The 72,089-nt window shown below is 43.1% G+C and overlaps 2 protein-coding genes across 3 annotated transcripts in view; both read right to left on the reverse strand.

Moving 5' to 3' along the window:
- Positions 1 to 472: 472 nt before the first annotated feature.
- LOC102558645 (programmed cell death 1 ligand 2) lies at positions 473 to 40,459 on the reverse strand. Its single transcript, XM_006268902.4, has 7 exons — positions 40,296 to 40,459; positions 19,267 to 19,335; positions 14,354 to 14,716; positions 12,842 to 13,120; positions 12,014 to 12,154; positions 10,850 to 10,891; positions 473 to 2,080 (listed from the first exon to the last, which is right to left on the reverse strand). Exons 2-7 carry the CDS (start codon positions 19,319 to 19,321, stop codon positions 2,001 to 2,003), a joined length of 960 nt encoding a protein of 319 aa, XP_006268964.2. The 5' UTR covers positions 19,322 to 19,335; positions 40,296 to 40,459; the 3' UTR covers positions 473 to 2,000.
- Positions 40,460 to 50,194: 9,735 nt separating this feature from the next.
- Positions 50,195 to 72,089, reverse strand: part of LOC102558411 (programmed cell death 1 ligand 1) — a 22,433-nt gene continuing 538 nt past the window's right edge. The window contains exons 1-7 of one of the 2 annotated variants that reach the window (XM_059724753.1): positions 65,802 to 66,313; positions 62,861 to 62,929; positions 61,289 to 61,642; positions 58,590 to 58,883; positions 56,190 to 56,285; positions 52,381 to 52,437; positions 50,195 to 51,195 (exon numbers count right to left, since the gene is read on the reverse strand). In XM_059724753.1, the coding sequence (XP_059580736.1) occupies positions 51,173 to 51,195; positions 52,381 to 52,437; positions 56,190 to 56,285; positions 58,590 to 58,883; positions 61,289 to 61,642; positions 62,861 to 62,915 (879 nt within the window). In that variant the 5' untranslated portion in view covers positions 62,916 to 62,929; positions 65,802 to 66,313 and the 3' untranslated portion in view covers positions 50,195 to 51,172. Of the gene's footprint in view, positions 51,196 to 52,380; positions 52,438 to 56,189; positions 56,286 to 58,589; positions 58,884 to 61,288; positions 61,643 to 62,860; positions 62,930 to 65,801; positions 66,314 to 72,089 lie in introns of those variants that run through there. The other variant, XM_014608777.3, reaches the window with a different exon arrangement.

Genomic DNA, 72,089 nt, shown 5'->3' on the forward strand with positions numbered 1-72,089 from the left:
TTAGTTTAGCTAGCTAGCACAGCTCAAAGATAACCCTTGCCCAAAGTGGCATATCTTTAAAACACCAGAAGGGCACTTAGCACTTGTTGATGAGCGTCAATGTGTGATCATTTAAATTTTAAGTACTCTTAACATGGTCTAATTGTAATATATAATCTCACCCCTAGAGTGGGGAGGAGAAATGGCTGGATCCTCTGACTACCCGCAGTGGAGGATGGTCCCTTAGGTTGCATTGCCAGATGTTGCAAATTAGGACTGTCACCAGGCTCTTCTACCATGCACCTGGAGTCATAAGTGGCTCAATGATGTCCTGTGTGATTTGTTACTCAACAGAATCTGGCTCAGTGTGTGCCTCCTCTGTAACAGGATGCATCTCAGCCAAATTCAGCACCAAATATCTGATCCCAACAGACACCAGGTTCCTGGACATTTAAAAGCACAGCACACAAAAAACAAAGTCACGACAGCTAGATGAACCATAGAAGAGACTTTATGTTTCCCCATTAGCAGCTAATACTCATACAATCTATGTTAATGTTGAATCTTTAAACAAGCTATTGCAACATACCAAGGCAACTGCAAAATGGATGAAAACATGCTATTATTCTGGTCAGCTAATAGTGTTGTAGACTCACTTTGCCCTGGTGATAGTATAAATGCATTCACAAAGTGCAAGATACTGGGGAGCCAGACTTCAGCCCTCCAAATCCAGGTGTATAGCAACCTTTGTAAAGCTAATCCAAGGCATTCTGGGAAAATGTAGTTATCTCCAAGCCCAGGGTTTTTTTGGGGAGTGAACTTATTGAACGTTGGTCTTGGTGGTTTGTCTAATTTTCTGCCTACCACATTCTGTCAAACAACATCTGCTTTTCTGGAAGAGACACTGCACAGAAGCCAGTTTTCCAGAGACATGTTACATCAAGTTTTGCCAGTGACTTCTGGCTCACCACTGGGTGCCAATTCAGGAGGTAAATCTTGAAGTAATACAGAAGGAACGTGCTGGTCCTACGTACACAATTTATTCATAGTCGATTCAGGCATTACAACACATTCCTTTGGTGGGATATAAAGTCTCCATCCAGCGGCTTATATAGAGAGGACTAATGGTCTCTTCCTGAGAAGGACAAAAACTGTAGCCCGGCCAATAGACATATTTAGCCCAGAAATCTGTATGGAACTCAGTGTTTGCTTTTGTTTTGAAATACCTCTTTAAGCAAATGCTGTTAGTAAACCAGCTCAAGAGCAAAACCATTTAGCTATATATGTGGACACAGTACTATCATCTGTTTTGTAACTGCTTACCTACCTCTCCAAAACAAATATCATATAATCCACTTGCCACAAATTAGCAATAGCATGTGAAGGTTAACAGAAACCGTACAGAAAACCGTGTGTTCTGTGATGATAATGTTGAATTTGGGGTGGGGGAACTCTTCCTTGCTTTAGTCTCAACAGCTTCCTTGGGTTTCTGAAAATTTCTTCAGTCTATTCCCTGTTGTTGGTGCTTGAGGTAACTTCCAGTTTTAAGTGCTGGAAAGTTTGGTCCTGGAGAAATGGTTGTGTAGTAATTTTTGCATGCAGTAGGTGATTGTCCAGGCAACTGCTACCATGTATTGCTTTTATTTAGAGTCCCACAAAAAGTGACAAGGCCTTTGTATCCCAGCTCCACTTCTGAAAACAAGCCAGCTAGGAAGGAGATTCTTGAAAATACAATTGTTGGTGCACACTATGTTCTCAGGAGAACAATCTACCCAAACACATAATGTATGAAATACTCCCTCAAACAATCCCTTGACAATTATCAGCTACATTTAGTAATAGTATACGTCTCTGTAACTCTGAAAGACGATGCATGGAAAGGCATGGGAAGCACTTAAGTGCAATACTGCTGACAAAAACAAAACGTGCAGTTTGTCTTGGAACTAAAGTGCTGTACTTCCCTAGGTAGGCCTCCAAGAGAGATCAGAAAAGTGCAAACTAAAAGCATGACAGATGAGTTTTTATAGGCTTTCTTCCCTGCTGCCTCTTGAACTGGTGACATTCATTGAGATTAAATCCTGTGTCTGAGTGTTCAACTCTCCTTTGAAAAAAAAAGAAAAACAGAAAAAAAGAAACAGTATTATTTGGAAAGAAAACATAATTAAAAAAGCATTCTCCCCTCGAAGACCGAGATATTTATTCCTATTTAGATTTTGGATTCTTTACTGTGCAGTGGCATAACAAACTGAATGGGCACCCACCCACTGCAGGAGATCAGGGGTGGAGGGGTTAAGGGGTGGCAATGCAGTCCTGATAGTGGGGGGCTGCATAGCACAGGTTCTGAGAAAGGGAAAATATGGGGTAGGTCCAAGAGCAGGGCCAGGGGGAGCCTTGCACTGCCTGCCCAGCTGTGTTGCTCTTAATGCAACAGCAGCTGGATACTGTTTGGGAGTTCCCAGGCTGGCAATGGTTCAGGACACAGATTGCATGGGGGTGGGGCATGATTCAGGCACCTAACTTGGGTCCCCAGGCAGATGCCCTTCTTGCTCACCCCCAGTTATGCTACTGTTACAACATACTTCAATGTGAGTTTCAAAATGGGCTTCAGCATGAACATAAATGATACATAAGCATCTTTCTGATCCCTTCATAGTGACAGAGCAAAATAAAGAACTTTTAATGAAAGTGAAAGTCAGGCTCTTGGTATTAGTGTTGATAACTGTGGATCACATTGAAAATCCCACCTCACATTAGCAAGCAGTTACTTTGACAAGTAATCTCACTAGATTTCATAGATTTCATAGACGCTAGGGCTGGAAGGGACCCTGGAGGATCATCGAGTCCAGCCTCCTGCCTAAAAGGGCAGGAAGTCAGCAGGGGTCATAGGATCCCAGCAAGGTAGACATCCAAATGTCTCTTGAAGGCGTTCAAAGTAGGTGCTTGAACCACCTCCAGCGGCAGTCTATTCCAAACCTTGTGGGCTTGGACAGTAAAGAAGTTCTTCCTTATGTCCAGCCTGAAACAGTCACGGAGGAGTTTGTGACTGTTTAACCTTGTCATCCCTTGGGGTGCTCTGGTGAACAAACGTTCCCCAAGATCCTGGTGAGCACCCCTGATAAACTTGTAGGTGGCCACCAGATCACCCCTGAGCCTGCGCTTTTCCAGGATGAAGAGTCCCATAGCTCTCAGCCTCTCATCATAAGGTCTGTTTTCCTGACCTCTGATCATGTGCGTGGCTCTCCTCTGGACTCTCTCAAGCTTCTCCATATCCTTTTTGAATTGTGGAGCCCAAAACTGGATGCAGTATTCCAGCTGCGGCCTCACCAAGGCCGAGTACAAGGGGAGAATGACGTCCTGGGATTTGCTTGAGAAGCATCTGTGGATGCAAGCCACTGTTTTGCTTGCTTTACAGCCGCAGCATCACATCGAAGGCTCATGTTCATCTTGTGGTCAATCATGACCCCCAAGTCCCTTTCGTCTGTAGTGCTAACCAGCGTAGCACTGCTGAGCCTATAAGCATGCTGCAGGTTTTTCCTCCCAAGGTGGAGAACCTTACATTTTTCAGTGTTACACACCATCAGGTTCTTGTCCACCCATTTCCTGAGCCTGTCTAGGTGGCCCTTAATTATTTAGGTGTTATTTTTAAACATGTTATAATAAATTTAATTTACTTGTTACCACATATGTGTGACTGTGTCCTTACATACATATGTCAGAAGTAGTGTGCTAACTTCAGCAGAGCAGCTTGTCTGCTACATCACAACTGCTTTGAGCACAATCGTCATGAAAAAATCTCTTTTCCTTCTTTCATAGCTTGGACCTAGAAAGACACTTCGGTCTGCAAAGTGTCATTCACACTAATGATGCTGCACAAATAGCAATGATTTAACTGTGCTGAAGTTACTGAAACGCTGCTTACCAGGAACCAATATATCAAATAGGTAGTGCATAATCTTTATTTCATACTATACAGCGCTAAATACAGAATAACATATTTTAACTTACTGCTTATAGGCAGTGTAGGGCATGGTAGCAAACCATCTAGGGCTTCCCACTATTGTTCCAAAGACATGAATTTAAGCTGTGCTCGGCAATCAGGCCAAAGACTACCTCTAATTAAATGGCACCTGGTCATTCAGGTTGTGGAGGTAAAGATGCAATGTTAGCTACATCACTCCCCTATGTGCTGTTGGCTACAGAAACTGGGCGTGCCTCAATTGTGCTAGTCCTATAGACCAGGGGTCAGCACCCTACAGCCTGTGGGCTAGATCTAGCCTGTGGAGCCACTGGATCTGGTCTGCAGAACTGGAGTTTCAGTTGTGTTCAGTGGAAGAGGATTCACCTGTGCCACATCACATTTAGGCCAGGTCCTAATGCTGGCCAACCTAGAAACTAAGATAGGCCATTCTGGCCCAAAACATTTATGACTGCTGCTATAGACCATTAGGATGGGAGAACTTGGACCTTTCTGTACTTATAGCCAGCTGTGGGAGACTTTCAAAATGACCCAGTAGAGGTGAACAACAAAAATGCTAAAGCCTACCCAAATGAAATCCAAGAAGAGTACTTTTAAACACAATTTATACATTGCATAACTGTTTGAAGAATTATGGTCTAAATAATTCAGTAAAATATTCTAAATCCTTATTGCTGATGCAGTTCTAGTTGTACAGTTCAGAACATAGAACATGGACAACCATTGTTCCTCAAACTAACATGCTACAGATCACTTCCAAGGCATTATCAGGCATATCAGCAGCGTTTATACTTCAAATACATACTCATCATGGAAAAAAGGTTCTTTCCAGTGTTTCTTAAAACACTTGATGCTGAGAAACATAGATAGTGATCATATGATTTACTGCACACTGCAAAAGATGTTTGGTCATTAAAATGAGGAAGTAGAAAAAAACCACAGAGCAGCTAACATAGCAGTGAATTGTTACCTTCCTTTTCAAACTCTTCATTTTAGTGTGCTTTAGAGTAATATCTAACATACTTATTGAAGTATGTGACAGGGACCAGTCAAAAAATTCTACAGCTATGTGCCAGAAAATCATGAGAAGCCACGCTATACATATGCTTAAACAATATGCATTAGGCTTATGCCTGGGCATGTATTAAAGAGCTCTGCTCCAGGTCTTAGCTTGCCTGAAGGCTTTAGTTTAGCAGTTCTGTTCTCCTTTGCATTGGGAACAATTCCACTGGCATTTTTATAGTGTTTGAGAGAGAAGAAATTGGCTTCTTCTACTTAAGCTTTACCATTGAAAATGTTTAATTAGGACAGCACAAATGTTTTGTTTTGGTTTGGTTTGGTTTGGTTTGCATATAGTCCCAATTAATATTAGTGTATTGCCATTCAGGTTGTAGTATTAGTGTCTTTGTGTCTTCAGTATGCCAACTGCACCATCCTTGAGCACAATGAGGAAAATCTCCAGACAGTTGGATCGTTTTGTAGAAGCCTGCTGAACTTTGATCCTCTCTCAACATGGCGAAGACTAAAATGCTTTATCAGCCTGCCCTGGGACATGAATGTGACACTCTGTCCCAAATTACCATTGAGGAAAAGACCTGGGAGATTGTCAAGCACTTTCCCTACCTCTGCAGACACCTCTCTCTCAGAATGCAAACACCAATGAGGAGATCCAGAACAGGATCTGGTGCACAAGTGTCTTCTTTGGGAAATTGCTTCAGTATGTCTTTATTCATCACAATCTCCAGAAAGACAGCAAGATCTAAGTTTACAATGCAGTCATCATCCCCACTATCCTCTATGGATATGAAAAGTGTGTGTCATCAGCATCTCAAAAGCCTAGAAAGGTATCACCAACAATGCCTGTGGAAAATCCTCCATATTAAATAGGAAGATTGTTGCACAAATGCCAGCATCCTTGCTGAAGTGAATATTTCCAGCACTGAGTCAGTGATCCTCAAGCACCTACTTCACTGCACCGGACATTGTGTACAGATGCCCAAAACAAGTACTTTACTCCCAGCTTAATAATAGCCTGAGATGTCATGTTATCCAAAGGAAACACTACAAGGACACATTGAAGGCATACCTCAAAAGAATGGATGCTAACATCAAGAGCTGAGAGGAGCTGGCTGCTGACTGACTCCAGTGGCGCCACAACCTCAAACTAGTGGCAGCCTGTTTCAAGGTAAAGCATCTTGCTCTCAAAGCAGAGAAAAGAGAGCAGAGGAAGGAAAAGGGGAGAAATCCTAGCCTACAATCTATTCTCTCCCACTTAAGGACCTGCAACTTCTGCAGATGGGTCTGTGGCTCAATGATTGGACACTTAAATCACTTCAAGACCCATTAATGAGTCGTGGCAGAGATCATCCTTGAATCAAGGGACTGCTGTCGGTGCTGATTACTGTATTGGACATTTGAAGGAAATCTGCACTAAATATCACTCAGACTCACAGGGCGCGTCCAGACGAGCACATATGTGCCTCTTGCCCCGTCTCAAACCCCTTTGAGGCGAGGCAAGAGGAACATGCAGGAACGAAAAAATGTTCCCCATGCTGCAAAGTGTCACAAACCCAATTGAGTAGTGCCCATGTCACAAGCAAGTAAAACCATTCAAAGCAGTTTTTTTCTGCACTAGGTTAACTAAGGGTTAACAATAATGATAGTAACTGCTTTTTTGCTGCGCATGTCAAAAAGAAATTTATTGCTGCGCCACTAACAGAGATACAAACTTTTGCCTTCTTTGCTTTACATAAATCATTATAATTGGTTAAAGAAAACAAGGAGTAACCCTATGATAACACCCTAGCGAAGACCGCTAGATAATTGGCGATTCTAATTAAATTTATGATGTGGCGAAAAGCAATTGGCTATTACACAAATAAAACCCGTCTTCACTTCCGTGAAGAAGGGGAGACCTCCGCACATGCAACCTGGAGACCTCTGAACGTATGCGTCAGAGTAACTGACAATTTGATCACTTGCCAGTTCGCCCCCCCGTCTTCGACCTTATCTCAGACATAAATCAACGACCTGCCGGCCCAACCTTCTGCCCGACCACCAAACTCTTATGCAGACCGACCTATGACCTACGAACTTTAAGCTATAACTAACCAAATATCTTTGACCTCCGTCTTTCACCACCTTGATGGCGTGAGTAAATAATCTTGCTTTGCAACCGATAAACGTCCGCCTAATTAATTCCACTCCAAGCATCACAAGTACCCGCCTGACGGCCTTCTAAGGCCTCGGACCCTTATCTGCCTGGGTGGGAGTCAGGGAGAGCTGCTGGCCGGCTGCCCTGGGTCCCAACACAACGTTGCAGTGTGGGGAGAAAATTAGACCCCTGGATATCCAGGGATCAAAAAAAACTGCTCTGCAGAAGAGTGGAGCAAGGCATGGTCCCAGACCATGCCAGGGAGTCAGGAGTCAGTCCTCCAAAAGAAACGCTCTGGGGTCAGCCAGAGCATCTCTTTTGTTCTCCTGCTGCCTCCGGCCCCCATTGCTGTCCAAGGTAAGTGTGTGCGGGGGGTGCGGGGGGGGTGGGGGGGGGTCATGGGTGTGGGTGGGTGAGGGATAGCAGGGGGATGTGGGGGGCGGGTTGGGGAGTGGCAGGGGGGATGTCCCTGGGGCTGCAGGGGGTATGGACCTGGCCCAGCCCTGTGCAGCTCACTAGTCCAGCTTTGTACCAAAGCAGGTCTCAGGGCTCCGGGAGGCACACACAGGACGTGTGCCTCCCTGAGCCGTGTGACCCACTCCGGTGCAAAACAAGACTAGTGAGCCACATGGGGCTGGACCAGGTCCCACCATGCACCACACCCCTGCAGGCACAGCGGGACAGAAGCAGGATCCGGTGTGGCATGCAGGGACCGCGTGCTGCGCCCAGCCGGATCCTGCTGGCCCTGGGGCCCCTCTGCTGCCTGGCCGGGCAGGGCCCTTGGTGGCAGGACCCAGCGCGGCATGCGGGGACCACGTGACATGCCCAGATGGGTCCTGCTGGCCTTGGGGCTGCTCCTGCTGCCTAGCCAGGCTGGCCGGCCAGCAGGAGCAGCCCCAGGGCTGGCAGGACCCATCTGGGTGCGGTGCACAGTCTTCGCATGCTGCGCTGGGTCCTGCTGCCATGAGCCCGGCCTGGTCAGGTGACTGAGGGGCCCCAAAGGCGACAGAACTCAGCTGGGCTCAGCACGCAGTCCCCACGTGCCGCGCCGGGTCCTGCCACCAAGGGCCTGGCCCGGCCAAGTGGCAGACAGTCCCCAAGAGTGGCAAAACATGGCTGGGCCTGGCACGTGGTCCCCATGTGCTGTACCGGGTCCTGCTGCCATGGCTCAAAGTGCCCCACTCCCACTGCTGCTGCTAAAGGTAAGTTATGGGCCCTGGGCAGGGGGGCTGTGGCCCTCCACGGTTCCTGGGACCCTGGGCAGGTGGAGCTATGGCCCTCCAGCATGCCTGGGACCCTGGGCAGGGGGGCTGTGGCCCTCCAAGGGGAGCTGAGACCCTTGGAGTGGGGGCTGTGGCCCTCCAGGGTGCCTGGGACTCTGGGCAGGGGGGCTGGGGCCCTGTGGGGGATAGGGACTGTGGCCCTCCAGAGGGGAGCTGGGGCCCTGGTGGGGGGGGCATGCCATGTGCTGTGTGGGGGGGGCTGCACCCTGTGAGGACCAGGGGACCCACCCCTTCTGAGCAGCCCCCCCACAAGGTCCCCCACACCCACAGTCCCCCTAGCAATTGTCCACACCTACCCATACACCAACCCACATCCTCCACAGACACCCATCTGCCTTCCCCCACATGCCTTCCCACCCACTTCCTGCAAACACTACATCCTGCCATCACACACCCATCATGTGCGAGGAAAAGCAAAAGTACACATCAACACATATAGGTATTTAGAATTTATTTTATCATGACGATAGAGACACTGGTAGGCTTCCACATTGCTTTAACATTGTAAATATACCAATAAAGCATTGCCCAACAGATCGTGCGCTCTTGCTCTCTCTCTCTTTCTCTCTCTCTCTAGATATATATGTGTGTGCGTAGACTGGTCTTTTATTTTGATTGTGGAAAAACATGGATTTGGGGGTATTTTTAAAAATGGTTTTGGGATGCTGCTGCAGCAGTTCAGCTGGCACAAGGGGTAGTGTCCCCAGGTACCAAGTGGCTGGGCCCCAGAAGCTCCTGAGAGCGAGTAGACCTCAGCTGCTTGCCAGGATAGCTTTTTGTATGGATGAGGCCAGGACAGGGCAGCTTTTTATACTGCTGGGGACAGCTGGCCCCGGGCTCTAGGTCCCCCTGGCTGCAGATCCGGGAGGAACCAGGCAGGGTTATTTTGCCCCAAGTGGCACAATTTGCTCCGCACCGAAGTGCATGTCTGAGCACGTGCACTGAGGCAAAAAGCCCTGGCTCAAATTTGCACTGCTTCTATTTGAGCTGCTGCAAGCACACATGCTTGCATGTGTGGACACACCCATTGAGTCTATGAAGAACCCATTTTTCATTAATCCAGTTCCTAATCTATGCTTCTTCTGTACAAGCTCAGAGTCATCTTGTCACCAGGCTACCTTCTGATTTGTCTTTTTATTGTGGGAAAATGGAACAGATTTTCAATTTGATTTGAACTTTGGAGAAGGTATGAGATGGATATTCTTAAAAACTTCAGCTTGCTTCTCCAAAGGCTATTCCCAATATTGGACCAAAATCTCATATGTGCCAGAGTTGTGTTCTGTATACTTGGGTCTTGGGAGCAGTGTTAGCCCATGGAGAAACTTAAAGCAGTCTCAAGGATGCTCAGATGACCAGTTCCAGTGGCTTTCAAGAGACCATTCTAGCAATTTGAGCATTTTAGCACCAGAAATTGTCAGAGTACTGCAACTTTGTAGCCACTATCCCTCTCTCTTTGCACATCTTTATTATGAGTTTAAGAAGCAGGTTGGTAAAACAAAATCAGCTACACTGACCACATGCCATGTGGGATACATGTGTCAGGAAAATTTTAATTTGGCCAGTCAGACTCACTTGTACCCACATTATGATACAAGTCAGCCTTATCAGAATACACCCATTATTTTAGCTATAACCTATGGAATCTAGTCCCTGGCAAAAAAACAATCTTCCATGCTGATTTTCTCTTGGCTCTGTCTTCAAAATGTTATTGACTAAGAGCATGTAATGCTGAATGAACTCCTTTATGCAGATTTTCAACTACAGTATCACAAACCTGACTATAGAAACAGGGATTTTTAGAGCTATGTTATCAGTGTTTATAGCTTGATATTTGTCTTGTTTTTTAAAGTGAAAGTTCTATTGTGATATGGTTTGTGAAAGTCTGAGATATTTGGAAATTACCTGCCCTTTACTATGCAGAAATTTCAATGTGTCAAAGAAAGTTATTCATTCATAACAGCTAAAGATGGGAAAAGACCTATTAGGTTATCAAGTTAATCTATTAGGACAGGAAATACTCTCCAGACAAATGCCACATCAATTCTTATACTGAATCTGAGTCAAAAGACGAAGGAGAAGTATGAACAGTTATAAATCGCCACTACAGAAAACTTCATGCTTTCTGAAACGGAGTTAACTGAGCATCCTTTACAGTTCCAGATTGAAGTGTGGAAAACTCTGATATCCACCAGAAAGCATACAGCCTCAGAAGGGAGATAACTTGTACTTTGTCATTTACAAATGTTGGTGTTGTCTGGAAAGCTATGGGACTATATTTAGAATCTGAAAAGCATTCTTACTAGGATTATAATAGTTTTAAGGAAAGTAGCATTTAGACTCTAAATTCCATAGTGTTTCCTCATGCATTATCATGCTTTAAATGTTCATCTATTGATGCAGATGGTACTATTTGAAAGAAAAAGCCATAAACAGAAAGTTTGAAGATCTGTGACTTACTGTTCTCTTCCCTTGATAAATGATGGATTTGTCGTCTTTTGTCTGTTAAAAGCAAATGTAGGCAAACACTCATTAGAAAATTTTACTTAAAAAGTAACAATCCAATCCAATAAATTTGTAGATCCCAAACAGGTTTTTTGGGCTTTTCTTATGCTTATGGCTCTTAAACTTTTCATAGGTTTCTCCAAAGTTCTTTTCTTCTCCAACTACAGTGTCAAACCCTTCTGTTCTTTGCTACAAGAATTGACCTATCATCCTTATTCCAATTTAGCTGTGTATCACAGGAATTAAAGCTCATCTACAGGAGAGATGATTCAGTAACAAGACCAGAGAGGAATAATAGGCTACTACCTGTTATTGGCTTTCCACTCTGTTTTTCTTCATATAGTAGAAGATAGGAGTGGAAGAATGTAAACCAAATATAACAAATAGATATGGATAATATTATTCTAACAGAGCATGGGAGTCCCCTGTGGTTCAGTGGTAGAATCTTTGTCTAGTATGCAGGAGACCTGGGTTTGATTCCCAGACACTTACACAACTACAGCCATGGAAGCACCAAACATCTGGACTCAGTCTGGTCTTTGGATTCTGTCTCAGTTGCCTAAAGGGAGGATGGAAGGTCTGGGCAGCCTCCATTCCTCCAAAAAATTCCTGCTCAGGAAGATCTGGGTGGCTCTCATGATCACCATGATCCAGGAGGATTGATGGTTGTCACCAACAGAGTGCAGGCAACCCTCACCATTTGCAGGGCATAGGTTCTCATATCCCCTATAAACAGCAAAATCTGCAAATAAGGCACTGTGTTTGTGAATGCTGTCTGCATTCATGAACTCAGTGCCCCTGGCATGTGGGAGGGCATGGGGGCAAGCACAGAGCTCCCAAGGAGCTCCTTTAAGTGTATTTAAGTAGTGGGTTTGGCATTCATGAATATTTGAAACCGCAAGTGCTGAACCTGCAAATAGTGAGGGTTTCCTGTGTGGCATATAGCATAATTGTATTCATATAATCTGGATCATGTATAAAGCTATGTGATGAGGAAAATAAAAGCAGACACAAATGAAGCAATCTGTCTCTTTCAGATTAGAGATCATCTGGGTTCTGAAAGGTCACTTAAGTGCAAAGTAGAAGAGAGAAAATGTGTTTAAAAAAGTAAAAATGTACCTTTTTTCCCATGAAACTTTGTAAATGTTTTTTTCCTCCAAAAAATCAAGATTGCAGATAGGAAAATAACTGCTATTACACACGTTGGGACGATAAATAAGATTGGAGGTTTTTGTCCAACATTTTCCGAACTGACTAGACCTATTAAAAAAATAAGCAAATATAGTTTATAAAATAATCCAGTCTGATTCTCATTTGTATTAAGGTCTCTTTGTACCATGCTGGCAAAGCATAAGATCACTACACTGAGTCAGTGTAAATTTTTATGTACACTTTTAAGGCCCCCTGCCATATTGTTGTAATGGGACATTATAGTAAATAACTGTTGGTCCATCCTATGCATGGCAATTTAGCAAGTGCCATTATAAATCAGCAGTATGTATACTGAAGATTATTTAGATACAATTCCAGGCAATAGAGTGCCAAGCGTATTGGAGGTATATATTGAGGAATACCATTGTACTGGCAACTGGGCAAACAGGAGCTATCCTAGAATTTAGAAGAGAAATGACAAAAGTGTCTATAGTGAACTGAGTTCAGAAACATTAATAAAATGGCAGATTTCCAAAGGCAAATATAATGTCTGTCTTATTTTCCTTTTAAAAAATGCCACACTGCTTTCTAGGAAATAATATCAGTGATTGTAGTAATGCATTATATTAGGCTGCATCACAACTTCCTACAGTCAATCATGCATTACATATATAAAAAATATATCTATAAAAGCATGTAATCTGTTTTTAGAATCAATCAGTCATACACTCACATTCACCCTTTTGGGGAAGCCCCCATGTACAAATTCAAAGAGATTCAAAGAGAGATACAAACCTAATGTGGAAACAGAAGCCAAAGTTGCTTCATTCAATTCTTTATTCCAGAACATGCAGCTATAGTTTTCTCCTGTTTCTGGCTTGACTGTTGCAATACTGGTGACATTGTATAGTCCATCTGTGGTCAGTGTGTAGGTAGTATTTGCAGACACACTCTGATTCTTTTCATTATGCCAGAACACCTCAGCCGGGGGAAATCCTTCCGAGTGGCAAGTTAAAACCAATTTCTCTTCATCCGGTTTATTTTTTCCTTGGATGTGTATTTTCTTGTAGGAAGCTGCATAAGAACAAGTTGAGTTACTGTGAAAGATTTTACTCACTGTTAAAAATAGTAAAGTTACTGCTAAAAATATTTTTTACTATTTCTCCCTTCCTCCCTCTCTTTTTACAATATATGTATATCAGATGCCCTTTGACTTTGAAATGATGGAAGTGACTGTTCAATCCTTTTCAGGCCTACAATAACTCCTTTTTCTTCAGTTAACTCCTTGAAGATCAATAGTAAATAGTGAGTTTGGAATCCATGGATCCACAGCAGGGGTTTTCAACCTTTTGGGGTCAGTGTGCCCTTGGCCCCAAGATGCAGGGGAAGGGGGCAGGTAGCGCGCAACTGAATGCATAGTGGCAGCAGCTGCCACGTGCAAGCTTCTCCTGCCCCCCACATCTAGCTGGGCAGGCAGAGCCTGCATGGCAGCATGGGATACTACGTGGCAGTGCTCCATCCGTGCCTGCCCATGTGTACACCCTAGGGCCTTCTCAAGTACCCCCAGGGGTACACGTATTCCCAGTTGACAACCCCTGATCTACAGAATACTAAAGCCTAGCACAATGGGGCACCATCAGGGTCTCTGGGCACTACTGTCATAAATGAAATCATAGTAGTGATATAATAAAAATAATTTGGGCCATCTGGGAGAAAAATGGACATTTAGAATGTTTGAGTGATGTCAGGTAAGAGACAGCTGTGGCATTATCATCATATTGGAATGAAACAGAGTCAGTCCTTGCAAGCCCAAGCCAAAGGACCACTAGCATCTCCCTGATTGCACAAGAAAGGTTTCTCCCTTGCAAGCTCATTGCCATGGCATGATTAGTAACAAGGGCCTTGGTGCAAGCTCTGCCCTTAGTTAAATTGGTGCAAATTATTGCTTAACAACTTATATATGTTATTATTATATATTAGGCTGCTAGAAACACATAAGACAACAAGGGCCTGCTCCAACAGGGACAATCACTTATGGAATGCCCAGCTATTTGGATGGTTAATAGATGGCTGCTTCAAGTAGTACTGAGATCAAAGCAGGCTTCAGAAGCCAAGAAAAGGTGGCAAAAAGGTCACCTTTACTCTCTCTCTCTCTCTCAACCAGCTACCTCAAGTGATGTCCTGGTGTATCCATGGGTTAAGCCAAAGAATTTTGTAGCAAAAGGAGAAGTTTAATGCTGATTTTAGCATGTAAAAAACAAACTTTTAATTAACCCGCTACCCATGTGCAAGAGTCTGGTCACTAACCTTTTACTTTCAAAATAACGTATTTGTAATCAGCTCCTTGGTAGTCAATGAGACAGCGGTAAGACCCTGCATCCATGAGCTTGACATCTATGATTTGAAGCACAGAGCGTCCCAATTTCAACTGATCATGTAACAATGTTGCTCTTCCCTGGTAGCTGCTGTGTTGGGATTGAAGGATTTCCTCTCCTTTGTGAAGGGTGTAGACCTCTTTGGATTCCTGTTCTTTTTGCTCTTTTTGCTCCCAAACAACACTTAAGAGTTTTAGATTTAACTCTCCATTCACTGGAAACCTGCATTCCATGGTGATGTTGCTTCCATATTCTACAGTGTATAGTTCCTGGGGAACTTCAACTACGAATAAAGCTAAGAGAAAAAAATCATGATACCCGGTAGGCACACATTATAACTTTCCCTCTAATTTTGCCTCTAAGACAAAAGGTGGCAAGTCATCAAACATTCACAACTATTGAGTAGTCTTTGACTTTGCAGCCCTTTTGCTTTATTTTGGTACTACCAGTAACAGTTTTTACCGTACAGGTAGCAATAAAATAAAATTTATCTTTATTTCATACTGATTTCGGAGTCCAAAAAAACAGAGGAAGAACAAAGAACAAGCTGAGGTTCTCTACAGAAATATTTTTTTCAGAAATAACTCATGATTGTTTTTGGATGGACCATTATATAAGGAAGACCCATCTGGAATGACAAATATACAGATTTGGAACTTATACAAGTTACAAATTACAAGTGTAACTGTTAGGTCTGGATGTTCCATGACAAGGAACAACTATTTGTGGCGATTCTAAACCTTTAAGTCAATGGTTCTCAACCTTTTGAGATTCAAGGCACCCCTCAGCAGATGCCAGTTCTTAGCTTTCATTTGTTGCTTGACTATGGAAAAATATTAGAGCAATTGTTTTGCTGCAAAGTAATCAGAAAGATCACAGTCGGTCAGTCTTATGGATTCTTATTTGCAATCCCTGTGTTTATCTTGTGAATCATATGGTTGTTTTCACATCTAACAGTGCTAATATTATGCAGCACCGTATTGCACCCTTAAAAAGATCTCAAAGCACTCCAGGGTTTCACAGAACCCTGATTGAGAACCACTGGTTTAACCAGTGTAAATCAAGTGTAACTTTTGGGATATTACACAAATGCAAATTTTTTTGCCCATTGTAAGTACATCTGCCCAAAGGAATGTATGAACAAGGAGGACCACACAGTAGAGTCATGACTTATCACTGCAGTTTTGATTCTATCACATATACTCATGGGGAGTAGCACCTCACTCTTGTGAATGAGCTCAATGAATCCTGCCAATGCACTTATTTCAGCATAAGGTTCAAGGTCACTTATGCACTTAAGGCAAAATGATCTACTCAGTTAGCCACCTCTAGTACACTGAGTGACATTAGAGCCATACAGGCTGCATCTACATGAAACGCTGACTGCCGTGACTACTGTGCAGTAGTGTCGCATGGCAGGAAGTGTGACACAACACTACTGCACAGTTGTCACAAGCTACTGGGTAGTCAGCATCATGCACAGTAACTCCAGTTACTGTGCAATCATTTAGTACTTGTATAAATAAGTACTAAATGACTGCATAGTAACAACTGCACAGTAAGCATCTCATGTAGACGTGGCCACAGTCATTGAAACACTTATTCCTGTACATAGTTTATTCCGTAAAATGTTGAGCTACAAAGTCATTTCCACTTTAACATTCAATATGTTTTATTTTTATTTTAATGTTAGCTATGTTGGTAGGTGTCATTCAGAAGTGCTTGAAAATAGTTTTAGTGATAAGCAAAACTGAAATGCAGATAATTATTTACATGTCCTTACATTTTGAATATAAATTAGGCATACCAGTAAGAAAAGTTTCATTTTTCTTTAGTAGAGTGGTTGCTTTTTCAGTTGTATGCAACTTCCTTTTCTATCTATATTATTTATGAGATAATATCTACACAGAAGACGGTGTTTCAGATGCACTTGGTGGTGAAAGTGAAATACAAAAAGAAAGAAGGAATATGCATGTGCTATCAGTTCCATTTGCATCTTAAGAACAAGCAACGTGAAGGTTTGATCCTGAGCAGCATTTCACACATCTTTTCAGTTAAATTCTCTTGTCTGCTAAGCCCGTTTTGTACTATTTATGTAGTACAAAGTGATCTTAAAATGTCCAGAGACAGTCAGTGAAGAATTCCCCTTACACAGGGGAAGTCTTCATCCACAGAAAGCTGACAAAAGCAATTTTACTACCTCCTATGCTAGTTGCCTTCTCAAGACAATGGAAAGGACAGACTATGTGAAAAGACAGACTATGCAAAGGTAAAGATATGGGTGAGGATGGTAGTATAGGAGAATTGGGAGAGCGGAGCTTCATTATGCCTGGTTTTGGGTTGTTTCTGTCCTGATCCACCCATGAAAGTTTGTGGGTAGTGGTCAAAGCTAGGACAGACTGTTCATCAAGACTCCCTGGCTGAAGAGCTGGGATCTGCAATCAATTTCTTAGAGCCCTAATTCTTGAGCTGGGCCATAATGAAGAATCAGGCCTCTCTCTTTTCTAAGAAGCCTTTAGTGAAATCAAAGGGGCACAGGGATAAGTGACAGAACCCCAGAAATTCAGTCTCCTCAAAGCCTGTCACACCCTCTTCCCTCTAACATTCTGCTAGTCTCTTTCTAGTTGAAAGGCTAACTTCTCCATTCCAGGCCTGCTGCACAGGGTGCAGGAAGGAACGGGTCAGTAAATCGACCTCTTTTTTATCACCTCCCTTTTTGCCTTGGCCCTGAAGCTGCCCTATTTACACTGGCTGCAAAAACAAGAATTAAACTAGGGGAAGTGGCAGCAGCCACGAGTAGCCAGGGTGACATGCTGGTTTGGCCAGGCTCCCACCCAGAGCCAGCTCTAAAGAAGGAAGACGGTTCAGCTATTGGTTCACAAGTTTGTGACTAAACAGTTCAGTTCCCTGATGCCATAAAGTGACCTTCTGAGTGACCTTAGGTGCATCTCTTCATCTCTCAGTACCTCAGTTCCCCATCTTAAAAACAGGGATAGCTGTACTTTCCTACCTTCTTGGGGTGTGGTGAAGATAGATAAATAGACAGACAGATAGATGTGTGTGTGTGTGTGTGTGTGTGTGCGCGTGTGATTGCAAAATGCTCACATAGTATGGTGACAGAAAGCCACATACTTACATAAGAGATCTGTCTGAAAAAGGCAGTTCAGCTGGCTTTATACCATCTGAATAAAGCTCTGAATACTTGATATATTCCCTAGAGGACCAAACTACTGTTATCAAGGGAGAGAGAACTAAGCTAGAAGGTATCTCTTCCCTAAACTTTCTTTGTCTTGCATCCCTAACGGTGTCTTCTAATACATTTATGCAGCACTGGCATATGGGGCCTTTGGACCTTGATCCTGATTGGGGCCTTTGAGTGCTACATCAAGACAAATATTTAATAATTATGAACAGTTTAACAATAGGACTGGACTAGATGTAGCTGCAGCAAAGAGCATCCAGCTGCAGTCCCTTGAGGCCTTTGTTGTTATTTGCTGGTTAGTTTCACTTTTATCTAATTAAAGTCATATATTGTAGTTGCACTGAATTTCTGTTCCATGGAAAATTCTGAAAAATATTCAATTCAGTTTCAAGCTGAAATGTAGGGTTCTTTTAGTCTTAACAGAGAAAGCACAATATGAAAAAAAACCAACTGGTTAGAAAGGTTCAATATGAAACAGAGCCTGAAGACCTAAGCTAGAAGACTGGGAATGAACTAGAAAGCTGAAGGCCTCTGAGCAGCCAGAAGCCTAAAAGTACTAAAAACACTGACTCTAGTTGTGGCTTGGCTTCCAGCTCTGCAGCGATATGTACAGCAGACCCAGAGCCACAGCCCGTGCAAATATTGGGGTCTCCAGAAATCTGCCTAGTGAATTGTCAGGGAATGAGATGGATTTGTGGAGGAACCCTGCCTACGTATCTGAGTGAGTTAGTTCCTATTGTGCCGTCTTACCCTGCCTTCTGCCTGACTTCAAACTAACACTAATTTCTTCTCTGTGTCACTAGAAGTTTGTAAAATCCAACACGTGTTCACAAAGTATTTCAAAATTCAGGGGCAGGCAATTATGGCTGCTTACTGAGTTTTGGCAAGGCATCGAGGGCTGCATGACAGGCAGCCAGAGGCAGATAAATACTAACTTTCTAAATTTTTTAGGGGCCCCGCAGGCCAGATAGAATGGCCTGGTGGGCCACATCCAGCCCGTGGGCTGCATTTTGCTCACCCCTGAATTAGATGAATCAGCAGTTCTGAACAAAAATGTCTGTTTGTTGACTTGTTCCCCTGACAAATTTCTGATAATTTAAGAATGATGATTTAAGAATTCACCTGCCATGTTGATGGAAGATAGGTCAATAAGAAGAGGTGTAAAAAGCAAAGTGAAGCATGAAGGAATAGGTTAATAAAATGGCTGTTTATGGGATCTGAAGAAGGGTGCATTGTGCCCCCAAACTTTTCTAAGATCTCTCCCAATTATGCAGTTAGTTCAATAAAAAATATTACCAAAAAGCCCATACTTCTTGCATGTGGAAAAATCAACAGGTTCCATTTGGAGGAAATTACCCAAGATTTTTAAAATCCCTAGTAACTATACATGTCTTGATTTCTGGATGCACAACATGAGAAATCTCATTTTCAGGGAGTGCTGAGCACTCAGCCTCTGAAAATTGGGCCTCTGTGAAGTACCTACAGTAGGCCTCCATAAAGTATCTACACTACACAACCAAGGCTTCCCCAAATTACTAGTCATTTTTTAAAATATTGGCTGAAGACTCTGAAATGCCTATTGCAGGCTGTAGCAGAATTCTTACACCTTGTACTGATGACAGTTGAAAAAAAGGATGTCTTACCTGTCATGAGGTGGAGCTGTGCCTTCAGAGTCAGGAATGCCAGGATTCGGAACATTTTCTCAGAAAAATCTAAAACACAACAATGTCAACAATTTAAACTCTCACCAGTGCCTCACTGTGCCAAAGGTACTGCAGCATAATCATTAACTTAGCAGGCATGGTTCACAATCAGTAAAAAGTCACCAAAAATAAATAGGATTTACACTGAAACTGAGCCCAGGGATGTTCCACTGATAACCATCCACAAGCGCATATGGCATGTCATGGAACGCTGGACTTTGGCACTGAAGGGAAACCACTATTACAATATTGACTTTGTGTTTTTAAAATCATTTTTTGGGTTTCCAAAGAAGTTAGGCTTTACTTACACCAGGCATTTCTTCTGGTAACTACAATAACTTCATGTCGGAATGGTATACCTGAACAGAATTAATTACTGAAGGGTAAATTCTTACACATGGATATGCAAACATTTCAGTTAACTCCCTCAGCTGAAGCTGTCTAGCTTCCTTTGAGTTTTGGTAAAGGAACAGCCATGGCTTCAATTCCTCTTTAGACCACCCACTCTCTTTGTGGAGGTTTATATGTGAGCTCTCTGAACTGAGCAATTGTACATGTCCTAAACTGATAAAGGATACAGGAGGCATGCTAGCAAGGTCCGTCAACTCATCTTGCAAACTTCAGGGACAACTAGTCCTTAGCCTGATTAGAAAAGATTTGCCTGCAGTGAAGGGACTTTCAGGAGTGGGAAGCTTTTTCCTCTCTGTTGCACTCCATGACACATCATGCACCAGAAAGTACCTTGTTGTATTGACAGTAAATAGAAGCATCTGAAAGAGCTTAGTTCAGTTTGATTGTGAACAGCTTTTCATGACATTGGCTTCTTGAGAACAGTCAATTCTTTGTACTTTTCATTCAAATATGTAAACAAACCAACAAAAAAGATCAGTAAAATGAAAGTTTATAATAACCAAGACTGCCAGAGCTAATGAGATGGGAAAATAAAGAGGGAATTCTTTTTTAATAAAAATAACCACACACACAGAAGAACAACCCAAAAACGTGAATACTACAGAACCAGGTGCAAACATAAGGAAATATAAAATACAAGGAACATTTATAAACTCCAACAGAAAAATAATTATAGGGGAAGGTATTAGATTTTTAGTTCCTCATTGTTTTGGTACTAATATAAGATACTATGGGTCAGATTTTCGAAGGTCTGTCTCTTTGATTTTGTTTCAAGTTGTGTATTCTCAGTGCCTCAGAAATACAGGCTCAAACTTTCTCATGGTAGTCATCTAAAACTAATGGATTATTTCTAGAAATTTAGGCCATAAATTCATTATACCTCCATTTGCCCACCTTTAAAACAGATAAAATATTTGCCTCTGTCAGAAGGACTGTTTGGGACTAAACTACTTAAGGTTTGTGGCACTCTACAGGTGCCTACAGATGTTTAGGCAGCCTGGTGGAGAGGCAGTCTAACTTTTAGAGCTTTTTGTAAAGTGCCATGAGTCAGAGCACCACTGAACCAAACAGGCATTCATGTGTTGGGTGCAGGGAGGGGTGGGGGGCGGAGCACGAGCCTGCCTGCACCAGTCCTGGACAGCAGGTGAGGGTACTCCAGCAGCCTCCCCATCCCTGCCTCCCCTCCCCAGCTCTGGCCACAACAAAGCCAAGCCTGCAGCTGTCTGCTGACCCTGTTAAGAGGCTCAGGTGGGGGGTGGGAGAAGGGAAGCCCCCCACCTCACAGGCCCCTCACAGCTACCCTGGCTGGGATACTGGGGGGGAGCTAACCGAGTAAATGGATAAATAAGGATGTGTTGGTTTATAAGCACGTCCTAACCCTTTCTTTCCTTTTTGGCTCTGGAGGCATATCTATAATCAGTAAAGACAGAACTTGAAAATACCATATTTTCTTGTATACAACATACACCTTTCTCTGAAAAAGAAAAAAACTCCTTGAAATTAGGGTGCACAGTCTAAGTGAGAAAATACAGTAACAGTGGTTTCTGCTGCTTAAACCTCTGCTGAGTGAAAGTGAAAATAACTTTGTACTGGCTCCATGGGGAGCAGAACAATGAGCGAGCTGGGCTACTGCTCCTTAATTACTTCCCAAAAGATTTTTGTTCCTTATTTCTTCATTCTGCCTTATTCAGGGTGTGTTGTATGCAAGAAAACATCAACCAAAAAGAGGAGTATGATTAAGTGTGATCTCTTTTCCAGTTCTGAAAACCAGTCAGCTTCCTTGCCAATCTGAACCTGCCTTATATGTTGTCACTGCTCAATAAGCACTAATCTTTTTCAGCATGGCAGGCAGGCTGTGTCATTCTAAAATAGTGTACAAGTGTTCATAGCAACAGATAAAGGTGAGTAAAGGTAGCTAACTTTAAATTAATAGGAAAGTATCTAATGAATAATTATAGTAATACTAGCCAATTGCCCGTCAAGAATGCCGGGGCGGAGGGGGCTGGGATGGAGTGCCGCCACTGTGCTGGCCTCGCCAGCCACTCCATCCCATGTGTCCCCACCATCACGGTGGCAGGTTGTCTTCTGTCAGAATGCTTCTTTGCACTCTGATTGGCTGTTTGTCAACTAATCAGAGCACAAGTAAAGAGTTATGGACAGACAGGCAGGCAGATAGACAGATTTAGGCTTTTATAATATTAGAATCTCTGACCATACTGTGCAAGGACCATTCATAGCCCTCAATACAGGTATGAATTCTACTCATTATGAATATATATTTAATGCAGGAAAAGAATTTGAGCTCTAAATGCTCTGGCTCTGGGCACTGTTTCCACAGGGTCTAGAAACCTGTAGATGAATATTACCTGGAGCAGTAAAAGGGGGAGCCAAAGTAGAGAGGTGGGTGGAGAATAGTATTCCATCCAACTACTTAACCCTTTGCCTTGAACTAAATCTGGGATACTTGGTAAATTTGCTCTCTAGCACCCCTTTCAAGTACCCCAAGAACTTGTGTAGGATAGAGGTTGGCACATTATAAACACATGTATTTATTATGTTTATCTTCTAACTTTAATAAAAGGATAGTAGAAAGTTACAGAAATAATTAAATGCCAAAAAGATAATGATATCATCAGTTACATGCAGCAAATACAAATAAATCTTGTCAGACAAACCGGGGCAGGGGTTATTTAGTTTTAACTATACAATCAGTGGATAAAAATAAACATTGTAAATATAACATTTGCACTTTACTAAAGCATTTAACAAGTCCTACATTCAGAAATCATTCAAATTGGTTAGGTCATGAACAACATTACTAGAACTAGCAACAGACTGAAGGACTCACACAAGGGATAACAACACACTGTTCTCTGCCCATCCTTCTTCAGATCTCTTCTCTAGTCAGATGTATTCTTTTTCTGTTATTAACTTTGTGACTGAAAGATTTACTGTTTTGTGTACAACGCTTTGTTATACTTACAGTAGTATAGAGCAGTCTGAGATACATACTGTATTTTGTATCGCATTTTGATACATAATAAAAGAGACCATACAAAATAAAATTGTATTGTATTGTACGAAGGTGGAGTTGAGAGTAACTAAAGAATCATCATGGTACATTGCAAGAGGGAAATAAACCTAGGGATTATCTTTAGCTAGAAAAAGCCAACATTGTATACAAGTGCCCTAGGAGACTATAGGAGGCAGTCATAGAAGCTGACATCTCAGCATATCAAAAGAAGGATTACGTAAGCACAACAGGCCTGATTTTCTAATGGACTCAATACTTACAACTCCCATTGCCTCCCCTTGTAGTTCTGGGTGCTCAGGACCTGCATCCTGAATCTGCTAAAATCCCCCCATAATCTTCTCTTCTCCAGACTAAATAACACTAGTTCTTTCAGCCTTTCCTCATAAGTCATGCTTTCCAAACATGAACAACGTGTGCCCCCAGAGGCTGGGGGGGCATGGTGACCGCCTGCAGGTGGCGGCAGTGGTGGCGTGGCAGTGGCAAGTGGGGAGCTCCCACAGGCGGCCAAGGCGGTGTGAGCGGTGGGTGGTGACCACCTATAGACCCCGCCAGCAGTGGTGGCAGTGGCCAGCAGCAATCTGCGACCGCCTGCAGGTGCCACCAACGGTGTTGGTGGTAAAGGGTGGGGGTGGTGAGCAGCAACAGCCAGCAGGCACTGCCGGCAGCATTGATGGTGGCCAATCACAGGGGGTGCACCCATGTGCACCCCCAATACATTGCCAATTTTTCCAAATAAGGAAAAGAGTCAAGATAGGTGTCATGGCTCTCATTCTTCCTGTTGTCCCTTTTGTAAGAAAACTCAGTTGAACCCTGTTTCATGACTAACATCTTCATTAAGTCCCACAAACCAAAAGGAAGGGGAATTCTAAAACAGTAGTAGACCTAAGGCCACAAACCTTGCTTCTAATATGTTCCTTTGAAGTACTACTTCTCCTTTTCAGCTCTTAGTAGATCAGAGTTTATTAAATGCATTTGCTTGTTTGAATATTAACAAAGTGAACACACCTCACCTATCTTACAGAGAGAGACCCTATCTTCCCAGTTTGTTGATCATTAAGATCAAGCATTTTGATTCAGGCCTAGCATAGACCAGTACATAGAGCGCTGGATGGAGAATCAGGAAGCTTGGAGTGAAACCTTAGCACTATTGAAACCAATGGCTCCAGGATTTCATCCTGGTTCTGTCAGTCACTTGTTTGATCTTGGGCAATTGAGTTTACCATTGTTCTCCAGTTCCCACAACAGAATCACATCCTGCCAGAGTACAGCCACTTGGAACTGGTTTGAAAAAAAAATATCGGTGTTGCTGTCTTTCACTTGGACTCTCTTCCTCAACACTCCACAAATGCCTTCCAGCATAACATTTATGAGAAATGGGAATGTTCTAGCAACTCACCATTCTTTTCCTAAGAAGATATTGCCATCAGTTTAGATTTTCACAGAATCTAGCAAGCACATTGAGACAGAGCAATCTGAGATCAAATAATTATTTATTTTTTATTTCGAGCTACATAAAAAGTACATAGAACTTTCCTAGAGTCAAGGACATTCACACACTGGTTTTTTTTATTTGTTTTTTCTTTTAATTTGCTTGGAAACTTCAAGTCATCCTCAGGTAAGGAAAGACAGCAAGGAGACTGCTTTTTGTAAGTTAAAGTTTGCAGGTTCTGATCAGGGGCCCATGGATAAAGGGCATGCTACTGGAGGTACAGAAGGACTGCTCCAGATACAAAACTGAGTTCAGGCATCAACAGGAGGCCTATGAATGACTGAAAAGCAAATGAAGGAAAACCTAGAATTGAAGGAGAGAACTTGAGATGAAAAGTAGCTGCTGGCAGTACTTCACTTTGCCTGGCAAATGAAGGAGCAAGACATGGTGTTTTAGAGGGATGTATTTTTTTAGAGGAGGTTCTTTGTACTGAGTGCATAGTTAACCTGTAGAACTCCTTGCCACAGGAGGTTGTAGAGTTAGATAGTATAACCAGGTTCAAAAAGGAATTAAACAAATTCATGTAGGATAGGTCCATTGTTAAATATGAAATAAAACAGTCAAGACATCCTTTAACAACACTAAAGAAATTCAGTGAATTGGTGGGTAGGATCCCCTGGAAGGTAAGTCTGATGGGGAAAGGAGTCCAGGTGAGTTGTACGTGTTTTAAAGAGGCCATATTAAGAGTGAAGGAACAAAGTAGCCCAAATCAATAGAAGAATGGGAAGTGCAACATGAGATCAGCCTGACTAGAAAGCAAGTTCTTTAATGAGCTGAAACTCAAAAAGGAATCCTACAAAAAGTAGAAACTTGGTCATATTACCAGGGAAGAGAATAAGAGTACTGCATAAGTGTGCAGGGAGAAAATCAGGAAGGCTTAAGCATGATTTGGCAGTCAGGAAAGCTAAGGCAGACACGGAGCTAGGGCTAGCATCAAGGATCAAGGACAACAAAAAGTTATTTTTTAAATACATAGGGAGTATGAAGAAAGCACCAGGTAACATGGGGCCCCTGCAGGATATGCTTGGCAATCTGGTGGTTGCACCAGAGGAAAAGGCAGACCTTTTTAACAATTTCTTTGCCTCCGTTTTTTTTTGCAGGGACTGGGACTCCCCCACTGAGATTCAGAACGGACGCAAGAGAGACTCTGCCAGGCCTAGGGTCAGGGAAGACCGAGTTAGGGCACTTCTGGAGAGGCTGGGCATGTTCAAATCAGCAGGTCCAGATGCTTTCCACTCCAGGGTCCTGAGGGAATTGGCAGGGGTTATCCAGGTGCCGGACGACTGGAAGAAGGCCAATGTGGTCCCCATTTTCAAAAAAGGGTGGAGGGAGGACCCGGGCAACTATAGGCCCATTAGTCTTACTTCGATCCTGGGGAAGCTCTTTGAGAAGATTATCCAGGAGCACATCTGGGAAGGACCAGCATGGGGGACAATGTTCAGGGGCAACCAGCATGGGTTCATTAGAGGCAGGTCCTGTCAGACCAACCTGATTGTCTTCTACAATCAGGTCACAAAATCAAAGGATGCAGATGTCACAGTGGATGTAGTCTTTCTGGACTTCAAGAAGGCCTTTGACACTGTCTCCCACCCCATTCTCATTAAAAAGGTAGGCAACTGTGGTATTGATGCCTACACAGTCAGATGGGTCGCAGATTGGCTGAGGAGCCACACCCAGAGAGTGGTGGTGGACGGGTCATATTCAACCTGGAGGGATGTAGGCAGTAGGGTCCCCCAGGGCTCGGTCCTCGGGCCCGCACTGTTTAATCTTGTTATTAGCAACTTGGATGAGGAGGTGAAAAGCACCCATTCAAATTCGCTGACAACACCAAGATTTGGGGTGAGGTGGGCATGCTAGAAGGGAGGGATAGAATACAGCTGGACCTGGACAGATTACAGGGGTGGGCAGATGAGAATAGGATGGGATTCAATACTGACAAGTGGAGGGTGCTGCACTTGGACAGTAAGAACCAGCAGCAGACCTATAGGCTGGGGAACTCCCTTCTCAAAAGCACAGTGGCAGAAAGAGATCTTGGAGTCATTATTGATTCCAAAATGAACATGGGCTGCCAATGTGAGGACGCGGTCAGTAAGGCCAACTGCACCTTGTCATGCATCCACCGATGCACCACAAGCAGGGCCAAGGAGGTGATCTTCCCCCTCTATGCAACACTGGTTCGGCCACAGTTGGAGTACTGCATCCAGTTCTTGGCACCGCACTTCAGGAGGGATGTGGACAGCATCCTCCACAATTCAAAAAGGATGTGGAGAAGCTTGAGAGAGTCCAGAGAAGAGCCACGCGCATGATCAGAGGTCAGGGAAGCAGCCCCTACAATGACAGGCTGAGAGCCCTGAGGCTCTTTAGCCTGGAAAAGCGCAGGCTCAGGGGTGATCTGATGGCCACCTACAAGTTTATCAGGGGTGACCACCGGTATCTGGGGGAACGTTTGTTCACCAGAGCGCCCCAAGGGATGACGACTAGGTCGAATGGTCATAAACTACTACAAGACCATTTCAGGCTGGACATAAGGAAGAATTTCTTTACTGTCTGAGCCCCCAAGGTCTGGAACAGCCTGCCAACGGAGGTTGTTCAAGCGCCTTCATTGAACACCTTCAAGATGAAACTGGATGCTTAGCTTGCTGGGATCCTATGACCCCAGCTGACTTCCTGCCCTTTGGGCGGGGGGCTGGACTCGATGATCTTCCAAGGTCCCTTCCAGCCCTAATGTCTATGAAATCTATGAGAGGGTCTAGAGGAGGGCCACTCACATGATGCGGGGACTGCAGGGCAGACCGTATGAGGAGAGGCTACAGGAACTTAACCTGTTCAGCCTTCACAAGAGAAGGCTGAGAGGGGACCTGGTGGCTGTTTACAAACTTACCAGGAGGGACCAGCGGAGAATGGGAGAGACCCGGTTCACCCAAGCACCTCCCAGAGTAACAAGGAATAAGGGCCATAAGTTGTTTGAAAGTAGGTTCAGGCTGGACATTAGAAGACACTATTTCACAGTCAGGGTGGCTAGGATCTCGAACCAACTTCCAAGGGAAGTGGTGCTGGCTCCTTCCTTGGGGGTCTTTAAGAGGAGGCTTAACAATTACCTAGCTGGGGTCATATGAGCCCAGTATTCACTCCTTCCCAGGGCAGGGGGTCGGACTTGATGAACTACTTAGGTCACTTATGACCCTACATCTATGAATCTATGAATCTATTATTTGAGATTCAATTGGCAAGAGGCATAAAACACAATAAAAAAAGATTCTACATCTCAAAAGGTACAGGAAGACGACAGAAATCATAGGTTCTTTATAGAAGGCAAAAGGCAGTCTAGTTATGAATGATGCAGAGCAAGCTAGAATATTTAATGCCTTTTTTAACTTCAGTCTCCACAAATAAAGTTAGTTACCAGATCATGAGCACAGTTGGCAGCAAAGAGTGGGAAGGAGAAAAACTGAGAGTAGTGGAACAGGTTAAGGATTGCTCAGAGACGCTATATGCTTTCGAGTGGGTAGGGCTAAGCTACTGAAGGCATTTGCTTTCATTTCAGATCCATTGGCTATCCTCTTTGAGAAATAATTTCAGGTGGAGTGAGGTCCCAGACGATTGGAAATGGGCAAATATAGTGTCTACCTTTAAGAAAAGGAAAAAGGAGAATCTGGGGAATTACAGACCCATCCACCTCACCTCAATTCCTAGAAAGATCATGGAGCAGGTCCTCAAGGAATATATTTTAAGGCATCTAAGGTCCATACAGAAGTGTACCTCTCCAGTCTAACTCATGACACTTCACAGAAAGCGCCATGAGTTAGGCTGACACTCCCGACCCAACAGACGTCAGCTGTTGGGCCAGAAGAGTGAAGATAAAGTTCCAATTTGGACCTGATCCAGAAAGAGAGGCTGCCTGTCTACAGCCTCTTCCTCTAGGCTTGATTCTCCTCTCCTATCCCCAGTGCTGTCTCAGGATGGGAAGGAGAGAAGGCAGGGGAGGGAGATCCCTTCTGGAGTTTACCCAGCTGCACTGGAGTAGCAGGCAGGGGTGGATTGGAGCCCCTCATCTCAGAGGGGCTCCAATCTACCCTGTCTCCTTCAGCGCAACTGGGCAAACCCCAGAACAGACCCCCCTCCCCTGTCTTCTCCCCCTCCCATCCTGAGACAGCATTGGGGATGGGGATGGGCTGCTTCAGCCCAGCCACCAAAGCAGACAAAAGTTAATGAAAGTGTTCTGCTTTGGAGCACCTCCATTTGATCCCTCATATAATGAGGGTTAATTTGTTGTGCAATTGGAGTGCTCTGCAACCATGCACTTCTGTTCAGGCATGGCTGCAGAGTACTTTTAAGGGGCCAATTGTGCAACAAGCGTAATTTATATCTGCCCCTCTAACAGAGGACAAAGTGATCAGGCACAGCTAGCATGGATTCACCAAGACCAGGTCATGCCTAAACAACTTGATTTATTTCTATGATAAGGTGACAGGCTTTATAGATTGGGGGAGAGCAATGAATGGGATATACCTTGATTTAGCAAGGCTTCTGATGCTATCTCCCACAACAGTCTCATTAATAAGCTAAGGAAATACAAACTAGATGAAAGTACTGTAAGGTGGATATATAACTATGTTGGATCATTGTGTTCCATGGGTAGTCATCAGTGGCCCAATGCCTGTAGTGCACTGTATGCCTGTAGTGCCAAATGACAATTAAGAGAGTCTTTAGAGGGAGTGTATATGTACAAGGCAAGTCTAGTATAATCCATCCCCTGCCATGCCTTCCCTGGTATCATTGGTTTAGGATCATAGGGAATAGAGCTGGAAGGTACAAGGGACTTCATGATCTCATCTAGTCCAGTTCCCAGGTCAAGGCAGGATCATCCCTGACTAAACCATCCCAGCCAAATGTCTATCTATAAGTCTAGTCTACTCCATACCCTGCCATGCCTTCCCTGGTATCGTTGGTTTAGGATCATAGGGAATAGAGCTGGAAGGTACAAGGGACTTCATGATCTCATCTAGTTCAGTTCCCAGGTCAAGGCAGGATCATCCCTGACTAAACCATCCCAGCCAAATGTCTATCTAACTTGCTCTTGAAAATGTCCAGGAATGGAGATTTTACAATATCTATAGGTAACCACTCTTAACCACTCTTATAATCAGAAAATTCTTTCTAATGACCAGTTGAAATTTTCTCTGCTACCATTTGAAACCATTGTTCCTAGTCATTTCCTCTAAAGCCACAAAGAAAAGTCTACCTCCATTCTCTCTGTAATTGCCCTTATATTTGAAGTCTGTTATCAAATTCCCCCTCAAATACTCCCAACTGGGAGGAGGTATCAAGTGATGTTCCCCAGGTGTCTGTCCTAGATCTAGTATTGTTCAACAATTTCATTAATGATTTGGATGATGGGACTGAGTACAAGCTTAGCAAATTTGTAAATAACACTAAACTGGGTAGAGTTGCAGATACTCTGGCGGATAGATCTAGGATCCAAAATGACCTGGATAAATAGGAAAAATGGTCCAGAATCAATCAGATGAAATTCAACAAGAATGAATGCAAAGTCCTGTACTTGAGATGGAAAAATTGCATTCACAAATCCAGACTGGGAAATGATTGGCTAGGCTGCAGTACTGCAGAGAAGGAGCTGGGGGTTACAATGGATCATCAGTTGAATATGAGCCAACAGTGTGCTCTTGTTGCAAAACAAGCCAACAACATACTGAATTTTATTACTAAGACTCTCTTGCAAATTAAGGGAAGTGATTTTTTTTTCTCTATTTGGCACTGGGGATGCCTCATCAGGAATGCTGCATCCAGTTTTGGGCCCCACACTTCAAGAAGTGTGCACAGTTTGGAAAGAGTCTAGCTGTGAGCAGCAACAAAAATTATTAGAGAATGGAGAAGCATGACTCATGAGGAAAGGCTGAAAGAACTAGGTTTATATAGTCTGGAGAAGACTGAGGGGGAATTTAATAACAGACTTCAAATACAAGGGCAATTACAGAGAGGATGGGGGTAGACTTTTCTTTGTGGCTTTAGAGGAAATGACTAGGAACAATGGTTTCAAATGGTGGCAGAGAAAATTTCAGTTGGTTAGATAGACGTTTGGCTGGGATGGTTTAGTCAGGGATGATCCTGTCTTGACCTGGGAACTGGACTAGATGAGATCATGAAGTCCCTTGTACCTTCCAGCTCTACTTCCCTATGATCCTAAACCAATGATACCAGGGAATGCATGACAGAGGATGGATTATACTAGACTTGCCTTGTACATATACACTCCCTCTAAAGACTCTCTTAATTGTCATTGTCAGAGGCTGGACAGTAGACTAGATGGACCATTAGTCTGACCCAGTATGACACGTTTTATGTGTGTCAGACCTTTTGGTATCACGGATATGTTATTAACCTTAGTTAACAAGCTATCTGATGCACATCACCTGCCTACCTAAACCACATGCTCACCCAAACTCAGTCTCATTGCTTCACTTTTATGATACTATATCATCCAACCTATGGACAAAACTAGCTGAGTTTGGGGCTAATCAATGTACCATGGAACCATGCCCCTAGTAGTATCCACTAGACTCTACCACACAGCAGCGTAGCGAGGAGTACAGGGGTAACAGTAACTTCCAGTTGCTGCTGTGCCTCTCATGTGATCATGATTGTGCAGCTGCCAGTGGCAGCTGTTTTTTCCACCCCAAGTCAGTGCCCAGGTTTTTTGCCCTGGTTCCCCTGCCCTATTTATGCCACTGGTACCCTGGTTAGTATGTGAGGACAGAGAACAGATATCTTAATGAAGCGCAGTTCCCTTGCATATACAACTTATTATGGCTATTTTTGGTTTATTTTGCGTTTTGATGTTTGGAATGCTTTGCATTATTATAAGCTTATGTGTGCCTCTTAGGGTGCGTCTACACATTGCCCTACGTCACCATAGTGACATGCTACATTGCCGTACAGTACACTACAGCGAAGTAGTGATCATGTGAGTAGACATGTGATCGGCAGCTACGTCGTTGTACTGATGCACTCCCCTGTTTTAGTGCACCACTATGGCAATGGAGTGGCAAAATCTAACCATGTGCTGCATGCACAGTGCAATATGGGTGGTTACTGAGCCATGTTTTGATACTTCCAGAATGGTGCCATAGCAACATTGTGGTACGGCGATATGTAGACACACCCTTAATCATAAGAAAGTAGGGCTGGAAGAGACTTCAAGAGGTCATCTAGTCCAATTCCATCATCCTCATCTAAACCATCCTAAACAAGTGTTTGTCAAACCTGTTCTTAAACCTGTACATGCAACCCCTCTTGCACAGCTACCCAGTGCAGTGCCCCAAAATACCAAAAAAAACCCCTCACCCCAACTTGTCACAGGTAAAGCAGGGGGACCAGGGCACTGCCAATTGTCCTGCTGCTGTTTCTTAGAACACACCTGGGAGATTCTCAGAAGAGCACTCTGAGTCTTCAGTGTGATGGACCTGGAAAATGGAGAATGCAGTTTTGGGCTGCATCAACAGGTGTCAGAGACAGGAGGTGATAGTGCCACTTTACTGGAGTGCCTGGAGTGTACTGTGAAGAGCAACAGTTAAAAGTCCAAAACTCCATACAAAATCACTTGGAGATCATAAGATCTCTGCAGCCCAGAGCAGATGAATATTCGAAAGGACCATACTCAGTAGTAGGAGAATGAATCAGAGCTCCACAAATGGGTTGGTTAGAAAAGAAAATTAAGAAGCTGGGATAAATTCATAGACGGGACAGGATGACAGAAAGGGAAGTTCTGGCTCTCCAGTTACAACATCTGGAGTTATGTTTTCAGTCTCCAGGTAACAGCCCAGAGTGGAAGGTGTTTTGATTTTCCCATGCTTTGGGGAGTTAAGGTGCCACATAGGACCAAGAAGCAAGTTTTTCCTCTTCTTTTGCTATAGGCGTTAGCCTTTTCTGCCCCCTTCTTCAGAAGCAATGGGTGTTGCCTGAAACCAAGACTGGGGATATTGGCTGGGATGTGCCAATGTTCTGCTGGGACTAAAAAAATCCAGAGGTTCCTGTTTGCTTGGGTTTGCACATCCTTTCAGCTGTGTGAAGGCAGCTGCCCCACTAGCCATGTTGTTCTTTAATAAAGTTGTGTTTGGCCAATAGAAACACTCAATAAAAAGAAAACAAGCCTACCATATTTATTTCATATAAAAAGCATTCAAGACTGCATTTCATGTTGTGTCCTTAATTCAAAGGGTGGCATCAGCCTTCAGTTAATCAGCCTCAACAGACTCTCCATGAGCAAATGGCACACTGTATGGCCTTTATACACATATATGGCAGGCATATTGGCATATCTGGCACTCTTTCCATTCATGAGGTGTGATGGTCTGACAGCAATTGCACAGGAAAGGACGATTATTCTGGACTTTGGGGCCTGTACAGTATGCATTAGGTGCCTCAAAAGCCTTTGAGGCACCTCAAAGCGCATACTCCCACTTGTCTGGATGCACCCTTAGGAACCAAAAGGTTCAGACCCAGAGGTGTTTACTTGCAATATGCTCTTAGCAACTATTGAGAGCATTGTACCACCATCAAATCAAAGAGATACTTTGGGTGATTTCCCTTCCTCTGGTGGAGATCACCACCTCTATGAATTCAATCCAGGCCCACAATGACTTGGTGGTGGGACTTTAGAAATTACTTCTCCAAAAGCAAATGTTAAACTATGGAATGCACCAGATTGCACAAAGTTTCAAGTATTTTGGAAAACTTTCTGGGAGGTCATGGGGAAGATACGCTTCCCACCACCTTCAAAGCCATCTGCTCCACATCCCTATTTGCAACCACGAAAGCTGTACTACATGAGTTCAACTACAATAATTTATTCTCCATATCTTAAGGAGTAAATTTATTTCTAGTGAAGTGCGCTTTGCATCTGTTTGCCAAGTGGTTTTTGCCTCTTTTCTTTGTTATGATTTTCAGGAAACATTTTTTGAAATAGAGGAACATCTGAATGGATTCCTGTGTCCATTTCTCCTCTGTCCACCCCTGCTCCCTCTCTCAGCACTTGCAGGCCCCTGAGACATGGAAAGTATCACCAGCAAAGGGGGGAAATCCTGTGGTGTCCCATTGTTAAAATATTGATGGCACAGCACTGAGATGTATGTATAGCTGTTGCAGAAAGATAAACAACAATTTGATTGTTTTTCAACAAAATATAACCAACAATTCAATTGCTCTGTCTCTTGAAACCAACATTCTTTTAGAGCTCTCAAACATTCAGCAGTCAGAAAATTAGTTTAGACAGTTATTGGAGCAGGAACTTGTCTCCTTCTTTCTAGGTTAAAGCCCTAACTACTAAGATATAAGACCAAGGTCACACTTACATCCTATCAGACCGAATGAATCTTTAATTATTCCATGCAAAGTTGAACAGCTTCAACAAGAAAGAGCATTTTTCATCCCATAATAGCCTACAGGCTTATAGGTAGGGAATACAGCTAAGATGTGAGCTAACCAAGTGTTTTTATTTAATCTGGTATTTAGTGTAGGCTGTCTGTTTCTTTCCCAGATCTGGAAGCTGGTTTGGCAGCCACTGAGTTGGCAGATAGAAGGGGGTGCCTTCTCTAGCAGCTGTGTATGTGAAGACCTGGATTTGTCTGGTGTGTTTTCAGCACTCCTTCCAGAAAAAGCCCCTCAAATGACACAGGTGGAGGAACACAGAGCTTCTGACTCCCAGTCAGGCTTACAGAGATGCTAAATACTGAGTTGTCCAGCACTACTGAATCACTTCTCGGCACTCCCAAAAGCAGAATGTCAGATACCTGGGAAACTTATGTTACAAATTAAGGTTTCTTGGACTTTAGGGCTAAGTACAGACAGTCAAAAAGCCTGATGCTGAATTGATTCCATCTTTTCAGGTTAGTCTAAACTGCAGAGAATGAACCAATAAGAAAATGAACACACATTCACTTTTGACTCAGGAAATGTAGCCACATGCCTGCACTGGCTCAAGCCAGAAGCTGGGGTGGGGGGCACTAAGAACATTCCTGCCAGCCACTGCCAAGAGGAAGAAAGCCCTCCAAGTCTGTGTGCCCCCCACCACTGGAGTGGAGGGGCCATCCCCAGTGCTCAATTCATGCTCTACCTTGGTGGGTGGGGGGTAGGGGGAAAAGCAGTGGCATTACATTCATAAAAGCTTGAACAAGAATAGTTCTTTCTCTGAAAAACTATAAACTGAAGAACTGTAAATGCAGCCTCAGCTGTGTGTTTTTTCACTCTTCCTGCTGCCCCCAAGGTCTCTGGGATTTGCAGTCCACAATCACAGCAGTAGGACTCTCAGGGTTGCTCATCACTTCCTCTTCCTGCTTCCAGGTGCCTCTGGGATTTGTAGTCCACAGTTGCAGCCAGCACTATGTTTTAATAGGGGAGGGTAGCCCTGTACTTGGGGGAAGGTGAGTTTAACCCCCCGCTACTCCCTGGCCCCAGACCCCAGCTTGGGTTTCCCTGGGGGGGACACAGTGAGCCAGCCCTCACCACTCCAGCTGGGGAACAGAGGGGCAGGGCCAGCCCTGCTTTCTGGAGCAGACAGCACAGCCCAACCCAGGGTTGAAAAGCATGCTGGGATGCTGGGAGACTTTGATTTAAGTTGAACCAGGAAGGGCTCTGGGACAGAAGTTGCATAAACCAGTTTGACCTAAATCAAACATTAAGTCTGATACTGCATTCAACCAGGTTTATCTTAAACCAGTTTCAGCCATTTTGAAACTGGTTTATGTGCACTGGGTTTCTGTTCTGTTACAGGTTTAAGCCAGTTTCTGATCACTTGAACTGATTTATGTGTAACTTCTGTCCCTAGCCTAGATGCTTCCATGAGAGGTAGCAGCTGAGCAGGGATTTGGGAAGGTCTGCAATTCTGCCTATTTCTTTTTATGGACTTTCAGGAGTAAATCTGCCTGAATTCTTCCATGGAGCTCCAAGGCATGTGCATTTGGACTAGTGGGGCCACCTTTTTGGCAGAAGCTGCAATGTGTTCGATACTCTGAGCTAGCCACTGGCATTTGTCTCCATCTCCCATCCAGTTCTTTAGGCTCCTACATGAGACCCATTACTGGAGTATATGAACAACCAATCTGCCTGTGGGCTGGCAAGAATTTGGCCTTGGATTAAGCAGTAAAGTATACCAAAGAGTGGTGATATCATCTGATCTGTTGCAAAACTCATATATATTGTAACATGTCAATGCAATTCAAATTTTGGGGCCAAGAGGATGAACTGGAACTAATACCAAGACTGTGTTTTGAAGGACAAGAGTTCAGGCTGAGAGCCTGTTCTTGCATGCACATTTGTCAAAGGAAGGAATTTAGCCCATGGCCTTTGTGTCTACATTGCTTTGTGTTTACATTTCTGACACAAGGTAAAAATTTTGATTTTGCTCTTAGGTTCTTATGTCCAATATATATAGGGTGACCATACATCCCAGTTTGGCCAGGAGAGTCCTGGATTTCATAGGTGTGACAAGGGTCCATTCTATCTATCTAGCGTTGGCATGACCCTCTGTCTGTAGGCTACCCACCCAACTCTCTCTCCTGCCATGCCTTGATGGAACAATAATTATGATGTTACTCAGGTGGGAGGCTGCCCATTTACTACCCCGACACTAGGGATCGATATCCACTCTTCCAAGCTCCCCCTACACTGTGGCCCACGCTTTGCAGATGGTATATAGATGTTGACTTGCGCCCTATGGTGCTGGGGTCTGCTTACCCCCTGTCACTGCGCCCCCTGGTGCTGGGGTCTGCTCATCCCCTGGAGCCACACCCCCTGGCACTGGGGTCTGCTCTCCCTCCTGTCCCTACGCCCCCTGGCACTGGGATCTGCACATAGTAGGGTGCCCCAATGAGGCCTCCTCCTCCCTAATAGTCTCAGTCCAGTCCACCAGATAAAACAACAACATAAATATAAGCCCCTAGGTTATAACATAATACGAGTCCTACAAGTCACACTCTGGCTCTTTAAAACCCCAAACTGTTCCTCGAGCATTGTGTACCTCCCAGCTCTGGGTACCTTGTAGACTCCTGGAGCCTCATTAGCCATATCACCAGTCTGGCCAGCAGCCACAGTGTTCCTGGGAAATTCTGCCATGCTAGAGCTCTCTTCCCCTGGCAACTTGTCAGAGACCTCCTCCTACCAGCCTTGGCCCTGGGGTTTATATGTGCCCAGAGGCCTATCCCCTTCCTGTCAGCTGATCGGCCTGGGTGGTTGGGCTATTAACCCCTACCCTCCTGGTGCTTGGTGTTCCTATAGGCTTGGGTCTTAAAGGGGCAGCCCTGCCTCCTAGTAACAGGACTAGGGTTCCCTGTTACAATAGGCCATCCCAGCATCCCAGCCAGTTAGTAAAAATGGAAACAAAAGTCCTGGATTGACACCACCCCATCCACACTCCCTGGTTTAGCTCCTCTTGGGCAACAGCTGGAGGCACGGGGGTGGGGGACCAGCTGGACTGGGCACTGCTCTTCCTGCCTGGGTGTTGGGGGAGTGTCCCAGATTTCCTTAAAAATAATATGGCCACCCTATCCATATAGAACCACATTTAGCTTTAATGCCTCCGTCTAACTTCAGGATTTCTTTGTGCAAAACCTTGCTCATGAATGTTCATTGTTGTACAAGTAATGACTGATAACTTGCACAATCAGAACTGAAATGGAATAAAGCAGCTGAGCTCAGGAGAAATTTCCCTTACATACTGATATTATTCAAATTTCCCAAACAGCTATTTAAACATCCTCAAGCTAAAATAGAAATCACGGAAGTAAGGACTTTCTTTTATTAATCCCTTAATTACTACAGTTGAAACTATTGTTACTTCACATAGTTATATACAACAACAACACAACTAAACTGAAAATAAAGTAGATTTTTTTTAAAATTAGTAAAAAACACTTGCAGCAAAAGCAGCAATTCATAAAGGTTAAATTCTACCATTCAGTGGTGACTACTTTGTCCAAATTTAGAGGAAGGAGGGTACCCACCATTCTGACTAAAACAAGAGATAATTCATTCTCAATTAATATTAAAGAAGAGACAGTTTAGAGCCCATGAAGTTAAACTAATGCAGTTAAACTGAACTGGTGCAAAATAGTAGGAGCCAAAACCAGTATGGGAGTTTTCCTAAAGGATGTTGACATCAAGTAAACGTGACTGCTGTGTTTGGCATTCTGGCCATATCTTATTATCACTATAAAAGATTTCATAATAAAAACAGCTAATGTGCACATGCATGTACATACTGTGTGTGTGTGTGTGTGTGTGTGTGTGTGTGTGTGTGTGTGTGTGTGTGTGTGTGTGGAGGGAAGGACTAAAATCAAGGGCTGAAAATTTAAATGAATGTGTAACTTCACTCTTAAATCCTTATTTAGCTGTCAAAATATGGCCTTATAAGCCTTATTCTAGCTACCCAGGCTTAAAAATATTTTGACTTTGTTGTTCAGTTTAGCTACCTTACGTTTATATGGCCATATCAGGAACCTTCCATTTTATATGCTTGTAAAGCCCTGTGCACTGTTCATTAACTAACACCGATATTCTAGATTGCTGTAATGCCATCTGCCATAACCATTAGCAAGTGCTGATTTAGTGTTTTGTATGGCTCAATGAAAACTCACTCTTTGACAACCCCCAGCACATATTACCAGACACCGAGTTACCAAGGATATGACTGACCTTCAGTGCTATGCAACAAAAATAGTTTCAGCTACTTTTCATTATTGTAAAAATAGTGTTTACATTTCTTTTGTTGAAGAACAAAACTTGCCATTCATGCCCTCTTATGGATTTCTATAGGACTAGTCAACTGGGTAGGAGAGGAAATACAGCATGTTGTTTTACCTGATTGAAACTTTAAAGAGACTTTAGGTAAGCAAAATTTAATGGTCCGTATTAAAAACTGCTAGGGGCAGTCAGGCCCCATGCTTATCTCTCTGGGGCAAGTAATTATGTGGGTTCACCTACATTTCTCCAAGATGGGGATGTTTCTCCTGGATAAGCAGAGCATTTCCATGCAACAGCAGCTCCTCCCTTCATTATTCAAACAACTCCAGCTTCTTTCTTCATGACACTCATTTGTTACCATTACTAGTAATCATTAATAAGAGCTCTATTACAGTAGCAGCCAGAGGCAGCAAAGAGGATCAGGTCTGGATCCAAAAAGTCTGAGGTGAAATCATGATCCCATCCAAGTCAGTAGTATTTTTGATAATTGATTTGAACTCTGGGTTCCATTTACTCCCCTGCTGTGTGACTTTCAGCAAGTGACTTAATCCCTGTGATTTCTTTCCCTCTCACACCCTCCATTTATCTTTTCTCTTTGGACCCAGTTGTGTCTACAGAGCCCAATGGAGTGCCGGGCAGATATATATGAGCTAGCTCAGGTACCGGAAGGTATGCTGCATTGGCATGGCTTTCTGCCAGGGCTAACACATCCTGTTGTTAATGCAGCTATGCTACTTCCTACACCTGAGCTAGTGCATTTTGAGTTTGCTTACATGTGTCTATGGCACTGTGCAGACATACGTTAATTTCCTTGGAGTCTCTCTCTCATTATATTCTTGCTCTGTTCCTATCATAAGGGCACCCCTATCACTCTTTGCTTAAATTTGCTCACCTTGTTGCCTGGATTATTATTACACCTTTTTTCCTATGCATCCTTAATTCCCAGAGTTCTCCAGACTCCATTCCTCCTACATATATTATGAAATGCAGCCTCCTCAGCAGCCTTATGAAATGACTAAAATGGTTCCTCACTTGTTTTTGGTCCCAGTTCTAAAAGGCCTCTATTTTTACAATGCCCAATCACCTGGTAGGCTTGCTTCAGTATGCCTCATGACCCTTTTCTCATGTCATCTCTTTTGAGCCTGCACTCCATGCCCCTGCCCTCCAAGTTCCTTTCCCAATGATTTCCTGTCTGTGCCTCTACACAGTCAATCCACTGTTGATTCAGAAGCCTTCTCCTCTGCAGCTTTCACCAGCATGGCAGGCTTCCTGCTTCATTGCACCTCATCATTTCAACCTTCAGATGAAAACATATAATTTCTACCTTCCTTCATTATTTTCTCCCATTAGCTATTATTTTTCTCTATTGACCTGTTTTGGAACTTTATAGTGTTCTGAGGTGTGTTTTGTAGAAAAGCTATGACATGGAATCATTTTTGTGTTGTACAGCATATAATAATATATATATTATTTATACCTATACATTTTAGGGCAGGATTATATTCAAAGCAAGGCATTTATATATGCTGTCATTAATTAAATAGTAATTAGTACAGCTGTATATGCTACGAAATGTGTGACATCTCACTGGTACCAAGGCTATTTCTCAATATTCATTAATATATCTGAATATTGTCTTCCCATATAATTTCAGATTCTCCTGACTCACCACTATTTTACACAGGAATAAAATATATTTGCAAAGAAGGACAATAACATTCCCCCTTCCCATCCTATCACTAGAATCCTAAATGGAATATGAAGCATAAAATTCCTGTTTCTAAGAGACAGACAACACATGAAATACCAGTAAGCCTGGAACTACAGGATGTGATGAGGGAGTAATACAAAGTAAAAGAAAACAGAACAGTCTATAAAAGACTTTCTAAAATTCACTACCCAGTTGAAAGCTGGACCTGGTACCTAGAGCAACATAAGCTCTGTGAGAATGACAGAGAAACATAAACAGCAGCAGTCTGATCCAGATGTTGAAGCTATTCTCCAACACCATAGTTTGGTCTTTGCCCATTACATAGAGATGACCCAGCTGCAAAATTCTGATCCAGATCCAGGTTCAGATTCTTATTGTGCTTTCCCAAAGTTTAAATCTGGACCTGGAGGTCTGATTCTGAACAAAACTCTGAGCACAGTCCCTGAAAAAAATCAAACTGAAACAAAACTGAACTACAGATAGACTGACTATCAAAATATACAGATTTCTATTACCTGCCAGTCACAACATACAATAGGAATGGATTTACATTTTAGCAGCCTTATACTCACATCACATCCATGCAACTACTGGAAGAATTGGGTCAATACATAGCAGTTGGACTTGTCTAGGTTTCCCAGGCAATGTCTGTCTGTATGATATTGTAAGATAGTCCAAGACTAAAAAAATAGTAGTCCTCCAATCCTTCATAACCAGCTTAATGTATGCAGTAGTACTGCAGCCTGGAGGCTGATCTTATTCAGGCTTCATGTAAGCTGAAAAAATGATTGCATTCAAAAGAAACCACCCTTTTCTCAGGAATTGGCAAACCCAGTTCCACTTTCATTATGAATGTTAATGAAAGTGCTCTCATCATTCTACTCTGCAGGCCATGCTGCTATCATTATCTGTCTTTCAAAAATACATCAAAAACCTTGCAAGCAGATTTACTAAGGATTATTCTGCATTGTGAAACCATCATCATTTGAGTTTTAAACTAATTGTTCTTAATCTTTATCAACAAAAGCTTACAATATTCTTCCTTGCAAAAGAAATATCTAGAATTCACGGTCAAAGTACCTTACAAACCCTAACTGGCTCTCTCGTAGTAAAAGAAAGATCATTGCTTCTTATTCAAATTCCTCCATAACCCAATGTCCTTGTCTCTAATGAACAGACACTGTCAAGCCAAGATATTGAAATCACAATTAAAACTGATGAATAATTAATATACTCCCCACATGCCTTGCAAACACCAGCAACACTCACAATGATATTATTTTATATAACCACCCTCCTAAATTCTCCTTTGATGTCATCTTCCCTGTATTACGAAAGTTTGTACCTAAACTAGACTTTAAGGCTGCAGACAGATGTGCAGCTCCCCAGTGTAACTAAGAATACTTTGCAGGAAGCATTCTGAGTTACAACGATCCCCTGGAACAAACAGAAGTTCACGGTTGGTTCCAGGTGGAAGGAGAATCTAGCTGCTGGCTGGGAACCTGCAGCCAGTTTCCCCTAGCAATAGTCCTTCCTCAATCCCAACCTGTTGCTGTTTCAGAATGCGAGGAGGGAAAAGGGAGGAAAGGGAGTTCGTTCTAGCGGTTCTCCATTGGGCACTGGAGGGTGGGGCGGGTGAATTGGAGCCCCCCCCACCTCAGGGGGAGGGCTCCGATACACCTGCCTCAGCCTCCAGTGGTGGCTGAAACCCCCCCCGACCAAACTCCCTCCACACCCTTTCCTCCCTCCCATTCTGAAAACATTGACAGGCTGGTAGTAGGCGTGTGCGAATATGGAAATATTTGATTCAGATTCAGATATGGCCGATTTGGAGGACAGTTATTTGATTCAGAGATTCAGATCACTGTCCTGAATCAATTCAATCAAATCGGCTTTGTAAGATTCGGTGCTGTTTTGGAGAGATTTGGTAAATCAGCCATAGACTATAATGAGGAATCATTGAAATACCTGTAACTTTGTCATTTTTGTCAGATTTGCACGAAAACAGCAGGGATGGTAGCCCCTTCTGAGGACATGAGGCCTGCCAGGATTCAAGGAGATAGGTGCAGGGGTTTCTGAGAAACTGCATCTCAAGCTTCTGAAAGCAAAACACATGACATGTATGACTTTGTGTGTGTATTAAGGCACAGCAGGATGAAAACAGCAGGGATGGTAGCCTGTAACAGGGGACCTTCTGGTGCTCAGGCAGAAACAGTTCACAAAAGGGACAGAAAGGCTGCAGGTAGAGGTATATGTGCTGTTTCTATGTCCCTCCCTCAGAGCACTGAAATTGGAATGGGACTCAGGAAAGGATCAGTCACTGACCAGCTACAGATGTCAGTCTTTCCCCCCTGCTCCCCCTCCCTCTTCTTAGTTTCTGTTTCCCTGCAAGACTGCCTTCTGAATTGCTGAATCTCTCCTTTTCCTGAATCTTTTCTGAATCGATTCGGAGGCTCCGAATCAATTTGGAGAGGGTTTTTGTCTCCCAATTCGATTTGGATTTGGTGATTCAGCCTGCAAATCAAGCCAAATCTTCTCTGAATCAAATTGGCAAATGAAGCTTTGCATACCCCTAGCTGGCAGACAGCACAGACAGAAGTTACAAAAAATGCTTTGATTTGAAACGTCTTCAGCTGACCCATCATGCAATGCTGGTTCAGATGTTCATCAATTGATTCTTTTTTGAAGCTGTGTGCAACTGTGCACTTCTGTTTGATCACAGCTATAAACCGCTTTCTGTGGCCAGATCAGGTGAAAATTGTCACTTCTGTCTGTGCCCTAAGATCTTCAACCCAGACTGTTCAGCCTCAGAACCCCACCCAGACCTTGGATATGACTGACAAAATATATCCCCACTTTACAAATGGAGAAATAAGTTTATGTGCCATGACCAGGATGAGGGACTACATTACAAGAGCCAGCATGGGAACTAAGGAGGTTTAAAACTCCCACACTGAACCCAAGCAAGGAGTGGGGAGAGGAAAAACCCGAAAGCAGGAAAGGAGAAGAAAAGAGAACTAAGACATTTTCCAATTGTGGGACAGTGGTCTCATGGCTGCTTTGCATGAAGTTGTATGTGGTTTGCCTTGTGAAGCCATTTCCCTTCCAGGCCATCCCTGCTAGGGTACAGGAGAACCTGAAAGCAGGAAATGTATATCCTTGAACACAATGAGTCCAATCCTCCTAAGCAACAGAGCTGCGGTGGTCTGATTCCACTGGGCTCACAGCACCTTTCACTTGTGAGAATGAACAACTGAGGTGCTGGTTAGAGTTGTGGGTAAATGGATCCAGGTTCCCACTAAGCAGTTTTTCAACCATGTTACAGAACAATGTCTGAACCCTGCTATGGGAACTGAGTATTGGGTTTTGTTTTGTCAGCACAGCTGAGCTTGTTGAATGCATAATAGTAGCTTAGTGACGGTTGCACAATGGTTTTAAGAAAGTTGAATTTTATGAAAAACTTTTTTCCAAATCAAGGGGAATTTTGGGTTAGGGTAAGTAGTTGTTAGAAGCACAAATGGCCTCTCTGATGTGTAGACACACAATCTTTTGTTCAACCTTATGACTGTTCAATGTCCAATCCTCCTAAGCAACAGAGTTGCGGTGGTCTGATTCCACTGGGCTCACAACACTTTTCACTTGTGAGAGTGAACTACTGGAGTGCTGGCTATGAACTTGAGCTTATTTTGCTCTGGTTCTTGTTTTTTTTCCTCTGATAAGTTAAACATGATTAAGCAAAAAGGAAATGGTCCAAAGACAAACATTATGTAGCTAAGCAGACAGCTCCCCCTGACAGGATATAATTTGCCTTGCGTATTAACTTCTCTTTGCTGCCCTCTTAATTCTGGATTCATTTAAGATATTGATATCAGTATTCAGGTTGTCCTGAAATGATGTAGAACTAAAAGCCACTCTTTACTACAGTATTTTCCCTAGCAGAATGCAATGGGTAAATGTAGTATCCCTCAGGCAAAATGTAAAAAAAATGGGTTCCAACAAAACAAGCGGGCAGAAATTGTGGCAAATACTTTCCAGAATATTAACATCTATGCTTTCAATTTTGTCCACCCCACTAGCCCCCACTAGCCCCCATCTGTAATACTACTTCCCTTAATGTATTTTATCCTTCTATAGTTACTGTAAGTCTCAAAAAACATGAAAAACTAATAAAAAGCAGCTGCTATAGTAAAAAGCATTATGTGATACAGCATGTGCATGTGTGCCAGCTACAACTCTTAAGCAAGCTGGTAGTGATGCTGGGCTTCAGTCCACTGTGAGACTTCATGGGAAGTTGTGATTCTTTGCCCCAAAAATGAACATTGAAGTGCTATAAATGGAGACATAATTGTCAGAATTATTGGAAAAGAAAGAGTATGCTTTAGTGTAGATAATGAACATGGCAATGAGGATGTCCAATGTCACTAAGGCCATGTAGAGACTTACTCTTTTGCTGGCATAAGTGATTGGAAACTGGCCTGTCTATGCCTGCAGCAGAACAGAAGTTCAGCACACAAAGCCAGTCTATACTCAGAACAGAAGTTCGGCACGCACAGACTGGTTTAAAATTGGCAGACCTGGTCTAAGATAATAAAACTCTCCATGATAAAAAAAACCTTAAAACTTCTGCTTTGATGACACAGCATAGCAGAGTCTCCAGATGATAGCAAAGGTTAAGTCTGTTATCAGACAGTGCAAACCTCAGTAAATCCACTTTTTCTTTCTTCCTTTCTGTCCCTATAAATTAAACTCAAATGTTTTGTTAGTACAAAATCAGAATTGCAATGACAAACTCATGAATCCAGGAAACTTAATGACAGTGGTATTAGCATAGCTGCTATGAAAGTCCCTGGCATGACAACAAGGAAATGAGCTTTGGCTGAGTAATAATATGAGGCATACACTTACCGGACTGTTTAGGGAAGGATGGCCACTAAAGGGAAATTGTGCGAACTCTTTTTCACTTTGATTTAATATGCAAGTAGCTGTTGCAGTTGCGAAAGAGAAAGCAATGAAGGAAGAGGTTAGTGCTAAATGGCAAGGGGCACCGTGATCTGAAAACACCTTTGTACATGAAAGAGAAATGGATGCTTTTTACAGGAAGTGGCTCTAAGAATTCAGAGGCTGGTCTTGTACCCTTGAAGTAAATACGGCTTTGGCTATTGACTTACACTGGAGCAAGATATGGACTCACCCTTGTGGTGGTGATGGGGGAATGTCACATTTAGAGAAGCAATTGTGACTAATTAACAGGGAACCTGGTTTTTCCTGATAAAAAATTGCAAATTCTCTGATAAAACCCCCCAAAATCCATGATTAAAATGAAAGGCCCTCCACAGCTTCCTCCCTGGCCCTGCTGGTGCCCCTCACTGCTGCAGTCTCAGGCAGCACTGGGTTGCACCTGCTGGGTTGTGGATGTCCCAAAAGAAGGCGGCAGGGTGGGAGCCTGAGCCCACAGGGGGCAGTGCACACCTGCCCCATGCACAAATCTGGGGGGCATGGGTACCCCTGCCCCCCTGGGACTGCATGCAGCAGCAGGGAGCTGGCCCCACCCCGCCAGACGAGCCACCTGCAGCCCCATGCAACTCTCCGCTGAGGCCCTGCAGCCACGCATTGCAGCTCTGGGCCCTAAGCCCCACACATTGCAGGGCTGGGCAGTAGCCCCAGCCTCAGCCCTGCCCAACTCCCTCCCTCCCTTTCTATGAGGGCTTCAATACCACCCCCCACAACTTACCTGCAGAAGTTGCTCTCCAGGCAGCCTGGCAGCCTGGCAGCCATGTGCATATGCAAGCAGTCCTTGACTTACAACATTTCGAGTCACGTTTCACACTTACAATGTTTGTAAATTGACACCGTTTCAACTTTCTGATGTCAGTTTCAACTTTACAACACTTGCTCCGACCTGACGCCACGCCAGCGAACAAGTTTGCTGCGTCACCCATCTCTGTCCAAACTTACTTGGACACTTTAAGAAAGCAGACAAGACTCCAGGAAAACCTGCAGCCAAGACTCCTGAGAAGACTCCAGCCAAGGACCCTTCAAAAAGTCCAACCAAGAGCCCTTCAAAAAGTCCAGCAAAGTCACCTCAAAGAAGTCCTTCCAAATCAATATGTTTGCTATTTACAATATAAATATTAATGTAGTTATATTATTCATCTATAATTGATTGACTACAAAATTCTGGGTTATTTTTGGTGAAAATAGGGTATCGGGCCTTGGTTCAGGAACCAATCCGCCGTTTATAATATTGTTTCCTCTGGGAAAAATTGGTTCTGAGTTACAACATTTCGATTTAAGATGCGGTTTTCAGGAACCATTTGTGTCGTAAGTCCAAAGACTACATGTACATGTGCATGGCGCCCCCTACCTGATTACCCACCTCCTGTTCCCTCCCAACCCCTTGCAGGCTGAAACTCTACCAGCCTTCAGAGAGCTCTTTGCAAAACTGCAAAATCTGTAGGTTTCTCTGCTAATAAGAGAAATCTGTGTTTTTCTCTGGTAAAGGGGGAATTCTACGTTTTACTCCATTTTTCTGTGGGAAATGGAAAACCTGGATCACTGTTGATCAAACAGCAAGAAGCTACAGCATGCATCCATATCAATAATAAAAATAGAGCAAAACCATTTATGACTATATCACTGACCTCTCTACAGTTAAAAATGTAACTTGCTTTTCATATGGCACTTTGAAATTTATATATTCTGTTAACCTCATTAGTGCCCTTGAAGTGCTTCAAGGAATAAGTTGTATAGACATTAGGGCTGTGCAAAATTTCACCAGCTGCTTCATTTTGACACCGTTTTGACTCATTTTGAGCTTGAAACAACAAAATCAAAATGAAACAGAGGGCTTCAAAACAGCCTTGAAACGAAATGAGGCCAGTTGAAATGTTTTGAAAGTTTTGAAACGTTTTGAGTTTTGAAGCAGCAGCCCACTCAGGTGGTAGGAGGTGGGGGAGAGCCAGGGCTGTGCTTCCAGCAGCTCTGCACAACCCCATTTGGCCAAGCTCAGTGGGGAGTGCAGCCCTGGCTCTCCCTGCCTCCTGCCTCTGGGCTGCACTCCCTGGACCTGGCGGAGCTGACTGGAGCACAGTGCCGGCTCTGCCTGCCTCCCGATGCTGGGCTGTGCACCAATCGGATCCACCAGCCCCATGGAGCTCAACCCGGTCCAAGGAGTGCCGCCCAGCGTAAGGGAGTTTGGACAGAGATGGGCGATGCAGCAAACTTGTTCGCTGGCGTGGCGTCAGGATCAAGTGTTCATAAATTCTCAAAGGAGCTAAAGGATTTGTTTTTGTTTTTTAAGAGTTTGGGATAAGATCTAGTGTCAAATAACTTACTGAATAAGGTTTTGTCCATTTAAGGAATTATTTTTTTCCTGGCTAAAATTCATCCCTTGTAAAGTCTACACCGTGGGCGTGTCTACACATGCTTTTATGCACACATAAACTTAATGTACATTTGCTTAATTGCGCTAAGGCAATTGAGGCACGCATCTACATGTGCAGGTGTAGCAACCCCTCCCCCCCCGTTTTTCTTTTTTTTTATTATTTTAAAATGCATTCCCTTCCCTTTTCCAACCATTTCTGACTTTTTCTCTCCCTCTCTATTCCCTATAGATAAGTATAAGTGAGCTCAGACTTAAGATAAGCTTTAAACATTTTTATTTTGGTAGCAAGTTTTTGGTTTTGGATATCCACTGTTTTATATTGTATTATTATTAGGTTTGTATTGATTTTTACTGTTGTATATTGTATTATTATCATTTCTGTATTGATTTTTATTGTTTCATATGGATATTGTATGGTTTAGGCCTGTGTTTGTAAGTGAACCAAAGTCATGTCAAGTTTCCATTTTATATGTCAAGCCTCCATCTTCTGTCCTCTGCCTGGACATCCCAAGTTGCAACTGTATGCGTCACGTACCCCTCCCATGTAAATTGGTTCCCCAATTAATGAGAATGATTGGGAATGATTGAAATACAATGGTAGCAGGCCTCTACTAAATGGCCTGTAATGACTGGGCCATCACCTCGCATTGATTCATCCAGGAACCATGGACCTCACCCAGGAACAGAGACAAGAACCCAGCATTTGAAAGACAAAAGACCCTGCAGAACCAGCAACTCTCACCATTACATACACCCAAAACTGCACATCCCTGCATGGAGCACACATGCTCAGTACGCCAGGGGCTGACCCTTGCCTAGGCATGCCCTGTCACTAGGGTCACACAAGGTCTGCCCCTATAAAAAGGGGCAGTGAAGACAGACCCAGTGGGGCGCCCTCTCCATCTGGACCAGCACCATGCCACACCACCTATCCACCCAGAGGTCCTGCCGGCAACCCCCCTCTGGACACCTACTGGAGAAAGACCCCTTTCCAGCCTAGATAGGTAGATATTACTTGCACACCTCCTTCTACAATTTGGTCTCTTTCTGTCTCTCTCTCTCCTCCTGGACTTCAGTGGACTTCAGCCCCTGCACCAAGCCTCTCTAACCCCTGCTGCCATTGTGTGGGTGGGTGGGTGGGTACAAGGGAACCAATAAGACATTGTGTCACCATCTCCCCTGTTCAATAAAACCACTGTCATTTGCAACCCCCGAGTTGGGTTATGTTTTACTAAATCCCAGTCCCTTCCTTATCTTAAATTCTAGCCTCTGTCTCTCTGTTTTCAGGTTTCCCCCGCACCTTCTGTAGTCCTTACACCCCTGCAGCTTCCCAGCTCCTCATGGCCGTCCTGCAGTTTTCTCCAGCAGCTGGAGCCTTTCTCCAGCTCCCAGAACCTTCTGCCACACCCTGCAACTTCTCTAGCTTCCCCGGAGCCATCCTCTGGCTCCCCACATCCAGAGCCTCTCTTTAACAACCATACTTTCCCTTAGTCCCACTTCCCCTCTCCAGCACCTACCTTTTCAGCTCCCCCGTAGCTCTGGCTCCAGTCCCAACCTCTGTGCTGGCATTGCTTTGGTGCTCTGCAGGCTTTGGGCATTGTCTTTTAATCAATTAACATCAATTAACCTAAAGTTACTCCTGAGCCTCAGTTCTTCAACCCAGGCCCCTGTAGTCTACTGGTTCTAATCCCAGTCCTGGTAACTTTAATTCCCTACACTTCTACTTTCTTACCTTAACCTTTCCCCAGGTATCCCAGTACACCAAGCACATACATACATACACATCACAACACCCAATTTAGGAACTCACCTGTGTGTATGTGTAGGTGGGTGGTATGTGTGTAAATTAGTGAATACACACATACACACACACACACACACATATATATTGATATCATTGTGTATGTGTGGTATATAAATTAGTAATCCACGTACGTGTATTGAATGTGCAGGTGTTGGTAACTGGTAACTGATTCTGTCTAAATTTGATGTGCGTAGCGTGTATGGGCTTAAACTGGTGATAGGTAAACATGAACCTAGACTAGTTATTTTGAACATGTGTGTATCTGAGTTGCTAGTGTGAGTGTGTGTGTATATATTTATATGGCACTGTGTGCATGCTATACAAATCAGTGATCTGTGTCTAACTTTTGCAGTGTATGGTGTATGTGCTTGAATTGGTGATAGGTATGAATGTGCCTAGGCTGGCTTGGATGTGTATGTGCCTGAACTGGTAGTGTGGGTGTGTGTATGCTCCTAATTGATTTATGTGTTTGTATATATGCAATTGTACACCATGCCCTCCTGTCTAACAGTGCAATATTGAGATCCTGAGTGTTGGCCTGACCCCACAGGGCAACACACACACAAAGGTGCATTAATGCAGTGTGTGGACTGACTTGGAACTAAAGTTAGTCCCAAGTCAGTCGACATACACAGTGTTAACGCACCTTAGTGTGTCTATATGTGTGTTAAGGTACTTCAGCTACTTGTGCCTAAATTTGATATCTGCTTTTGCAGGTATTAAATTTAGCGAATAGCTTAAAATCACCATTTTTAAGGCACATTAAAGGTGCATACCTGCACCCTTAATACACCTTAAAATGTCACTAAGCATGTCTACACATGCTGATTTAAGGTGCATTAGCCATTTTAATTTAATCCCTATTTTAAGTGATTAAGTAGGTTTAAAGAGGTGCATATTCATTATGCTGGCCCTCTGCACAGCTATGAATTTTACCCTATGTATTTTTGAATATTTCAGTGCTGAAGCAGAGTTTAAAATGTTGTCCACAGGTAGTAAAATCTCTTTAATTTCTTCACAGTCAAGACTAGGCTACTGAAAATAAAAGTTGAGTGCAATGAGTTCCTAGATCTCAAAAAACTGTTTTTCTAGTAGTCCAGGAAGAGGTCATTTGGGATGATGCTAAGTAATGATTCTGGTTTATGTACATACAACCTTCTAAATATTTTCATAGAAGCTGTTGGAAGTCCTAAAAAATTCTCGATAAACCAATGTGAAGAAAATCCATACCAAAAAGGAGAGGTGCTTAGGAGTTAGAATATAAAAACAAAGAGAAAAAAGCATTTTATTAAAAAAATATAATTGTGAATTTTATTGTAATAAATAATTCTTATTTATGACACAAGGGCATCCAGAGACAGCTAGGCAGCTAGCAAAATACAATTAAATATAATAGCTTAATGAATGGAATCCAGAAATCAGTGCTAGAGTACCTACTGAATGATTTCACAAATGTCCCTTTTGCTTCACATAACGTGTTGCATTACAACTCTCTCTAAGAAAGAAAAAGATTGTCCACTTCATGAGCTGTTCTTCAGGAAGATCCAAAGTTCTATATTATCAGCAGGCAGTGGATCAGAATAGTGACCAGCAGGCAGCCAGTAGTGCAAACTTCATTCCCAGGAACAATAAGCCCCAGTAAAGTCTTCCTCGAAGTACAAAAAATTAAGTGCCCTGTGGGTAATATCTGCTGATTCCCAAACCAGGAGGAACCCTGTTGTTACAAAAGAGTTTAGAAGCATTTTTCAGCCTTAACTACACATTGTCCATATCTTGAAATCCAGGTACAAAAGAAATTGGCCTGCATGCATGGCATTCAGTCTCATTCCATCCAAATCCTTAGTGTGGAGCAAAGTGATGGCAGCTTTATCCATGGAAGTTGGAAAGAGGTGTGGTCTCAGCAAGAAATTCTAAGCTCAGAGAAAAACTTGAGCTCACAAAACAGAATATTTAAAAAATGAGTATGAAATTAACTAGGGTCAAGAATTTAAAGTGCTTTTAATTTTAAACTATTAAAAAAAAAAGAAAGATAAATAACGTTCCTGAAAGTGCATCATTGACAAAGCAGACATCTTGACACTTAAATAAATACAAACATATATATTAGAAGGCCTGACTCTGATGCCATGATGCAAAACGTAGGTCCAGTAATAGCATTTATGTTTTTCCTGATTTACATTGGCATAAATGATATAGGGATCAGACCCAGGATTTAAAATAAAAATGGTGTAGTTAGAAAAACCTTCTCCTGCTAATACAAGCTAAGTCTCTTCAATTCGTACATCTGTAAGAGAAAAAAACAGAATAAGAATTGTACAAAAAGAAATCAACATGCTTTTATGAAGGTGTTTTAATCTCTGATTAATTCTATCCCCCTCACATTTTTCCTCACCTCTTTCTCACCAAAAGTTTTTACAGTAAGGGCCAACTCTGCACTGAACTGTATCCATTTGTCCAATGGGTTTGCACAGATGTCAATTAATACATAATTTAACCCAGGGAAAAGTTATCTTAAATCTATAAAATGCAGAGAAGGTGGAACTAATAATTCCTGCTATTTTTTAAAAGTTCCATAGTTCCAGCCTGTCTTGGCAGCAGTTAGCTTTAAGCTCTTACCCCTACAGTCTTTGCAGTTGGGGCTTGTGATATCTGGCACACTTAAGAATCAAGAATATGGTGCAATGTAGGGTTGGGATCTTATTTGCATGAGATATGAAGTCTGAGGGAAATCTACAGATGACTCAACCTACAGGTGACTGCCATTCTACATTATAGAATAGGTTTCTTTGAAGAGTGCATAGCTGCTGCACTGGGCTGGCATTTGCTCTGAATAAACTGGCTTCCAACAAAGCTAGGATCTACTGCAGGGGTGGGCAATTATTTTGGGTGGAGAACTGCTTACTGAGTTTTGGCGAGCCATTGAGGGCTGCATGACAGGTAGCCAGGGACAGATAAATATTAATTCTCTAAATTTTTTAGGGGCCCCGCGGGCTGGATAGAATGGCCTGGCAGGCTGCATCCGGCCCACCGGCTGCATTTTGCCCACCCCTGGTCTACTGCCTTCTTGAACTTGGAAGACACCTTCAAGGTGTCTCAAACTGAATACCAAAGAATTGGCCCATTCAAAGTTACCAGTCATTTTTGAAAATCTTGTACTTTGCATTTTGCCTAGAATTTTAGCTATAACCCGTGATTAATTTTGGTATGGCTTGTACTGTATACAAAGCTTGTCCAGGTTTGGCATCTATCCAGTCTAGTAGTTTAGTTGCTTTGAATGCACTGCTCACAGCATACACTTTTAAAACCCTCTTGCAGAATAAAGGTACCAAGGCCCATTCTTTAATTGTTACTGTCTAGTTTTTACATAACTGAAAAAGACAATGTTAAATTGGAGGCAATGTTGCCTAATAAATTCTGTTTAAGCCATTTTCATTTGAGATACTTGGAGCCAACTTTATGTAATGTTTACCTGTCACATCCGGTAATGAGTTTTTTGTACACGTCCTACTGTACTTATATTCTCTGGCTGCAACAAAAAAGGAAGAAGATGAAAAAGGGAAAGAAATACTCATTTTGGATTTAGTTTTGGATTTAGGGTCACTACAAAGTATCTATATTATTTGCTGTTGTATAATTTCATAAACTACAAATCAGGTACATTGCCCATTTAAAAAGACTTTTTGTCACTGTCCCAGTGCAAAATCAGAAAAAAAGCTACCTGACAAATTTTCTGTTATTTATTAGGCTCCATTGCCACAGAGAGAAAAAAAAAGTCCTTTGTTTAAATCCTTTGTCAGAGAACTGTCTGGTCCAAACTGGATTTAAAAAAAAAAATCTTTGTTGATTATTAGACTAATAATAAATGTTTGTGTGCTGTTCTGTTTTATCCTTATTTGAATTAACTTCAAAGGTACTATAAAATACGTTTCCCATATGAATTAATGTCTTTTATCAAAGGATTTGGGGCTTAAGAAAATATTTACACAATTTTAAATTATTCTATTAACTAAGGAAATTTAGGAGCTTACTAATTTGCTAAATTTCCTAACTTTAAATATGATATATTGAAATCAAGACTTTTTCCTGTTCCATCCTTCATTTTAACTTCGTACTCCTGTTACTACTAAACCCTTATGGCAAAAATGACGTTGATAGAGCAATGCCTGATTCAGTTTATTCTAAAACTTGCTAACTTTATCTGCAAGGCTTTTATAGAAGAACAAAAGGACTTAATTCTCCCCAGGCCTGACAGAGACATCTCAGTAGCACCTGGTAGAGGGAAGTAGTGAAAAGATTAATTGAGACTCACAGAGTTATATTGTATATTGTCCTGTTAACCTGACAGAACAGGAACACACTATGTTAATAGACTTTGGTGATAAAAGCTTTCCCATGTGATTACTGGTCAGGAAGTACTGCCAGCTGAAAAAAAGTGTTTGCTTTTTCAGGTCTGCAATTTCATAAGCCTCTATAAACAGCTGTTACTGGAAAAGAGGTCTACAGTAAAAAAGATAATGCTTGGCTCTGTTTCCAATAGAAGTACACACAAGCTGTATGTTTATGTCTGCTACATTACCAGATTAAGATTTACCAGTTATCTGGTCATATTGTTACAATATGATAAACCAGGGTTATTTTATTATACTAATAGTTAAACATGAACAGTGAAGCCCACAGTACTTTTTAAGTAGGTCCTTTGCATACAGCTGGGTGACATTTTTGGACAAATAGTTTATGCTCTAAAACAGAGATAAAAAATTTGTAATCTGTGGGCTGAATTTAGCCTATGGAGCCATTTGATCCAGCCCACAGACATGGAGTTTCCGCAGCATTCAGCGGTGGAGGACTTTGGCAGCAGTCTTCTCCCCTGCCGCCCTGGGGAGAAATGTCAGTTGCGGTGTTTTCTTTGTGCTGCCGCAGGGCAAAGTAGTGGCAGTAGCTAGGTCCTAGCAGCACCTGTGCCTCTGCCCACCTGTGACCCAAACTGGGGTCCTCTGGCTCAGAGCCTAAAAAAGGTGGCAGATCCCATCTCTGAAAAATGCTCCTTAGTTTTACGCAGCTGAAACTTTTAGCAAATTCCTGTCAAATTAAGTACACAGTTTTGGCTGGAAAAAAAAGTCCAGGAAGTCAAAACATCTAATTTCCATTTCCACATTTTCAAAACGAAATATTTTGGGATGAATTTTCCTAATTTTAAATTTTAAAATATTTAAAGAATAAGAAGGCCCAGAAAGTGGATTTTTATTTCCAGGTCAAATGAAATATTTTAGGAACAGAATTTTTCAGTTTTTCATTTCGCCAGAAAAACTAAAGTATTTTTATTTTAGGTGTGGTCTCAAACAATCTATTTTTTTAATGATTTTTTGGTCCTGTGGTGAACTTCAACTCTGTAAAATCTAGAATGCCCTGAAGCTACCAAATTTTAGCTAGTCAAATTGTGTAAAGCAGCTCTCATCCTTACAAGAAAAAAATATTGAGAAACGAATCTCCCTAGTGGTGCCAAATCACAGCAGGTCCCTCGTGTGCTAAAAATCTTCCAGATATAAATCTCAAAAAGTCTTGCAGATGCTTCTTGGTTATTTATATGGCAGTCTAGTTATCAGAAAGTTGCATCTAGAATATATTTCTATAACTCCCTTCTGTAAATTATTGCGTCTGTCAGAGGCTATGAAGAAGGACAAATATTCCTGGGGACATGAAGATGTCATATCAGGAGGGAGACCAAGCCATTGGCAGCAGTTTTAGAAACTCTGCTGCTTGGGCAAATGTTGTTTAGATGGGACATGCTTTGCCTTCTGAAGGGGGAAAGCACCTGTCACACTGCCCTGCAACATCACATACAGGTTGATCAATGGAAATGTGCCTATACAGCAGTGGTTCTCAACCTATTAAGAGTCAAGGCACCCCTGGATAAACCCAACATGCCCCTCAGAAAATACCAGCTCTTAGTTTTCACTTATTTTTTGGTTACAGAAAAATACCAGAGCAATTCTTCTATTGCAAAGAAGTCAGAAATCCCACAACAGGGTAGAATGGTTTTAACACTACAGGGTGCATCTACACATGTAATTAAAATGGAGTGATAAACTCCAGAGCAATTTAACCCAGAATGAACTGCTCCCAGGTGCAGTGTCTACATGTGCACCCCAGACAGCAACACTTTGAGCCGGGGCTGAATACAGTAGACCCCTGATTTACGCAATTCTGACTTACGTGTGTCTCGCATTTAGGCGATTTTTTTATTAGGGTCCGGACTGGAAAATGCCTCTCAAGATGTGCATCATTTGCATATACATAAATGCTCGCAAAATTCGCATATATATGCGAACACCTCAAGATTTGCAGGTGGAATCGAGCAGAGCTGTGCAGCCATTGTGCCGCCACTGTGGTAGCAGCATCTCAAGATGCATAGCTGAGATGCTAGACACACCTCCTTAAGGCAATTCCACCGAGAAAAGGTGAAAAAAAGCTATGACTAAGGTATGTCTGGGGTATGCAACCCCTTACTATTCTATTATTTCCTATAGGGAAAGTTGTCCCAGCTTACATGAATTCAAGTTACATGAAATTCCCGCAGAACACAAAACTCACGTAAATCGGGGGTCTACTGTATACCCAGGTTTGCAGCAGGCTTGAGGGGTCAGCCCTGGGTGGCAGTGTTGAGCAGTGTTGGGGCTGGCTGGGGCATGAGTGTGCTGAATATGGGGAGCCATGGGCTGGGTGGCAGCCAGGAGTCTGCCCCCCCATCCCGGGGCACCATCTACATGTGCATTTCAGCCCAGTAAATGACTCTGCTGTGAGACAGTACTGTCCCTGACAGTACTATCCTGTGAGAGTTAATTAGTTTGCTGTGCCCTAATACGGGCACATGTGTAGACTGTGATGCTTTACTTCAAAGCTAATTAGTCTACTCTGTAGTAAAGCGCATGTGCAGATGTACCCACTGATTCCTATTAGAAATCTCTGGCACTCTTAAAAAGATCTCAAGGCACCCCAGGGTGCTGTGGCACACTGCTTGAGAATCACTGCTATAGAGATATGGCCACACATTTTATTGTGTTAGACAGAGAATAAACACTGCTATAGTGGTTAGCATGTGGTGTGGAAAGACAAGCTGAAAAGAAAGACAGCTGAAAGATGGAGAAACTAGGAAAGAAAAAAAGCAATGGTTTCAGTGTTAAGGGGGTGGAATAGATCATTATCAGTTGAGTATAACCCCGTTAGTATGGGCAAGCAATACAAAGATACGGAATTAGAGAAATAAATTAAAAACAATACCTTTTTTAATCCCGAATAAACATAACAGCAATAATACAAGGAAAAATGCTGCCACACCTATTAGTCCATGGTGTCTGCTGTTATCTTCATCATAACCTTAAAAAATATTAAAAAGTATTAGGAGATAAGCTCATGACAGTCTCCAGTTTAATTACTGGAGAAGGATGAATTCTTCTGTATCATAGAAATTTAACAACAGCTACAAAACCCCTATAACATTTTTTGCAGTTTTTTTCCCTTGTTTTTCAAATCAGTTCATAGATTCAAACAAAATAAAACTTCAAAGTCTAAAGTGAATGCTTTTAATTATCACAGGTTTATTTGATATCTCCACATTCACAAAAACTCAAAGTTAGTTTGAGAAGTTGAAATAATTTTGAACCCTATATATATTCTCAGAATTCATTATGTTTTATAACAAGAGACATGTGAAGGGGGATGAATCAATGAGAAAAGATATATACTGTTTTAGAAACTGATTTTTAAACCAAAGAAAAACTGTTTTGGAAAAATTATACTTCCCTGTTTATACTGCAGTTATAATTTCTCCTTCCCACAATGCACTTAAGTACTCCAGATGTCTCCTCTCTAAACAATTCAGAATGACATTACTGCTTTTCTTCTTTGCTTTCTATCTTAATTCTGCTGGATGGCCTGTATACAGCAGACTGCCCACAAAAAGATAAGCAGCAATACATTTTGAATTCTATTCCAAGATAGCTGCTGATGCTGCACTGCAAGCCATCTGATCTTGCTCAGGTCACTGACATCCCATTACATCAGGAAATATAAACTATTTCAAACAAGATAAAGTGAATGAAGTCGTTACTGCCACTCAGCTTCCTCAATCTGGGTGCTCAAGAAAAGAGCTGTTAGAATAGCTGTTAGAGAAAGCCTAAAAAATCCCTTTGGGAAGGTAAAATTCCACAAAGCAGCATAAAGCTAGACTGAATCCCCCACATGAGGCATTTCCCCATCAAATTTAATTTGCTTTCTTTGCTCACTGCAACATCCCTGCTCACAGGCAGATCCAGGGGGTTGCAGAGGTACAGTTGCAACCCCCTGTTTCCAGCTCCACCCAAACTTTAAAACAAACTGCCAGTGACATTTCTATTCAAGAAATCCTGAGGGAGTCAGTTCCTAGTAATCTCTACCTGATTCCTGGTAATATCTCTTCACTCAAAGATGTTAACATGCCTTTCTCTCTTTAATAATCTTGACGTTCCATTAATCAAGCTATCTTTTCTCCCGCAATTTTGGTGTCTGTCAGTCATTCCTGGTAATCTCTCTCTTCTATTTTACAGCTCTGTAGACTGTTTTCATTTCTGGCTTAAAACCATAACCATAACAGTGACCTGTACATTTAAGTACAATTACAGAAGGATGAATAAAAGAATCTCTTTTGATTATTTTTGTCATTTGTTGTCTTTTTAAAAATTTAATATATAATCTAGCATATTAGTCCACAATCATATAAAGTTGTATTTGGTTTTGCTTTGATCTTAAACTGAATCTTATAGTGCTGGGTCCCTAGAATATTAGTAAATCTTCAATATTCTCTTTAACTGAAGAAAAATATATTTTGTGTTGTGCAGTGATGGATCATACCATCTGCACCCCCATTTTTAAAATCCTAGATCCTCCCATTCCCTTGTCCCCCCTGCCCTGCTGCCATACCCCAACAGTTTCCAAGACCCAGCTCAGCTGTGTACAGATTTTGATCCTGATACCAATTTGTTTAAATTTAGCGTAGGAATAAGGACTGCAATAGTAGCACACAGGAACTGTGTTGTGCAAGTTACCATGATTGTAATGAGTGTCTAACTGCACAGTTCTGGAAACTGTAGTTAATTTAGGAGAAGGTTTTCTTTCTAAGCACCAAACTCTGTTCATGTTTCTTAGGAAAACTATATGTCATTTCCTGTCATAGACTCATAGATAATTTATACAAAACTTGCCAAGGCTACGCAAAATTTCCAACCCTAAACCAGTAGTGCCAATTACAGATGTATACTGGAAATATGAATATGGTAAGAAAATATACTAATAGCAATAGTTAGTACTTTACCCATTCAGAGTGCTGATTCATGATCAAATTAATGTCTATAAAAGTACTGTGAGATGTTGTTCTCATTTGCACAATTGGAACTGAGGCAGAGCAGTTCTCTGACTTACTCAGTCCCACAAAAGAAGCTGATATACAGACCTAATTAAAAAACCCCAACATAATAAACACATTAGAGTCTCTAATTATCATGCCTAAAACTCAGCTATACCCATTTCTTTCTACATTATGTTTCTTTAGGATCTTGTCTAGATTAGGAAAAAGATAGTGGTTGAGCCCACCCAGACTGTACCTTACAATGAATGTATTATCATACTTAAGTTCAGAAATGTTACCGGATATGATAAAAACAGCAGATGTGTTTTCTTGAAGCTGTTTATTCCAAAATATGCAGCGAAAAGTCTCATTAATCCTTATGTCAATTGTAAGGGTGCTTGTCACATGGTACAGTTGGTTAGTTCCAGTCTCATAACTTGTATTTGCCTTGTTACTCAAATCATGGTAGTCTCCATTCTGCCAGATGACTTCTGCCTTTGGATATCCTTCTGACTTGCATGTTAGCACGTTTTCTTTGTGTACTCTGCTACTTTGGATAGGTACAGTTCTTGTGGTTATGTTTCTATAAGGAGCTAAACAAATAAAAAATATATTTCAGTCATGGAGCCGGAAGAAACACCTGTTATTATTTTCAGTGGGGCATTCTCTCCGCCAAGCCTGCCTTTTAATCGTAAGTCTACATACCAATTTACCATATTTTTTTGATAGGCAAGGTATAGTTTGCATGCTTATTACATTAAAGGTGGAGAAGAAAGTTTTGTGCCTGTACTGATCTATTTTCATTACCATTTTGCAAAATCTATTAAATATCGTATCTGTCTTCCAGCCCAGTGCTTGCCCCATTTTGCTCGCCTCCACAGAATCATTCTTCGTTTGTCTCATTGCTGTCTAAGGCACTAAAAGCCAAACGTACAGGCTACACCCATAAGGAAATATGGGGTTAGGCAGCTTTGCTAGTGCTTTAGAAGCAGTCCTATTTATGCAGCATCAGGACAGTCCATTCCTGATGTTAAGCGCAAGAGACAGTACACTAGTCTTTCTACGTCATACCTGTATCTGAAGCCTCAATTTAACTTAAAGTGTCAATCAGGTTTTGGGGAATTTACTTGTATAAGTATCTGTGCATCAAGGTGGTACTAATATTCACCTTTGTTTGCCTATTTTCCAATATATTTTTGTGAAGAACAGTGTGTAGTTAACTTTGCATTATTGATACTGAATAATTATGTGTGTATTGCTACAAAGCCCTGCCTGCAATATATACCTGATTGTTTTGTGAAAAGCATTTCATAGCTTCTCAGAATGAAAATGAGGTTGACAGATGATCAGGGATCCTGGTTTTGTCTGTTAAAAAATCCAAAATCCTCTGATGAAAAACTCCCCAAATCTGCATCCCCCCTCCCCCCGATTAAAATGAAATTCCAGTATATATATGTATACATGTATATATATGTATCTATTAGTTGAACACAACATTTTATTGATAATATTTACAATTTTAAAGCAATTTGGAAACCTACCAGTGCCTCAATTACTATAATAAAATAAATTCTAAATAACTATATATTTTGGTGTTTGATTGTGGGTTTTTTACCATGGAAAATCTGAGCTCCCCCTGCCCCCTTCACCCACCAGGATTTAGGTCCAGCTGTGACTTACCCCCCTGCTGCTTTGTGGCACTAAGCAGCCCTGATATACCAGTGCCTTACCCCTGCCCATACCATTGCCCCTCACTCCAAACCCACAGCCTCCTGGCCCTGCTGATGCCCCTCACTCCTGACTCACAGTGCCTCAATCCCCCCAGACCTGCTGGTGCCCCTCACTCCCAACCCACAACCCCCTAGCCTTGCTGATGCCCTCTCATGCCCGACCCACAGCCCCCGAGCCCTGCTGGTGCCTCTCACTCCTGACCCACAGTCCCCCACAGCCCTCAGCTCTGCTGGTACCCCAACCTGCAGCTCCCTCACCCTAACAGTGCCCCTTACTTCCAACCCACAGAACCTCACCCCCATAATCCTGCTGGTGCTCCTCACTTTCAACCCCCTGCCCCCTGCTCCTCCAGTGTGCAGGGAAGGGGGTGTGTTTGTGGGGCTGGGGGTGTGTGGGCATAGGTGATGCCATAGGCAATGCATTGGGGTATATGGGGAGGCACATGCCCCCCCCAAGTACCTGTGCCAACAGCGGGGCATGGGGCTGCAGCCCAGCCAGACTAGCACCGGACAGGAGCTGCCTCTGTGGCCCAGAGGGCAGGACCTGGTTTGGGAGGGAGCGCCACACTGCCATGTCCACCAAGGTGAGGCACCCACACCCACCCAGCAGCAGCAGGGGGGCACAACTCCATTGGGAACCTCATGCCAGCTGTACCACCATAGCCACTAAGGTGAAGTGCCACAGCAGGCAGCGGTGTGGAGTTGTGCCCTCCTGCTGCTGCTGGTTGGGCAGAGGGCACCTCACCTCGGTGGTCATGATGGTGCAGTGCTCCTGGCAGCAGCACCAAGCCTCCCTGCCCTGCTTCGCCCTGCCGCACCGGGTCCTGCTCTCTGGGCTGAGGAGGGAGCTCCTGCCTGGTACCAGTCCAGTCAGGCTGCAGCCTCATGCTCTGCTGTGAGCGCAGAAATCTGGGATGGACACATGCCCCCTTATGCCACCCTGACACACTGCCTATATTTCCCCCCTGCCCCCCATATGTCACCTTACTTTTTGAGTGAAAATTAAGAGCTGGAATTTTCAATGGGTACTTTGAGTCTAAGAAGTAGAGAACTGCTGAGATAAAGGATGCTTGAGGAAGGAAATAGTGGGAGGCAGTTTTTCTCTGTATTTGAGCTTACAATGCACATAGTTAGCTGTGATCTTACACACTTAGGAAACGCTAGTTAGTGATCAAGAACAAAATTTCACCCTTTGGCACCATTGCCACCACATTGAAGTCAATGAGGGAAGACTTGTAAGTAAACAGACATCGCAGTAAAATGCTTACCCCTTACTTTCAAGGTGATCTTTTTGTAATCAGCTCCTCTATAGCCAATGAGACAGAGGTAATTGCCTGCATCAGTGAACATTACATTGCTAATCTGAAGCAAAGACTGTCCCAATTTCAGTTTCTCTTGAAATAGTTTTATTCTTCCACTGAAGTCACTGTGTTGGGTTGTAAAGTCTTCGTTCCCTTTATGAAGTTTGTAAACCTCTTTTGTGTTTTGTTCTTGTTTCTCCCAAATGATACTTAAATCTTTAAGCTCTAAGTGGTCATTCACTGGAAACCTGCATTCCATGGTTACATTATTCCCGTAGTCTACAACGTACAGTGTCTGGGGAACTTCGACTCTGAACAAAGCTGAAAAACAGAATTCAGATGTGAATTTTGTTTTCTGGTGGTGAATGTAATATTCAAGGGTAGGTTCTCCCATTGTTGTATGTAGATTGATGCATACCTAATTCATACAAATGAATACTGACTGGTTGTCTACACCTGCAGATATCTGCTCTGTGCACACAAAGGATTTTTGTGCATAGAAAGTAGGTGTGGGTGTACGGTGAGCTGCTATTTCAGAACACTGTGGAGGAAGTTTGCACTGCTGCTGCAAATTGTGACAATCCTCTGTTTGTATGTGGGTTAAGACTTAACAGACAGCAGTTCTGTAGATATTACCATAGATATGTAGCATAGTTCCTTGGATGTTTAGAGCCTACAAACTTGCAATGTTCTGCATATAGTTTCTGGTCTTATCTCTGTCCATGGTGCTTTGTGGCTAAACAGAAATTCTGTCCTGGCCAAGGATTTCAATCCAGCTCTATTCAAGCCCACATTTCACTTAACATTTGCATCTGAATGAAGCAATGAATCTTCTCCCCCTCTCCCCAACCCAGAACAGACATGGCCAATCCTTGGCACATACGCCACAAGCAGGAGTGTAACAAAGGGAGGGCAACTGGGGCACCCTGTTTTGACCCTGGAAGGAGCTGTGCCACTGACAGCACAGCCAATGATGCTGCCACATGTTCCACTGGTGCCCAGGGCACTCAGGTATCCCATTATGCCTCTGGCTACAAATGGCAGGGGCAGATACTGTGTGTGGCACATAGGCCCAAGTGCTCAGTAAAGGAAGGCAATGGAATGGAGGTGGGTGGACTCAAGCCTTCAGCCAAATGTAAAGGAATGAGAACAGGATGTTGCTGCAAGAGGAGGTCTCAGATGTCACCACTAGTGTGGCCACTGACACATCCCCAGAATATAGGACATCCCCTTGGTGAGGGACAGCCCCCGCCCTCACCCCCAGTGGCCAATCAGTGGTGACGGGTGGGACTGCTGCCTCCCCAGCCAATCAGCAGCAAGGAGTGGTGCCACTGGGCCACTTGGCTAATCAGCAGCAAGGGGCAGGGCCACCACAAAAAGGTCACCTCCCTCCCTGGAGGCAGCTGAAATTGTGGCATGCCTGCCAAAAAAGGTTGGCCACCATGGACCTTACAGGTTACGGAAAAACTAATTTAGGAGTTACAACTGCCAGTGTCATCACATAGAAAGAAAATCTAATTAAACATTTTAGCTTCTTACCATTTAGGAAATGCCAACAGGACACCAATACACACAAAAACAATTTACTTTCCATCTTGTAAGAAGAACCTAAAATGAGACAAAATTAATGGTTATTTACTATTGTATGATATCCAGCATATCACTATATGTTGAATGTAGCCTAAGTGCATATGTGACTACTGAGAAAGTGACAAACTCACTGTTCTGGTCCCATGTCTGGTTTCCCAAGTCTGGTCACCAGATTTTTATTTTGTTTGTATTTGAACATCTGCTATTTTTAGTAGATCCATATTTCCCAATAGCTAGCTATTGGCAGTATACCACCTCAGAACCCTTTCACTTTTAGTTTCCCCAGCACTTCAAATTGCTATTCTCTGAAATGAAGATAAGCAGAGAAACCCATTACAGTACTTCAAACAGGTTGTTTATCCTGCTGCCTTTTGCAGGAGAGGTGGCTTAGTCTTTATTCCTCCTGACATATGCCTGTTTCCAGCAACACTAACCAAAATACTGTCCTACCCAAACATTAGGGAAAAGCTACTCTTTTGCTTCAGATCTCACACTCCCTCCCTAGCAGAATGCCCCACAGCTGAACTTTCTTAACAGGGTTAGCTGCCCCTTCTTAAGGGGACAGGCCACTCTGTTGCAAGAAACAGAGGCTGGCCAAAATGAATACTTTGCAAACAACCCACAGGCTGAAAATCATTTGTATGAACTATTTGGTGGATGCTGCATGAACATTATAATTAGATAATCTCATTCACATTGTGACTGATTCCAGAACTCATGTGTAGTTATCCAGTTCGATGTCCATATTGATATGTCTTAACTGTTAACATCACTCATGTCTATATATCAAAAGGACCTCAATAAATCCATGCACAATACTGATTTTTTAAAGGTAATTAGCATTGGAGCTAGATCTAAGACACATTACTTAAATCAAAAACTCCCCTCTGATCACCTATAAAGTAAGCTTCAAGCAATGCAGCACTGCATAAATCAAGGGTGTCAGATGTACAGTCTGCAGGTCAGATCCAGCTAGCAGGTCTCCTGGCAGGCTAAGAAATTTGGGGATGAGGCTAACAAGAGGCAGATTCTGCTACAGAAACCAAGGCCCTACTGGACGTGGCTGATGGCGGCAGGGGATGAGCAAGGGCTGTATCAAGAGATCGCTGCAGCTGCTCAGGGCTGCTGCCCCTTGGCCCCTGACTGCTTGCTCCACTCTGCTACTGCTGTAACTGCTGACCCCACTGCTACTGCCTCCACTGCTGACAGCCCCACCACTTCTCTTGCTTGCCTCATGGATCCAGCACATGAGGAGCACCACGATTTGGATCTGACCCAAGGCATGGGACAAGTTTAACAACCCTGCCTTTAATCTTTACCGTCATGCAGTTTTATATATAGACAAAGTGTTTATTCTTCTATTCTTGGCACAAAGGGAACATACTTAAATGAATGCCTCTTTGCAACAGGGGATGCAGATAACATTAGTGGATAATCTGGAAGGGGTTGATTGGCTGGTTTAAAGGGAGGAGTTACAACTAGCTCCATCCCGCAGCTCTTACCAGAAATGTCAAGTCTCGAGAGAATAATCTTTCAAATGACAAGAGCTATAACTGGGAGGCAGATTTGAGATACCCGGGTGTACTGATACAGCAAGGAATTATATATCCTGGCACCTAGGAATCCCAATCTGAAACCTAAAGAGGCAGGTGAATTGGCAATTCCTGGAGCAGAAGAAACCCAAACTAGTTTAACTGCTTGGCAAGTGGGAGGGAGCCTACCCTTGCCAAGCAGAAATTTTATCTCAAGTACAAGTTTTTGCTTACTCTTTGGAAAAGCTGAAAAAGAGAATCAGTGAGACTCTAAGCCACCCAAAAGGTAAAGTTAGGAAGAGTGTTCTGAAATAGAGCTTGGACTGCCCCCAGGGGCATCTGATCTCTTTGCTGTCTGCTTGAACTATTATTTTGATTACAGTTCTCTCTCATTCTAGCTTCTACCATGCTGACTCAGCCCTCTTTCACGCTTATGGAAACAAGCCCTGTAGTCTAGTGGTTCTCAACGTTTTTTGTATCAGAGCCCATTTGTAAAAATCAATGGCCAGTCCCAACCCAGTGCCCCTCACTCCCAACCTGCTGCCCCCTGCCCCAGGCCTCAGCCCCCCCAGTGTGTGAGGCCAGAGGTGGGTGTATGAGGCAAGGGGTGCATGTGGGGCATGGGGGGGCCCCAAGCAGCCCCTGGCAGGCTGGAACTCTGCCAGCCTGCAAGGGAAAAGCCCTGGTTTCCCACATTTTTCTCCTTTAATTTTTAAAGTTTGTTCGCAACTTTTTCATATATTCTTGCAACCCACTTTTGGGTCGTGACCCCTGGGTTGAGAAACGCTGCTGTAGCCCACATTCTACATCACAGATTCAAGCAGGAATTACAAATGCACGCTTTGCAGGATGGCTGCCTTGCAAAACAGAAAAAAATGAACCAGGTCAGACATAACATTTGCTTGCCTCATCTTTTTTCTTCACTATAACTAAAAGCATAAATTAATTTTCTCATCTCTCACAGCAAAAATTACTCACTAAGTTTGGTTGAGTTTTAGGAGTCTTATGTGGGAGGATAGGGGACTAGTAAATTCAGTTGCACAAGCTTACTTCATTTCAAAAGGGCACTTCTTTTCTAAGTGCACCTACTCTAGGGCAAAATCTGGCAGTCCTTAGTCACCTGGGCAAAATTCCCTTCATCTTCAATGAGAGTTCTTCATGAATACAGAACCCTAGATTCTGCTCTTATATTTTCAGGTCCCTGAATTTCACATCATTATAAGCTGCTATGCAAATTGGTAAGGACTGTGTTAAATTACCTTCTAAAAATAATTTCAGCCTTTGTATGAAAATTAGATATCCATGGTAAATACCCAAGCTCCTAATGAATATAATTATACCCAGTTTGAGAATCTTACCATTAACTTGTTTTACATTTGGCACTCTAATTGTAGGTCCAGATTAAGAAGATATTTAAGCAACCCCATTATGATGGGGATAATACATGTCTGGGCTTCAAAAGCATTGTGCAGTCAAAGGCTTGGATTCCTTGGAATCAAACTCCTTGTTTCCTCTCACACTTGGTAGCTAGATTCAGGGCTCCAGGAGGAAAGTGCTAAGGATCAAGAGAAATCAAGGAAGCTGGAGCCTATAAAGAAAGGATGCCTGATATATAGGCTAGGCAGAGACAATCTAAGCAGTCTATAACAGAGCCTGGGGGCTCTGTTTCTTTAAGAGAAGAAGCAGCCTAAGCAGGGAGTTCTGCAGGCTAGGCAGGATGCACCAGCTGCAGGCTGCCTGGGCAACAAGCAAATGAGACAATTAGCAAGCACCTGTACCCAGCCCAAGCAGTCACCTGACGGGAAGGGGGCAGAGCCCTGGGAATACATAGGCCTGGGGCGGCAAGCCAGTCTAGCCTTGCTAGCTGCAGAGTTAGAAGCTCCTGCTAAGGAGAAATATGAATTTTCATTTCTATCTAGAACTTTTACCATCTTTTCTCTCTCCTATGCCTGATGAAGGGTGTGTGCGCCTGAAAGCTTGCAAATAAATAAAATAATTTGTTTGCAAATGTCTGGTTGGTCTAATAAAAGATATCATCTCCTCCACAAGTTTTGATTCCTTTTGCCTCTAGGCCAATACATCTACAGCCTGGATACCTTGCCCAGGGACACTGCTCTGATTGCTTTGCTGCCTGCAGAAACACTGAGGCTCACAGAACTCACAAGCAGCCAGGTTGGGATGTATGACAGCTCAAGGGTAAAGGAAGGTTTGCCTTCTTAAAGGGGCAGAGGGCTGCTTTCACTGTTGTGAGGCACGTGTAAAGGTGCTGAAAGGGTTCCTCAAAGCTCGCAAGCTCAATCAGGGTGTTTGCACTCTTGGGACAAGGATCTGCAGCAGGCTGTGCACACAGAATGCATGCACATGATTGGACAGCTGTAACTTCACGGCAGGAAGCCCGGGAAAAAACGGGAGACTAGGTAAGGAGAGGGGAGCTGAAGCTGTGGGGAGAAGGGCTGCTTCCGAGGGTGCTGCTGCCAGGACAGTTGCTTCTGAGAGGACGACTAGCAGAAGAATTGTGACCGAGTGAGCTGCTACTGAGGGCAGAGGAGCCAACAGCTAATGAGCACCCAGGATTGCCTGGTATCCTTTACTGAAGGAGCAAGGGTTGTGCAAACAGGTTCCCCTCCCCACTCTTAAGATCCCTGGGTGCAGGGAATCAGGGACGGGGATTGCTAGAGGAGGTTTTCTGGGAGAGCTGGAGAAGGCAGCAGGGAATCTTGGCTGTGGGGGAGCTCCAGCAGAGAGCTCAATTAAGTACAGCTGGGAAGGGGCACTCCAGCTGCCAAACACAGGGGAGCTGCCTTGGGAAATGTCTGGGGAATGGTGTGATTGATTGCAGGCGCCCAGGAAAGACTGGAAAAGGGAAGAAACCCTGGTCTCCGGAGCAGCCGCACCTGAGTTGCCTGAGTGTTAAAGTTGATAACATAAGAATAAGTATTTGCTTTATCTGCTGGTATAGATTATTATTGAGCTCATTGAAAATATTGTTTGTTATTTATGGGATGTCAAATTTGTCAATCCCTCAGTTGTTATTGTAAATAATACATTATTATAAATAGTTATTTAGCATGTGGTCAGGTGCAGGGGGAACCACAGCAGAGCACTCGCATGAGTGGTGCTCCCTTCCTCTAGACAGAGTGGGAGTAGACCAAGACCTACTAGCACCCCAGGATTCCAAAAATTTTGATGTGGCTGTGGGTAGCGCTGCTGCCAGGGTTTATATATGTTATAGCCTGGGGGCTTATGTTTACATTACTATTTATACTGGTGGTTTGAGTTGGGGCTGTAGGGGAGGTTTATGGAGATCCTATTAGTGCCCAAGAGGCACAATGGTAGCTTTGAACCCTTCCAGGGGCAGGCTCAAGGATTGAGCAGTTTTTGAGTCTGGGGTGGACAGAGAGTTCAAGGCAGCAGCCAGACAAGTCCAGGGGCCCAGCATCCAAGAGGGGTGCAGCCACAAAGTGGGCAGAGGCCCAGCAGGCAGGGGCCAGGGGCACGCTAACCAAAAGTGATAGATTGGAGCTAGTGCCTCAAAGCCAGGTCAGGCACAGTGGGCCTAGGCTAGAAGACCTAGCAAAATTAAAGGGATGGAGGCCAGGGAGGCTGAAGCCCCAACAGAGGGAACAACATTATACTAATACTTGCAATGCATATATGTATATGATCTACGTGTATGAGCACTCACCTGAGATGTAGTAGCCCCAGGTTCAAATCCTCCTCTGACTGGGTATCTTACACATCCCAGCTGAATACTATGAACACTAGGCTATTTCCTATTCAGGAGCAGATGTAAGTTCTCACTGACACTTTTTGTGGGGAGGACATCAAGGTTTAAGCACCGCTGGCGGGTGTGCAGCTGTCCTGGGGCTTGGAGAGGGCCTGCTGGGGTCAGCAGGGCCAGCACCATGGCCAGCAGCAGCACAGGGTGCTGGTTGTCGCTGGTAGTGGCTGGGTTGGAGCAGCAGGGCACTAAGCATCAGGGGCTGGGGCTGGAGCAGCCCTGGTGCAAGGAGGCAGGGTAGGCAAGAAGGGAGCTGCCACATGCTTCCCCTGTGCTGGGCATGCAGCTCCTGTGCAAGGAAGGGGCTGGCCAGGGGTCAAAGTTTCCCAGATGGCTGCCAGGTGCTGGCAGCTCGCTCTGGCTTCTACATGGGTGCCAAGGGCTGGCAGCCATGTGGCTGGAGGTAGAGTTCACCCAGTGACCACAGGGGCACATGGCAGGGCTCCAGGGATTTGGGACTAACTTTAATCCCAAATTCCTGCAAGTCAACATCTGTCAACATTGCTTAATGTGCATTAGCTTTTAGGTATGCAGCAGTTCTTGTAAACCACTTTTAAATGTGAGTTGATACCTTAAACACTGCTGAAAGTATCTCTCTGCTCCTCACCTACCCCATTTCACAACAGCATAAATGTCAGGGAAGAACATTAACAACAAAATACGTGAGATTAAACTTTGTTACAATAAAGGGTGGGAGCATAAAAAGGTCCTTTACAAACAAGTGAAAAGCCATTTGAATGTACACATATAAGTACTGAGTAATCTGAAAGTACCTCTGTGGCTGAGTGGGTGGATTTGTGTGAGACTAAACAGGAGACAGCATTGCCTATGTGAACTGCTTCTACTAATATATGGTATTCTTTATCTGAAATCAGTAGTAACACATAAAGTCAGTTTTCCCAAAAAAGTGCTAGATGCTGCATGTAGATCTCCACAGATTCCTAAGGGAGATGCGTGAACTTAAACAAAGGCAAAATATGTCCCCTCATTCTCGGAAACATGCATATGGCTGAGAGAGTTGCAAGCAGTATAAAATTTTTACCCTCTCTGCTACAAGCAATTAACAAGCTCTTAAGAAAAACGTCCTCCCGAGATACCATTTCAGAGAAGTCCTACATATACATATGGTGGGTAGGCACATTGTGCTTCCCCATGTTTATTTCTTTTAATATGTATTACACAAAGAACAACTACCTGTCTCTAGGTGCCTGACTCTGTAACCTAGTGATCAGGGAATGCACCTGGGAGATGTAGTCCCTGCTCCCAGGACTTTCTGTATTTGACATGAGACAAAGTGATTGTTTTGCTTTTATCTTTTCAGTGGTAACTCTTCCTGGTTACTTTGCAAAACCACTCTCATTTGTGATACTTCCTAACAGTTACTGATTAGAAAGCAGTGGAATTTGTGGGGGAGGGTGGAGAAGGCCTTTATATGGCATGGAACAAGCCCGTAGTCATGAGTTTAATTTCCTTTTGTTAACTGCTTTTGCATTGAAGTGGGTTGTTCTCCTGCTACTAACAGTTACAGCTCCTTACAGCCATAAAGAGTCTGTTCTGTGGACAGTTGTGTGTTCAACCTTCACCCTAACTCCTGGGAAAATCCCAGCTTAAACTTTCCTTTTCAAGAAAATTAAATATTTTTTCTGTACACCCACGTACACTAAAGTGTGACCTTTACCAAAGTTCTGTGTTTAGTAACACATTCCCCAGACACAGATATCTTAGTCCTTTTGCCTTGTGATATTTCTGATAAAAAACACATGATCCGAGTAACGTTTAGGAGATGCAGTTCTTTATGAAATCTTTCAAAGTTATCATTGCTATAGATGGCGAGGGTCCTTGGCACAAATAAAAAAAAAATCTACACATGTGGAATTGCCGAATTACAGGTAAAAACATGTTTGCCTTCAAGGCTGTGACAATTTAAAAGCTTAGTTCTGCATTCCTTACTTGTACAAAATTCCTAAAAAATCTATTTGATCTTTTTTTTTTTTTAACAGCAGGATCCAGTTGTCACAGGGATATCACTAGGAAATACATTATCCTTTACAATCAGTTTAAATCAGATCCTCCCACAAAGAGCATTTGCAAATTGTATGATAGAAATGTCAGGTGTAGAAGCATTTTGCAAAAATATAAAGATTTGGCCTGGGAGTGGCATGTGCCAGCTATTTCAGAATAGACTATGAATAGAGGAATCTGTCATAGTAGCCCAAGAAAGATGTTGTTGTTTATATATCCTTAACCTCTCGGTTACTCAGACACCTAGCTATGTTGGTCTGAAGTCAGGGAGAAAGAGGGCAGACTAACTCAGAGGAATAATCTCTCATAAACAACAGCTTGCTTTGTATATGCTATGATGAAGTCAGCTGTTGTCTATGAAAGCTTATGCCTCTCTGAATTAGTCAGTCTATAAGGTACCACTCTGCCCTGTCTTTTAGCTACTTATTCAAGTTAAGAAACAATTGCAGCATGCAACTGGGATGACTTTGGCATCTCTGAAAAATGTATTTTTTAATATAATATTACAAATTGTACATATTTATTGATGGTAGTGGTGGGGTGATCCTGTAGTTGTGATGGTTCAGGAAATACATGAGGCAAGGATTTTTCTGGGTGATACTTTTTATCAGACCGTCTATAGTTGGAAGACATCTTAGGCTTTCAGGAACAATATATCCTTCCTCCGGTCTTAGAGTTTCTATATTTATTTATACTATTCAATACTTTGTGAGGGGATTTTATTAAAATGCACTTCCTTGGAAGAATTTTTTTTTAAATGTGTCCCTTTGAATTAAGGAACTGGAAACCTTGAATAAGGAACCAAAGTCTGCCTTGCAGAATCTCCCTGAGAGGAATCTCACTTGAAACACCAAGATCTCCCCTCCAGGAGAAATAATCAGTGCAGTGAGGGTCAACTTTTTTGGCAGGCATGTCACAAATTAGCCCTACATCCTTCCCAAATGCCACTCTGATCCCTGTCCCCTGCCCAATCTGGTGACCTGCTTCCTGCTCCCTGCCCTATCTGCTGCCCTGCTTTCTGCTCCCTACACTATCTGCCACTGTGCTACTTGTCTCATTCCCCCCCTCAATCTGCCATGTACCAAACACAGAGCCTGCCCATGCCACTTGTGGCATGTGTGCCTCAGGCTGCTACAAGGATCAGTTTAGTAGTGCTTACACCAATGGAGGTGGGGAAGAGGCAGAGGCCTTTGCTTTATGACACTTCCAAGTCACACACCACTGTGCACTGGGTTGCCCAGCACCCTGTGCCTTTCATTTCTGTACAAATACAAAAGCTTCCTTAATTCTTCATGAGGCATTTCAAATTACTTACATTTACTTACCTACATTATATCATATTACATGTACCTTACATACTTTGAATTACTTACAACGGTGCAATCAGCATTACACAACTGCTGACACAAGTTCCTGAACTGGGGCAAGGGCCCCCAATCGGCTGCATCATGAGTCTGATGGAATCAGAGGTACCCCCACCCCACCCCCTGCGCCAGTCAACACCGTAACTAGACTCCTGGTGGCCCCAGGCAAACTTTTAGTATCGGGCCCCACTTTGCCAGAGATTAAGATAATCATTAAAAAATTACCATTTTGGGGCCCCCTTTCTGTCTGGGCCCCAGGTAGCTGCCTGGTTCACCTGTGCCTGTGCCTGTGCCTGGCCCTGGCCCCAGGTTTAGGCTTGGCCTTCCCTCTTCTGTTCTGGGAGGGGGGCTAAAAAAGCAAGCGGGGGATTGCCTGCCTCACCCCTTTGCCTCTCCCTACTTAATCCTGTGGGACCCGCATGGCTACAGAAGTGCATTGTAAGCTCCCCACACCTCTGTCCACACATGAAGAGGCTGGG

Source organism: Alligator mississippiensis, chromosome 3 (assembly GCF_030867095.1).
Source record: "Alligator mississippiensis isolate rAllMis1 chromosome 3, rAllMis1, whole genome shotgun sequence".
Lineage (NCBI taxonomy): Eukaryota > Metazoa > Chordata > Crocodylia > Alligatoridae > Alligator > Alligator mississippiensis.

What these genes read in the sequence shown, in the direction of transcription:
- LOC102558645 (XM_006268902.4), bottom strand. Translation starts at nt 19,321, where the DNA reads ATGTTCCGAATCCTGGCATTCCTGACTCTGAAGGCACAGCTCCACCTC. An exon ending in CGTTATTTTGAAAGTAAAAG is followed by an intron (nt 13,121 to 14,353) that starts GTTAGTGACCAG and finishes GTTCTTATGCAG; the next exon opens with CTTCCTACAAGAAAATACAC. An exon ending in GGCTTCTGTTTCCACATTAG is followed by an intron (nt 12,155 to 12,841) that starts GTTTGTATCTCT and finishes TTTTTTTAATAG; the next exon opens with GTCTAGTCAGTTCGGAAAAT.